Source organism: Phragmites australis, chromosome 1 (genome assembly GCF_958298935.1).
Source record: "Phragmites australis chromosome 1, lpPhrAust1.1, whole genome shotgun sequence".
Lineage (NCBI taxonomy): Eukaryota > Viridiplantae > Streptophyta > Magnoliopsida > Poales > Poaceae > Phragmites > Phragmites australis.
The window spans coordinates 6,077,057-6,136,854 of record NC_084921.1 but is presented as its reverse complement, the minus strand read 5'-3'; the positions used below and the strand labels follow the sequence as shown (position 1 = coordinate 6,136,854).

At 42.4% G+C, this 59,798-nt stretch overlaps 5 protein-coding genes, 2 non-coding genes and 2 pseudogenes across 12 annotated transcripts; 3 read left to right on the top strand and 6 right to left on the bottom strand.

The window, feature by feature from the left end:
• Window positions 1–13,609: 13,609 nt before the first annotated feature.
• Window positions 13,610–15,709, bottom strand: LOC133892915 (thylakoid lumenal 15 kDa protein 1, chloroplastic). 3 transcript variants are annotated; one of them, XM_062333994.1, is made up of 7 exons: window positions 15,408–15,689; window positions 15,210–15,305; window positions 14,960–15,032; window positions 14,783–14,844; window positions 14,323–14,404; window positions 13,960–14,020; window positions 13,610–13,881 (listed from the first exon to the last, which is right to left on the bottom strand). In XM_062333994.1, the coding sequence occupies exons 1-7, from the start codon at window positions 15,576–15,578 to the stop codon at window positions 13,830–13,832; spliced, it is 597 nt and encodes a 198-aa protein (XP_062189978.1). In that variant the 5' UTR covers window positions 15,579–15,689; the 3' UTR covers window positions 13,610–13,829. The 3 variants fall into 3 exon arrangements, with proteins under 3 accessions (XP_062189978.1, XP_062189920.1, XP_062190033.1); XM_062333936.1 differs by having other exon boundaries at window positions 15,210–15,696; XM_062334049.1 differs by lacking the exon at window positions 14,323–14,404 and having other exon boundaries at window positions 15,210–15,709.
• Window positions 15,710–24,151: 8,442 nt separating this feature from the next.
• LOC133892825 (lecithin-cholesterol acyltransferase-like 1) lies at window positions 24,152–26,268 on the bottom strand. Its single transcript, XM_062333829.1, has 2 exons — window positions 25,726–26,268; window positions 24,152–25,246 (listed from the first exon to the last, which is right to left on the bottom strand). Exons 1-2 carry the CDS (start codon window positions 26,154–26,156, stop codon window positions 24,352–24,354), a joined length of 1,326 nt encoding a protein of 441 aa, XP_062189813.1. The 5' UTR covers window positions 26,157–26,268; the 3' UTR covers window positions 24,152–24,351.
• A 7,161-nt stretch (window positions 26,269–33,429) lies between these two features.
• LOC133887259 (uncharacterized protein P8A3.13c-like) lies at window positions 33,430–38,381 on the top strand (annotated as a pseudogene).
• Window positions 38,382–38,753: 372 nt separating this feature from the next.
• Window positions 38,754–40,959, bottom strand: LOC133892688 (uncharacterized). Of its 2 annotated transcripts, none has more exons than XM_062333713.1 (4): window positions 40,575–40,959; window positions 40,057–40,338; window positions 39,243–39,866; window positions 38,754–39,152 (listed from the first exon to the last, which is right to left on the bottom strand). In XM_062333713.1, exons 1-4 carry the CDS (start codon window positions 40,639–40,641, stop codon window positions 39,073–39,075), a joined length of 1,053 nt encoding a protein of 350 aa, XP_062189697.1. In that variant the 5' UTR covers window positions 40,642–40,959; the 3' UTR covers window positions 38,754–39,072. The 2 variants fall into 2 exon arrangements, with proteins under 2 accessions (XP_062189697.1, XP_062189618.1); XM_062333634.1 differs by having other exon boundaries at window positions 40,033–40,338; window positions 40,575–40,954.
• Window positions 40,960–41,191: 232 nt separating this feature from the next.
• TRNAL-CAG (transfer RNA leucine (anticodon CAG)) lies at window positions 41,192–41,272 on the bottom strand. Its single transcript has one exon. It is a non-coding gene; the product is annotated as a tRNA-Leu (tRNA).
• An 876-nt stretch (window positions 41,273–42,148) lies between these two features.
• Window positions 42,149–48,420, bottom strand: LOC133892605 (actin-related protein 5-like). The gene is made up of 12 exons (XM_062333516.1): window positions 48,213–48,420; window positions 48,052–48,122; window positions 47,299–47,423; window positions 46,712–46,753; window positions 45,857–45,959; window positions 45,628–45,737; window positions 44,914–45,023; window positions 44,743–44,833; window positions 44,089–44,520; window positions 43,808–43,926; window positions 42,923–43,259; window positions 42,149–42,813 (listed from the first exon to the last, which is right to left on the bottom strand). The coding sequence occupies exons 1-12, from the start codon at window positions 48,311–48,313 to the stop codon at window positions 42,316–42,318; spliced, it is 2,139 nt and encodes a 712-aa protein (XP_062189500.1). The 5' UTR covers window positions 48,314–48,420; the 3' UTR covers window positions 42,149–42,315.
• A 1,884-nt stretch (window positions 48,421–50,304) lies between these two features.
• Window positions 50,305–52,789, bottom strand: LOC133930630 (uncharacterized; annotated as a pseudogene).
• A 60-nt stretch (window positions 52,790–52,849) lies between these two features.
• LOC133892428 (uncharacterized) lies at window positions 52,850–55,218 on the top strand. 3 transcript variants are annotated; one of them, XM_062333230.1, is made up of 6 exons: window positions 52,850–52,994; window positions 53,097–53,218; window positions 53,421–53,501; window positions 53,676–53,757; window positions 53,848–53,933; window positions 54,689–55,218. In XM_062333230.1, the coding sequence occupies exons 1-6, from the start codon at window positions 52,950–52,952 to the stop codon at window positions 54,939–54,941; spliced, it is 669 nt and encodes a 222-aa protein (XP_062189214.1). In that variant the 5' UTR covers window positions 52,850–52,949; the 3' UTR covers window positions 54,942–55,218. The 3 variants fall into 3 exon arrangements, with proteins under 3 accessions (XP_062189214.1, XP_062189298.1, XP_062189381.1); XM_062333314.1 differs by lacking the exon at window positions 53,421–53,501; XM_062333397.1 differs by lacking the exon at window positions 52,850–52,994 and having other exon boundaries at window positions 53,114–53,501.
• Window positions 55,219–56,763: 1,545 nt separating this feature from the next.
• LOC133891373 (small nucleolar RNA Z247) lies at window positions 56,764–56,902 on the top strand. Its single transcript, XR_009904195.1, has one exon. It is a non-coding gene; the product is annotated as a small nucleolar RNA Z247 (small nucleolar RNA).
• Window positions 56,903–59,798: the final 2,896 nt, after the last annotated feature.

Here is a 59,798-nt window from a genome sequence, read left to right as displayed (position 1 = left end):
AACCATGATCTTTCTCTCCTTGCACCATTTCTCTCTCTCTCTCTTCGGCGTCCATGAGAGAGGGGTTATGGCGGCCTTCGGTTACTGCGCCCTCCGTACGTGATGCTAGAGCTGGTGGATGAGGGCGATATGTGGATCCTTGATTGGGGCTACGATGCTCTACTGCGCGGCGTTCAGGTCGAGGTGTACAGTCTTCGGCATTGCCGATTGCTCAGATTGGTTGTGCAATTTGGGGATTGAACATTTCTGCTTGTGCATGATTTGGGGATGGCACGTTTGTTCATGTGCTTCTATGATTTGGGGATTTCTTGCTGAGATTGGTTGGAGCCTGCGGTGTCCTTCCTGTTGAAGCCTGGGCATGCCTAGGACCCCATGCATACGCATGGGTGGCGTTCGTGTTGCGAGTTCGCATGGGTGGCGGCGAAGGCTGGCACCGTGTGGTGGCTGCTCCAGAGGTCCGTGGATGACTCAGGCGTGTTCTCTCTGCGGCACATCCTGCTGGAGAGCAAACACGCCATGGAGAGTGTGATCACTGCTGGTGCTGTCTGGTAGCCGGATCTGAGCATGTGATATACACTCTTCACGCCATGGCCACTAATTTGGCATTTTGAATCTGTGGCGATGAATTTTGGTGTCATCAGCGACAGCTGCGGCTGCGTTCTCTGCATTGCCTTTCGATACCAAAGGTATGCGTGAGTGATCTCAAACCATCATTATAAACATACACCACTTTTACCATTATTGAACATCTTTGTTTATGCGTTTTGTGCCACTGTTTCTTTCACATAGACTGCATCTGTGTGTTTTGTGCGTAGGACACAAGGTTGACTAAATTACAATTAATGAAGATATGGCTCTGAATTAAATCAGTCCGTGCGCTAATGGACTGCCCCTATGTTTCAAATGGGATCTGGTGTGTGTGTGTGTGTGTGTTACAAATGTGAGGAATATATCCAAACCAAATAAATTTGGTTGTCATTTCATATGACAAGTAGAAGCATGTCATTCATGGAGGTGCATCTTTATTTGCAAAGCAGCAACTCATTAGCTCTCTACATAGTGAAATGCAATTTCTATTTTGGTATGAAAGGCACTTTTCATTTGTTGGCAGGAATTAACCTGTTTGTATAAGAAATGTGATGTTGACTATGCATGAGTTACAAGTAAAATGACTTTGGCTCCAGAAATTTTGGTATGGAAAGCATGTTTAACATATTATGCGTAGATAGGATATTTTATGGTTAATATCTCAGCAATGCCGAAAGAGTACTTTTTTCACCTTTCTACATCGTGATGCTTACTTTCTAAATATTTTTATTATATGGAATCCTTTGAGCTAATAAAAAAAATGCTCATTAATTGAGGCCTGAGCTGAACTTACATATATGCTGTCAGTCATCTTGTAGACATTGAGCCTCTATTATCTTGCTATTTACAGATATGTTGGCTGACATATATCTTTTGGAAACTATAGTGCTCCTTATGTTAATATGATTGAACAAAACATGTGACAATGCACCTGTGAGGCTTGGAATGGCTTTAATTTGGCAAGTAGAAGGTGATGCAGCATGTGATCTAATTATAGTGTTTCAGTTTTTGGCACCCATAGTTTGTTTCCTTGAACAAATGTGGACTTGTTGTGTGACATCCATTATGTACCTTGTTGGTTCCCATAGAAAATGGCTCATAAACTTCTTTTTTTTTTATAAAGGGGGCTCTATTTTATCAAAGTAATGAAAAATATCACAGTCTCTACATCTGTAGATGTACATGGCCAATACTTATTACACGGTTTAAATGAACATGCTGCTAAAGGAGGACTAACAAATGACCCAAAGTTGCAAATAAATAAATGGAGAATAACTTCAAAAACAAATTATATTGCTAATCTTCCATCCATTTTTCGTAAAGATCTTCATTGTTGTAGTCTCCAACTGGCGGCATGCAACTCGCATACTATCCCTTTTCTCCACATTTTGCAATAGAGCCCAAAAGCAAAACCAGTATGTTTCTCTGAAGATAACATATATAGTAGAGTCAATTTTTGCTTTGTTAAAAATAATGTCATTCCGACGGTATCAAACTGCCCAACATAGAGCACTAGCACTAAATCAATCCCATTCAACCATGAACAAAAAATATTGGTAACACTGTTTGGGGTCTTAAACCAAAAGTCACATGGATAGTTTTTGAAGAAAAGCTATTGAATTGTTTCCTAATGGTCACATAAACAAAATGTATCTTGATATGATTTTTTAGTTGATATGGAGAACATCTATTAGGCATAATCACCTTTTTTTACTCTTTTCGTTTGAGCTTACATGATGTATGTATATAATATTGATTGCCCGTAGCCCAAATAGACTATCACTGCACATCCTCAAGCTAAAGGTCAATTGTCCTGTGATTTTGCTCAAAAATCTAGATCCGCGAATGGGTTGTATAATGGGACAAGGTTGATAGTCCTAGCATTTCAAAGGAACACTATCGATGTAGAAATTGTGCTAGGCCAACATGTTGGGAAGAGAGTATTCCTGCCAAAGATAACATTGTGTCCATCTGATAATGAAATATTCCCCTTTAAGTCTAAGATGAACCACTTTTCTATCAGAGTGAGCTTTACAATAACCATCAATAAATCACAAGGACAAACAATCCCACATATTGGAATCTACCTTTCTTCCATTTTCAACTGTTGCCCAGTCGCGAGCAACTAAGAGCAATATAAAAATATTTACTGCACCGAGAAATGATGCTAGCATAGATTCAACCTGCATACTAACAAAGAATATTGTCTACAAAGAAGTCCTCACCTCGTAAATACATTCTGTAATAGTGTGCTACGTCATTTTATTGTTTATATTCATATCATGTTCGACACAAAACAATTAATTTGTTTGTATGCCATATGTTATCTATGAATGATATACTATTTTAGATCACATTGTTCTTCCTTTCTTGCATGTTATCGTAATAATAGAGTACATGTTTGAAATATGGATGTCGTACCAACACATGGACACCTTCCTAGTTACAATAAAAGGTGGCACCTGATTTAGCCAGGCACGCCCTGGAAAGTAGCCAATGCTCGTTCAGCAGTTGCATGCACTGTCATATTAGCATCATGCTTTACAAATATCAAATCAAACGAATTGGAATTCAAGTTGAGCTCTTGGATTTACACTATGATGGGTAACACAGATTCCCTATGCTCTCTTCTTGTTCGCCAAAGATTAACCATCACATGAGAGTCTGTCTCCATGATCACATCTAGGTTACCCCAATCACCAATTAGTCACACTCCATCTCTACATGCATAAGCTTCCGCTATGAGTGCGTTGGGGAGCAATGGACACCATCATGTCGATGTTGTCTGCAAACCTAAGACCATCCCAAACCATTTCCTTCCCTTCCTAGCCCAAAATCCCTTCCCGAAGGGATTTTCTTCCCAGATTCCTTCCCTTCAGGTTCCTGCACTCCAACAACATTCCCTTCCCCATTCTCTTCCCCAATAGGCTTCCAATATTCTATCATTTTCTCATAACTGCCATAACAGATATAATACAGCTGCAATACATGGTATGTATACAATGTACATGTATTTTTTTTACGAGTAGAACGATCGCTGCTCCTTCAACCCAAACTTTTTCCGCCAACAATCTCTCTACCACTTTGTTCTCTGTTTTGTTGTTTTCCCAAATTCGAAGAGTAGAGTTGCATGCACACTACCCATTTCATGTTGGCATCCAGTAATATGTACATGTATTTTGTACGTAAATGGTCTTATTTTTGAACCCATTTCGCTGCTAGTTTTTTGTGCAAGATTCTTCTCGTGGAAGCCAGGAACCACATGCCTGTTGGCTTCGTGGTCACGAGTCTTCCTGTGGAAGGAACTTAGCATATGCCTGGTAGCTTGCATGGGAAGCCAATGCATGTTGCTTGCTCGAGAAGACTGTCATTGCTATAAAAGAGGGCTGCTACTGAAGTATAAAGGCACAATTGCCTCTACATTTCATATTTACACAATGAGCTCGTCTACGTCTAGAGATCAGTTCATGTTCTCATCGGACTCGAGCGATGATGAGGACGAATTGATGTTGATGATCACCATCGAGGAGGAAGAGCTTGCTGCCCAAGGTCGCACTCATCATTGTGGCTCCCTACTAGGACATACGGTCATAGACCATGGGCACCAGGAAGGTGTTGCAATGCTATTCTAGGACTACTTCGTCGATAACCCAGTGTATGGTGATATATTGTTCCGTCGTAGGTAAGATCACCTTCCCTACAAACACATTTATAGGTTGTGATGCGTGTTAATGACTATTCGCCCTTTAAGGTTTCGGATGAGTCGGACATTGTTCTTGAGAATCGCCGCTGCTGTGGAGAACCACGACCCATGGTTTCGGTAGAAGAGGGATGTCACTGGGAAGATGGGCCTAAGCCCCCTCCAAAAGATGACAGCGGCCATACGACAACTGGCATACGGAGTCAGTGCAGATACAGTGGATGAGTATGTTCGGATCAGGGGTAGCACAGCGGTGCTCGCCTTGACAAAGTTTGTGCAAGCTGTTGTCTTGCTTTTCTCTGATGAGTACCTTCGTGATACCATTGCCAAGGATACTACTCGACTGTTAGCCATTAGCGAGTAGAGAGGGTTCTCAATGCTGGGGAACATCTACTGCATGCATTGGGTTTGGAAGAACTACCCGAAAGTGTTTCATGGCGCATATACTGATCATATGTGCAAACTCTCTATAGTTTCGAAGGCGGTTGTGTCGTACGATCTATGGATATGACATGTTTTCTTTGGAATGTCCGGTAGTCTAAATGACATAAATATTTTGCACCGCTCTAACATTTTCAGTAGGCTCACGGACGGGACTACTTCTCCTGTGTCATACACCATTAACGGTGACATGGGCTACTACCTAGGTGATGGAATTTACCCCGAATGGGTGACCATAGTGAAGCCAATTTCAGCACCAAGGGGGAACAAGAACGTGCATTTCTCCGCCTTGCAAGCATCAATTCGGAAAGATGTTGAGCGCGCATTTTGCGTCCTGCAGTCGACGTTCACCATAATTCGAGGTCCAGGAAGAATTTGGAAACAAAGCACACTGCACAACATTACAATCGCATATGTCATAATGCACAATATGATAACTGAGGATGAGAGGGGCGGCACCGATGTGGATGAGGTGTATGACTATATGGGCGAGAAAGCGACAGTCGAGGGTCGCGATCCAGACCAAGCCATCCTCCAATACATAGAAGCGACTGAAGCAATCAGGAATCGGGCATTGCACCACCAACTGTGTGATGATCTGGTGGAGCACATATGGAGTCATCATGGAGCACAGTAGATAGGTCATCACGTTATTTCTAGTTCATGCATTGCTGTTGGAATGTGAGTCATCATAATGTACTGTAATGTAGGTTTAAGTTATGTCAGTTGCAATGTTAGGCATCGTAATGTAACATAATGTGAGTTTGAGTTCTGTCAGTTACAATGGTAGTCATCGTTGGTGTATGAAGGATTTGTATTGTTATTGTGTACCTTCTGTGAAGAATCTCATATCTGCAATGAGCTAGGCTTTCTCTAACCTTGTTTACGTTGCAATGAACTAAGCTCATACAAACTATTGCGTCATTTGATAACTTTATATTAGGGGTCAGGTACTCAGGCAGTAGACCATGTGCTTGTTGGTGTAAGTTTGTTTTTTCATCTTACTCAGGTGATACTAAATATACTAAAGTTGGAAATTTATGTCACCGCGCGAGGTAGGGAGGAGGAGCGGGAGGGAGGGAAGATGAACTGTTGTCTCGCTCGCCTGTCTCGGAGTGGCGACTGAGCAGAGCCAGAGCAAGTGCATGAACAATTTAGGTGGCATGTTCTTTAGCATTACAAGACTGTAAAGCAATGGAATTAACAAATCAAAGCTCTAATACAAAGATGCACACCATATAGGTACTTGAAGATGCACGCCATATAGCATTCCAGTACTATAAATAATCACTCAGTTCAAAGTGACACAACATTTACAGCTAAACCAAAATCATGCAGGATATATCATAGCTTGCATTGAAGCAAGGAAATATCATAACATGTGCTAGACCATTTCCAAGGACACTAATGTGCAAGTCCATACAACAAGTAGACCTTTGCTGCAATCTAGGTGACTGGAATGGAGTTCTCGCAAATCCACACACAGGTACAAAGTCTTTGAAAATTATTACACATAAGTAGCCACTACAAAGAGTTTTCACAATTTCGGCAAAAGCACCTTGAATAGACGTAATGTATGAGCATCTACGGGTTCTGTTATGCGGCACTCCATCATGCCAGGATCTCTTTCTGCCTCTTCCTGGAGTACTCTCTGAGGGAACCACTAACACCGTCCAAGTCGACCTTCATTATACGCTTATCCTGATCATTTACTCGAACAGATGCCTGCTGACGCATGACAGAAATCTGCTCTTTCTTTAACTCCATCATAACCTTCTTTGTTTCACTGATCTCAGTAAGTTGAGTTGCATACATCCCACCTGACACGGTAGGCAAAGATGTACTCAGAGCTGATTTTCAAGCACATGCCTCTGTGAGGAACGGTGGCATCCTAAGAGAAGGGGTGAATTAGGACACTTAGAAGCCTAAAACAAATTTTCTCCAAAAACTTCACAAGAAAAATCTATCTTTATCTCTATCTAAATATACTCTAGGTTTATCTAGTGTGTCTACTCTACCGCTCAAGGGGATTACAACCTACTCTAGCAAGATAAATTGCAAGTATGTAAATGCGGAAACGTATATAGGATAGAGAGACAAACTCGGTACAAGGGATATTTATTCCTTGGTATCGATGACATGAATGCCACCTCTAATCTATGTTAGAGCTTCACAAAGGATATGCTCCCGATCGTCAAGTCTCTTCCGGTCACAGCTCTTGAGCTATCAAGTCACTAAGACAAGGTCTCAAGTACAATGAGCCGCCAAACCACCAAGGTAAGGTCTCACCACTAGCCTCTCTTCCAGTCACTTACCGTCGTGATCACTTCAGAGATTGAGCCATCAAGGCAAGGGTCTCCACTTCCCCGTACATGTATCTTGCCGCCGCTCCACACCAGGTCGAATGGTCAACAAGCTTGAGCCACTAAGATCCAAGATGCCAATGAGTGACCAAGGCTCTAAGGTACTGACGTACCACTTGGTATAAACTAGGATAACTTCTTGATTCCTTCTTCAAACTGCAGCACTTAGCTAAAACTCACTCTAGGCCTATAAGCACTAAACATTCTCTAATTTTATGCTTAATCACATTGGATGATCTTAAATACTTTGGTGGCCTGGATGTCTTCTCAAGTGTATATGAGCTTCGTTTAGACTCCAGCAGCATGCCACACCTTCAAATGACTGAGTAGAGGGGTATTTATAGCCTCAAATAAGCTAACTAGCCGTTTTCCCAATGCTCCAAAAAGTTGTTAATATTGGATGATCCATTGAGAATAGTAATCCTAACACCGGATCATCCGGTGAGTACAAACTCAGAAACTAGCCATTAAAACTCCACTCAATGCCTCTGTGAACACCTGACACTTCGGTGTGCCTTCAAATTTATCACTGGACCTTTCGGTGAGTTATCTTGAGTCAGTCAAGCCTTTGCAACCTCTCTGTGTAAAATGCTCCAATGCATTCATCCGGTGTTCATTCCATTCACACTGGATCATCCGGTGAGTTGAACATTCTCTTCTTTTCCCTAGAAATGCTCCGATGCAACTATCTCTGTGATCACCAGACTATCCGGTGAGTTGATCTTCATTCTTCAGCAATTGCAGTAGTCTCTACAAGAAATATTCCAGTGCCATACTTCGGTGTGCACAAACCAAACACTGGACCTTCTGGTAGGTTGATCTCTAGTCTTCTGCACTTGCATTCTTCTCTGCAGGAAATGCTCCAGTGTTACTCAATGCAGATCACCGGACTATCTGGTGAAGTCCTTAGCCTTCTTTCCTTTGTCAAAAATACTCTAGTGAGTTTAACACAGAGAGCACTGAACCTTCCGACGAAGTCATCAGCCTTCACTTTGCCTCTGGATACAATGCTCTGGTGAGTTTAACCCCTCTGCACCGAACCTTCCGGTGGGGCAAATCTTCTTGGAACTTTTCCAATTCAATCAAACTTTGTCCTAGATGCGGTGGCTTATTGATGTATTGCATCTATGAGACATACTAACATATATTATTAATAAACATGTTAGTCCCAATAACTATGGGGGTCATTAATCACTAAAATCACAATCATGGCTTAATAAAGCCATTTTCGCTACAGCCACTTTAGCTATCTCCCTTCCAATGGGCCTAGGAAGCTCTGTAGATGCATTCGAAGCTGCGTCGTTCAGCACTTCATTGCATGCTGTTGGGTTGGATTATGCATTGGTCCCTCTTGCATCTTTTGAGACTTTGTGGGCTCATGCACGTGCCACTTGGGGTGGTCAGCAAGATGACCCAGCAGTGCATGTAAGCAAATGACTTCCCCTCAATCCCCTTGTATGTTGTGCAAGCCCGCACCATCTACAAATCAAGCAAACCATGAGAGATCTATGTACCAAGCAGTAAATATAACTCTTGATATGCAACCTGGAAAGCCTACTCTTACTAAGAAAAAAGATATCACACAGATGCCAAAGATAGTTGTCATACAAATGGCAAAGATATGCCACTGGGAAAGCCTACTCTTCATCCAAAGACAACAATAACATGCAAAATATGCTCTCAAACAGAAAGCTAATATAGCAAGAGTAACATGCAAGATATGCTCTCAAAGAGAAATCTAATGTGACAAAATCAACACACATCATTGCAAAATAAGCAATTTCTAATCCTGCTGATACTTCCAGTCCAGCTTGGAAGGATGGTACTTCAGCTGCATATGCTCTCAAAGAAGCTTGAGATTTAAAGCACAAGGCTAAACAGATCTGTGCACCCAACATGTACAGAACAAAATTTCATTAAGAAAGCACAATTTCAATTGTAGTTGTTTATGGTACATGGAGCAGGTAAGCAACAAGTCACAATAGATCTAAGACATATGAAATGTTCCTGTATGATGAGTTGTCTTTGTGCGATGTGATGTTTGTACAAAGCAAAATAGATTATGGTGTTTTGTACAGAGCCAAATGTTTCACAAGATAAATGACTAGTGGTGAGTTGGCTAGGGATTATGGAGGACTATGGCAATGTAGCCAACAACAAGTTGAGGTTCACAGTATGCAATATAAGAGGTGCTAAATGAAAATTTAAACCGAGACAAACATTACTTTGCAAATTTAAGGCCATCTGTGATTGGTCACATGCATAATACGTGCATACCTTGTCACATGAATAATACGTGCATACCTTGTCACGCTCGTTGGTCCCACTCGGATTGAGCTGTCCACCTTCCTCACGTGCACCGCAAACTTGCTAACTGCATCCGTGATGATCTTCATGTGATCGATCAAAGCCATATCTGACCTAGGCATCATTGATGACTTCCTATACGTGTTGAAGTACTTGACGATCCTGCCCTAGTACATATCCTTTGACTGATTAGTTCCAACTATAGGATCTTGGCTCTCGTTTAACCATGTGAACACGAGCAGCTCGTCCTTCTCGTGTGCCCACTTTCTTCGGTCCGTCTTTGGCTCCACCTTCTTCTTCCTTCCCTTGTCATTGCTACCCATGCTGAACTGCCCCAGCTCCTCCTCGGGTACGGGGTGCAAGATAGGACTATCCGCAAACACGAAGTGGCCCATCTCTGTCGTAGGTGCAACAGAGGATGGTCCACCCTGCATCTATGGACTCAACCATGTCATCTGCTGCACTCCGTCCTGAAGAAAACTCTCGTAAAATAGATCCATGGAGCACCATCACAACAACAAAAAACACGAATTTCCAAAAACTGTAATATTTAGCACCTAGTTGCCTATCATTAACATAAGACATACAAGGTTCAATTCATAAATGCTCCATCAGAACCATTGGTCGACTACACAAAAGTTCAATTTCAAAATACAAACAACAAGAACGAAGTAGTCCTCCGTATGTTTCTAAATAGATAATAAACATGCAGTTTCTTCCACAAATCCACAAGAAGGCTATTTATTCCCACATCTTTACATCTTATCCACTAATGCAAGGAATCCACTAAGATAAATCAAGCCTTCAAGCACATGTCATATCCATCCTCATCACAGACAGTACAGGTGCATCATCTGCAGTACAGGTGCACATAAAACTCAAAAAAACATCAAGAGCTGAAAAAGATCGTAACAATAAGCGCATACATTCCTTCAATAACATTATGCCAAAGGTCATAACATTAATAACATAATGACATATATGTCTTAAGCAATAACAGATAGATCACGAGGGAGTACTGAAATACAAGACCATTAACTAGAGGTAAACTGTAATACTATAAGGGATCAACTACCTCGACTAGACCAATTTCGAACAACTAAAGTAACAACCACCCTTCCCGACTAAAGCCTCCACGAACGATCAGATTCAATGGACATTCAATTATCTGAATCATCACCCAGAAGCTAATCGAAGCTCCAGTCAGCGAGAAGGACATCATCATCGTCATTGCCCTTGGATCCCAATGCTTGCTCTTGCACTGGCACGCTGATATTATCGGCTAAACCAACTGGGTTCTGCATGACACTGCCGCTCAGAGCATCCTCAACTTGGAACATGAGCTACTCTAAGTCTGCCGCAATGGTCTCGACCTGCAGAAGTTCTCTGTTGAGATCCACGACAGCAGGGGTGTTGTCCGGACTCAAGTTATTATTGGCCACCTTCTTCAACGCGGTAGCCGCCTCCTGCACATGGTCCTGCATCTTTGACAAGACACAAGCAAGCGATGCGGCGCCCATCTACAAGCACGGAGCAAGCGCATCGGTGACGTCGCAATGTGCCAATGAACGTACAGGCTCAGTCAAGAACCTTACAAGTATATCAGCGAGGCTACGAGATGCTAAGATAAAATGGCTGCAACAAACATAATCAAAACATGTTCAATATGTTGACTTAGAGTGATCATTTGATCTGGATCTATTTATGCTTTTTCCCCCTCCGTGTAGGTTGCAACCTAAATGAAGGGAAATGACACCTATGTATGGATCTAACAGATGCAGATAATGATTCAAGAGATCGAAAAGCAACGCATGCAAAAAAACTCTTACATACTTAACTCTATAAGCACCCAATGCAACATTTCCAACTTACTAAAAGTATCTTTGTATACGCAAGAAGGCATGTAGAAACCTGCTAACGATATTCTCCAGGAAATTGTATCGATTGTCAATTGACTCTGAGCTATAAACTTCCTTGAGGTCTTGCGCCATATCATGGCACTAGTTGATGGTATACCAAATTTTCTGTTCATCCCTCTCTTTACTCTATAAACTTCACAAACAAAATTAATTTTTTAAACATTTTGGCTATTAAAAGGTTTCATTTCTTTCGCACTAAATGGATCTGGAAGCGGACCTTCATAGGCTTGGGCATGTGGTTGCAAAGAATGGCTGCCTGCGCAGCCAGCTGGGCTTGGGAATGTGCTCGTGCTCTAGCGCCTTCACCTCCAAACCTCCCACCGGAACCCTCCCCCCACCGGCGGAGCATCCCGCCGCCACGCCCGTACACTAGATTATCTATTGTATCGCGACATCCATAGATCCAAAATGATTGGGGGGGGGGGGGGGGGATATTTCGTACCTCCCGTCGCCGTTCCACGTCGCCGCCGCACCGCCTCCAGTGACATCACCGCTTTCCTCCACACGTGCGCTTGGTTCTAACCTCTGGGATCCTCTCGCCGTTGCCGCCAACCTTCCTCCGCCCTCGCGCGCACCGCCGTCACCGCCCCTCCCTTCCACCTCTTCTGTCCGAGGGCGCACCCACAACCGCCACCTCCTGCCCCACGGGCTTGGGAACCTCTCTCTCCTATCCCGTACGGCGTCAACATGTGAGGGGAAGCGCTTGAAGCTGACGACTTGTTCCTATCGTGGCATTTTTCTTATTGGGAAGGGCATGGGAACCGCCGTGGAAAACAGTTAGGGATGATCTAAGCTATTGGGTGCCACAAGACCAGTCAGCCCCTGTTCAACGTTTGCCCATGAAATGTTCCATCAATATTTATCTTTAAGGCTCCCAAGGTGGAGGGATCCACTTGGCTAAGTTCGGCTTCAGCTCCTTCGATACTTGAATCAAATCAAGTGCCGTGTCTCGAGCTTAGCGGCATGCCAACATTGTGTTCAGCATTGTCTCCCCATGGCGTCTCTTGTTTAGGTGTTAACGGGTGTAATTGCGGTAATTTGACGCCCGTAGTATTTCTCATCAATGAACAGAAGGATTTGACAACATGAAAGGAGGTTTCATCAGATGCCTCGCAGACGTCACAAATGCCCGTTGTCTCAATATGTTGCCTAAATAAATTAGCTCTGATTGGCATCATGTATGGAAGCAGCACAAGCCACCAAAACACAAGGACTCAGGTTTTCTAACCAGTCTCCATCCCTGCTTACCAAGCATGGCGACGTTAAATTTCTGGATATCCCGGAAACCCATTCCTCCATGGTTTTTTCGCTGAGTTACTTCTGACCACTTCCTCCAATGGATCTTATTGTTATAAACCCAAGAGCGTTGTTTCTTTTGTATACACACCTCATCGACTCTCATTCTTCTCTAGCTAGTCCACCACCTCCATGCATCTACAAGTCCTTGACCATCTGGGTCTAACTCCCTTGCCCTTTGTGGAGCCGTCGTACACACTGAGTTCTAAAAGCATCCGGGAAGCCTAGCATCCATCGCATCTCTTGCGCTTTCACAGCTTGCATTTTGGTTTCCATCAAGAAAACATCTGATGGGCGAAACAACTCCACAAAATTGTGGAGCTCTTCAACTATCTCGTGCTGTCCACAACCCCGGCAGTTCAGACACAGAAGATTCATTGTGCCTCTACCCTTACCTCCACCATGGAAAGTGAGCAAAAGGCTCCAGCAATCTCACACAAACCCAATTATTCCAAAATGCACAACTTCCAAGGGCAGGCAGGACTATAAAGATAGAAGACACGGTCACGAGAAGGATGCTCAACAACAGTCGAGGCAGGAGGTGAGAAACAAGATGTGATGCGATCAAATTGAGATTTTACACAAAACTGACTCCAAAAACTGTAGTTTCAGGCGCACCTAAAACCCTAGGAGGAAACATCTCGGTCTGAATCGGGAACTCCAACGCAGGAGGAAGTGGAAACCGAGACCGGTGCGGCTGTTGGCTGGGTGGAGTCACCGTCGTCGTAAAATCTCGTCATGGCTTCTTACCAGTCCTCATTAGTCAACGCCGTTTTTTTTCGTCAGGATAGTCGACGCTCAAGTTGACATACTTACCTGACATCACATCGATCCAAAATCTAGTTTACAAATCCGCGCCTAAAACAAACAGGCCTGACAATAAGACGATTACGGCACATCTCAATACATCCACACAATTGTGGCAGCATGGCATCAGCAACATGCGTCAATTCGTAAGACCAACCAACGAAACAGTCAAACTTGCATACATGACATGAAAGAGCAATGCGTTTCCTGTCTCGATTTATTATCTTTAATCTACATGTGATTAACAGTACTTGTCAACAGCAAAACCCATTTTCTGTTTCGTTGTTTTCGTTTACATTTTCGAGTACTTGTGTAATCCTCCCACTTCAACACACAAGGAGAAAAATGGCGGCAGTACAATTCAAGGACAAAATAAGGATCATAGGTCTAGTAGCCTACATCTCTCCATCAGCTGCAGAGCAAAGTCTCCTTCGTGGGGTTTCCAGTGGTTGAGTTCACTCTGGTCAACAAAAAGCTCATAAAATTACTGTTAAGCACATCAGTAGTACCATGAACGGGGTAATGCTCGTTTTCTTACCCATCAGCGATTTTGCAGAGGTATTCCCGTTGATCGTCTCGCAGTGGAACGTCAGTAAAATCTGCAGGGAGAAATGAGTAGGGCAAGCTAGGATGTTTGGTTATGTCAATAGAGCAGAACAAGACATGCTAGTAGCACTTTGGTTATGTCAAGATACTGCTTTGATCCTTTTAAAAACTTTTGTGCAACTTTTGCCGTTTAGATTTGGAAGGGCAAATGAAAATTTGTATTTCGGAGGGAAATCGCTAGGAAATTGTGAAAATGATATTTGATCATATGGCAATAATCCGATAATGGGTTCGGGCAGGACTGAATTGCAGCTAGAGATGACTGTCAGAAAGATACTACGCAAATAGCACTTGCCTGCCCCATTTATGTTGGTGCCTTTGAAAGAAGTGTTTCCTGTGACTAGTGCCCCTTCCAAGTTGGCATTCGTTAAATTTGCCTGCAATATTTGTTTAGATAATGCAATAGAATACAAGTGAAACCATATCACAGAATTGCTGTGAAAACTATATATCCTGTATGGTAAGCAGTTATCAGCTCTAGAAACAATGACTGAGTTTTCAATGAATGTCCATGCTGATATCTATACAAACTAGCTAGTAGTTTCAGAAAAAGAAAATGGAGTATGTGTTATCGAAGGAAAAAGGAAAAAAAAGGAGTTTGTACAGAGTGAGGCCAGAACCGAATATCTGATGTAACGATAACTATCACTCAACTAGTCAGATGAGGATGGGATACTTGTCAGGTATTTTCAGCATAATTCAGTCATACGCACAAGCCTGCTATTCTGAACCAAAAGGCTAGTCGAGCAATGTACCTTGGATAAATTCGCCAGCGAGAAGTCGGCGGCTCTAAGATCAGCATCAGAGAGATCAGCACCTGAATTCATCAGCAAACATATCGAGTAAGTCACACAACCAAAACCAAATCATAAACTTTCCAATGAGGAAGAATGACTGAAAGTATTGGTTGGGATAACAAGCAAATGCACAACTTGTGAGGTCTGCATCGAAGAAGCTCGCGCCAAGCAGGTTCGCGCCTTTGAAGTTCACCTGCCTCAGTATAGACTGCAGCAAGAGGAGGTCAAGAATCACCAACCATGCACAAGACTGACAAATTGCATGTTTTTCTGTGCATAGAAAGTTCGAAGCTTCCATGCGTTTCTTCACAAGGAAACGCATGCGATCTTATCAACGTGTGAGAAAATAACACAAGGCAAGGCCAGATTTGCAATCCTGCAGTACCGTCTTGAAGTCCTGCTTGATGAGCGTCTGGCCGCTGAAGTCCTTGCCGGTGAGGTCCTGCCCCCGCGTCACCTGCTTCCCATACGGGCCTCCTCCCTGCGGCCACACACGCGCACACGCCACGCCGTCAGCACCCCCCATGCCCAAAATCTTGCGAGAGTACGAACCAGACAGAGAGAGAGAGAGTAAACGGCGGACTATGAACGCCGGGGCCGGGTCGGCGACGAGGAGCGAGGCAGCGACGAGCGCGGCGGCGCCGGCATTGGCGAGATGGAAGTGCAGGGAGGAGCGCCCCGGTGTCGCCGGTGGCGTGGCGCCGGCGAGGGCGGGTGGAGACTGGGTGAGCCTGAGAGCGCCGAGGATGGCCATGATCGTGAGCAGGGTGAGGGGGAGTTTCTTGGCGTTTCAGAACTGCTCGTTTTCTTCTTCTTCTTCGGCTACGTTGCTGTGTGTTTATCCGTCTTATCTGTTTCGTGGTGTTGCTTGGCCAGTCAGGCAATGACGCGCGTCTTTCTCCTTCCATTTCGTTCTGTCTGTTCCACATGGGGATTGGGTTCAAAATTCCCTTTTAAATCCAAACGAATCCTAAAAATCGCTAAGCAATTCTCCATCAATTCTCCTTATCCAAACACACCTTCCTGATCTCGTTCGCTAGAATTTGTTTTTCCATCTTGTTTTGTTGGAAACAGAGGTCAACATATCGTCCTACCACAATTGTACCTCGATCTTACACGATTCTACTAACGATCCTATAGGATTTTATGACCAGGAGCACGATTCGATATGATTTAAGCCGTATTGGTGTCAGTGGGATCGTATGACCCCACGACTAAGACCGTGATTTTAACAACATTTAGAGCAATGCAAATAAAACCAATTATAACAATGTCCAATTGTTGTGTACGGAATACGGACATTGCACAATTGGTGTATGGAACATTAACAGATAAAAAATGTTTCTCATTTTTTATTTCATGCAAATATTTTTTAAGCTTGTTCTTTAGTACACTTTGTTGTTCCTAGAAAATCAAAACATGGTGAGTGAAGAAAAAATTTGCCATCACGTGTGAGCTATCAAACCCGCAGAGAATACTTTCTTAACAACAGCTTGGAAGAAAAAGAGCAAATCTATCAATTTACTGTAGAAACTATCATCGGTGCCAGTTCAGAACCCCCAATAATAGTTTGAGAGTGTCACTACCGATTATAAAACCATCAGTGATAGTCTAGTATTACTGCCGGTTTGAGCCATAAAATGATAGTGGTGTCGCTACTATCACTATCGGTTTGAGATACGAACCGGCAATTATATCTCTAGTAGTGATGTTGTGCAATACCGAATATTCAAAGAAAGGAAAAAGGAAATGTTGACCTTTTAATTTGTTGCTCAAATAAACGATCGAAGACAGTAGTCGTGTAGATCTTGTCCAGATAAACTCATTTTGTTATTAAAAAACCAATTCGGATACCTCCCGAGCTGGCCACTGCTGATCTCTCCCAATTTGCTGCCTCCCTGCCGCAGTGCGCCCCCGCTAGCTTGTTGTCGCTGCTGCCCGCCCTTGGCCACGTACGCCGTCGTACTGCACTCACCGCACTGCCGCTTCCCACCGCGCCGCCTGCAGCCGCCTACACCGCCACGCTGCGCCACGTTGCCGCCGCGCACCATCGCCCATCGCCGTCGCACTGCTCCTGCGAGCCACCTTTGCGTCGCCACCCTCCTACGCCGTCGCGTCGCATTGCGTCGCGCTCGCCATCGCTCCGCCTGCGCCGCGCGCCATCGCTCTCGGCCGCGCGGTGCCACCAACTGGTCGTCTTTGGCCTCCGTCGTCTATCGTGCGCTGCCGCCTGTCGTCGTGCTCCCTCTCTTCGCTAGCCAAGAGAAGAGCCGAGAGAGGCAAGAACCATGAAAGAAAAGAAAAGAAAAGAAAGGAAAGGAAAGAAAAGAAAACGAGAAAAAAATAGAATTTTTTTAATTTGGTTGGATACCTCGTCAATCCTTTGAAGGTGATTCCTAAGTAATTCTCAGATGTTCACGATTGAAACCGATCAATCTCCTAAGTAATTCCTAGACGTCCACGATTGAAACCCATCAATCAATTCCCATCGATCATGTGATCAGTAATCCGATTTGCTTATAATAATCATTGTTGAGGAAAAGATGTGACATTCAAATTGAAATATCCATTCCTTTTAATTAAGCAAGTTCTGATTAGTAAGAGAACCCTAATTCGACCTAGAAGTGGAGATGTCACATTTATGAGATTCTGTTCGGCATATTCTGAAATATAGAGGTATATGCGGTGTTTTCAGACGTAAGAAGAACGCTTTCATACTACATGTGTTTTGATATATTTTAGTGCTAAAAATGTACTTGTGTAGGTGGTAGTACTTCTGAGCGTATCTAAGCAAGGTTTTTTCGCCGCCTTCAATAAAAGACAAGTAACGTGGAGTAACATTCAGTGCTATGTTTATATTTATGTCTTACTTCTTTTGCAAATAAAAGTGAATTATATGGCATTTGCTAATTCATTCAAATCATGGATAATGTTGCATTTGATCAATTAAATTCATACCAATCTTATTGATTTGCATTATGTCGTTAGCGTCATGAATCAGTTGTAGTGTTATTTATTATGAGTCATCAAAAGAAAAATATAAGAAATGATGTCAATTCACATGCATACATTTGCATTTATACACTTCATATGGTGATAAAGGCCAGTCACTGCCATCGTGTGTGACTCGTACCAGTACATGAAGTTGCATGAGAGGTTGGTATCGCCTAGCACAAAACTCTCAAATAGAGTCGCATCATAGCATTCATACATTTATTATAATATTTGAAGAATACAAAATCATGAAGGGTTTAGTGCCATGATTTATAGGAGACTTTATTGGAGATTGTTGTTGTTGTTGTTCTGTTGATGAGTGAATCAAGATTGTTCTATTAAAACTCATATGTTTTGGCTTTTTATTATGAGAAAAATGGTTGTTTTCTGAAATGCTCTTTGACTAAGTGAGATATGTTTATATTCATAGCTGTTACTTGCTGAGCTTGTCACACCCCCATTAACTCTTTTTTATGTACGTTTAGGTTGTTGACGTGCATTTTGAGCATGAGACTTGATAGATACACACACTACCTTGTCACAATATTGATAATCTAAAGTTCTGTTTGAAAACTATGTTTTTGGCATTATGTCGTTCGCGCTGTAATAATTTTTGCGCCTGAAGAAATGAACTTGTATATGCTGTAGAAAGGTGTATGTTTTGATTGCATCGTGAAATATTTTATACGTCATTTATATTATATATATACCTTGTATGTGATTATTTTGTCGGTTTTACTGCACTTTTAGTGGAAGCTATGCCAAAATTTTGAATTTTTAGTTGTTTTATTTTTAGTCATAAAGTAGGGCGTTACAATTTTGTTATCAAAGCCTAGGTTTTAGGTCCTAGAGTAAGAAGTTAATAAATTGACACACTTGCACATATAGGTTGGGAAAGAGTTGCATATCTTTGCATATGTCTTGTTCCGCTATATCCCTTTAGTTCATTTGTTTGAAGTATATTTGCAAATTGGTGCATGTTTACTTATATACATCATGGTGTATGTAGCTATGCCGCCAAAGATGCGAGATCGATGCAATGGGGTAGGTTGTAGTCGTACAACTGTCCTAGGTCATGGTGATGTGCAGTCATCGGAGGCTGAGGTTGAACCCTCTTAACTAGAAAGTATAAGCCAAATGGAGTTAATGACCACTATAAGAGAGATGCAAGAAGAGTTAAGAGTATTGAGGCAGGCTGTTCCACTTATTCTTGTTGTGAGTACTGACTTGGCGCCTGCACCTGCTGCTGCTAGAGTTGTGGCATGTCAAACACATGAAGAGTATGATACTAGTGGGGTAATGCTTCATGAATGCGTTAGTATGAAATTGGACTCCTTTAATGGATTAGGGACTCCAATTCAGGCTGCAGATTGGCTTGCATATATAGAAATGCAGCTGGATGCATTTGATGTGTTGCCTCGAGACAAGATCAGATATGTGATACAGTTGATGAAGGGAGAAGCCCAGATCTGGTGGAGAGGTGACAATAAGCTAGGACTGTTTGATAATTTGATAGGAGATTTTATCCAGCTACTTTCCTAGATAAAATGCAAATTGACACAAACAACTATACACAAGGCCAAAAATTAGTGGCAGAGTATGAAGTGGGCTTTAATCAAATTGTGCACTTTGTACCTCATGTGGCCCACGATGATGCAGAGAAGGCCAGATGCTTTAGACAGGGTTTGAGGCCTTTTATCCATCATGTGTTTGGTCCTTTTGTTGTTACAGATTTTCGCACTACAATGGAACAAGCTTCTGGAGTTGAATTGTAGCAATCTTATACTGATAATATTTGCAAGATATCCGGAGTAGATCAGCATAAAGGACAAGATGAGAAGAAAGGTCATTTTGGTGGTCCTATCTATAAGAAGTACAAGGGACAACAACATCGTCAACCATACCTTGGTGGACCCTCTCAAATACGCCCTTCAGGCACCAGTACCCAATTTTGTACAGTGGTTAAACTTGGTTTTGGACTGGTGTTCTTCAAGTGTGGTGATTCACATATGTAGAATGAATGTTCTTGAAAGGGGAACTATTCAATGTGTGCTTGTCTAGGCCACAAGGACGTGGTGTGCCGCAACAACCCGAACAATCATATTAGGTGAGAACCAATATCTTCTCCCTCTGAAGTTCCTCCTTCAGCTAAAGGTTTGACACATGTATTGGCTGCCACTCCTACTCCTACAACCATTTTTGGCCCGATGGATCCACCAACACAGTACTTGCTTCCTTCTACAGTTCCCACTGGGCCTTACTGGTCACCTCAGTCTGCGATTCCTCAGGGAACTTCTACACTGACATCGCCGGTGGTTGGGGCATCTTCATCCCACACTACAGGGACCTCTTCATCTCAGACACCTTCTGCACTACAGGGACCTCTTCATCTCAGACACCTTCTGGGTTATATATTTTGCTCACCGCTCAAACTGGAGGTCGCAATGACGTGGTGACATATGTCTTACCTGTGGACTCCTTTGATGCACATGTTTTATTTGATTCCAATGCTAGGTTTTCCTCTGTCTCGATAGACTTCATTAGGCAAGTAAGGCTATCAATACAACAACTATTGTAGTCTCTGTCACATGTAATGCTCATCAGTGTATATAACATCTGTACCGGGTTCTATGCTACTTATACTTTACAACTACTATCGAAATCAAAATGAATCTAAGCAAGTCTACTAAAGTCTAAGTGTTACCACAGTGTCGGAGGGTGAACTCCTGTCGTAGGGATCCCGAGAGACCCCTTTTTAGAGATTCGGCCGAGGGATGATCCTGAATGAGTTCGTCGGAGAAATAAATGTAAGTGGAAATAAATGCAACGGCCGGTGGTGGGGGATGATCGACCTAGTGCAAAGAGAAATAAATGCACCGGAGTTTAGACAGGTTCGGGCCGCACGGGGGCGTAATACCCTACTCCTGTGTGGATGCAATATCCTTCCCTGAGGGGGATCCCTCAAGGATATGTTTGGTTACAAGGAATATATTGTCTAACTGAGAGCTTGAGGCTCCCTTGCTCTAGCTCTGCTCAAGCTTGCTTGCGGTGTTCTTCGTCTATCTTCCCACCTCTGATCTTCTCGATCTACCTTAGGATTTTTTCGGTGTGTTCGATCGTCTCCATCTACCTTGTCGATGTCTTCTTTTTGGTGTGTACGCCCATCCTTTTATGCACTCGCCGGCCACGACATACCCCAAACGGGAAAGAAGGGGCACATGTTCCAAGACGCCACGACTGAGAAATGCGTCATCATTTTCTCTGGGCGAAGTGACAGGGGCGGTGGAAAAACGCGGCGCGCGTCCGACCACCCGTCACTGTGGACGCCCTGGCGCCGGGCGCCGTTGAGAGGGCCCACCGGGCAGCCACAGAGGCACCCGACGTGCCCACCCTGTCTTGTTCCTTTGCCAGGGCAGGGTGGCAGGCGGAACGCTTTGATCCTGGCAAAGTTATCCCGAGATACACCGGATGATACGGGACGGGATCCGTGCAATTAATGGCCCCACGCCCCTCTGCCAAAGCATGGCAGGGACTGACACTGCGGCGGGAGCAGTTGGGGATGTCAGGATGTCAGGCCGCGCATGCCCATTAAATGCGGCCTTGGACCTCTGACTGGTTGACACCTCGTCGGCGGGCCCTTTTGGGTCGTCGGGGCATCGGGTGCTCTCGCGCGAACCTTCGGGGAACCGAGTGCTCAAGGGCTGCCACGTGCAGCCCCGAGCACTCTCTCCCGAGCACTTCTGTAGAACCTTCGGGGAACCGAGCGCTCAGGGGCTGCCACGTGCAGCCCCGAGCACTCTCTCCCGAGCACTTCTGTAGAACCTTCGGGGAACCGAGCGCTCGGGGGCTGCCACGTGCAGCCCCGAGCACTCTCTCCCAGTACTTAGCTCTTCTGCCCATCGGGGGACTAGGGTACTCGGGGGCGAGCGGGCACCTCCCCGAGCACTTTCTTCTCGGTACTTGGACTCTGCGGGTCATCGAGGAACTGGGGTGCTCGGGGACCAGAGGCTGTGGCCCCGAGCACCTTCTCCCGGAACTTAGATTTTCCTCATCCCGCAGGAGGGACCTCGCAGGATGGTGACACGTGGCGGACGGCTGGCCTGGCCTCGGGACTCAGGGACCCCCGATTCCTGATATACCGACACACAGGTTCTAGTAGATGTAAAATGACTTTATCAACAATACCCTGCAGTAAAACACTCACAAATAATAGGATTTAGGAAAATCCTCAAAACTACAAGAACTAGTAAAACTTGCACGAAAATTAAGGAGACAAAGGATTTATCCCAAAGTTCGGTCACCTCACTAAGAAGCGGCTAAGTCTCTGTTGAGGAGCTCACAAAGAGCTATGTTTTTTTCAACCCTATCCTCTCCTAGCGACCACAAAGATCAAGCTAGGTTTTCTTACTCAAGTCAACGAGCGATTACAAACTTCTCGTGGCACTCTATAATCCTTAGGTGCTCTACGGGTAACACCTTGCCGTCTAGGATCACGAGGCTCCAAGAGAAAAAGATCACAAGTGAACGCTTGACGACGAACTTAATGCTCAAAGATTGAATTTTTGTTCCACAACTCAAATCATACTTCCAAACCCTACATCTCAATTCTTGTAACAATCTAAGCACTAGAGAGGTTTGGAGGGGCTCTTGAATGCTTTGGGAGGCTTTGTCAAAGAGTAGCTCAGCAGCAACAGCAATCCTTTAATGCAAAGAGGTGGGGAGGTATTTATAGCTATCCGTAAAAAACTAGCCATTACTGTTCTGGTTGACCTAACCCGGAGTATCTAGTAAACACCAGAGACTCCGACCATTATTTCAAAACAGGCTCAGAACAATGTCAGAACTAGCCATTACAGTTCTGTTGAACTGACCCGGAGTATCCGGTGTACACCGGAGACTCCGGGTGGCACTTAGATGCCACACAGAAAAGACCTGGAGACTTGTTAGACTCTCCGGCCTCTCTAGATACCAGAGTATCCGGTGAACCCCGGAGACTCCGATATTTTTAAAAATAAATTTGAACCAAGACTCTCTGGCGGAGTCTCACTCGGAGACTTCGGCCGAAAACACTAACTACCGGAGTATCTGGTGAACACCGGAGACTCCGGACATTTTAAAATTAAATCGGAACCGAGACTCTCTAGCGGAGTCTCGCTAGGAGACTCTGGCCTAAAACACTAAGTACCAGAGTATCCGGTGTACACCGGAGACTCCGGACTCAGAACACCGAATACTCAAAACATTTGGTTCTAAGAGGTTACTTTAAGCACTGAGACACCATCAAAACTATCAATTGTATCCCTCTTGATAGTACGGCTTTTCTAAACTCAATTTCAAAGATAAAACCAAATTAAATCCTATTGAGTATTACAAACTGCTTCTCTTTTTTTTAGGACGCCAACGCCATATAACTTCACCAATGAAACTAAATCATATTCATAGCTTAAATAAACTCATTAGTCCCTTAATCGTTTTATCATCAATAAACCAAAACCTACTTAGAAGGCGGATGCGGGAGATATGATTCACACTGAGCTCCCGGGCCAGGAGATATGGCCCACTAACCTCATATGATTTTTTCGTTCGACGATTTGACGAAATTTAATTTTCACTCTACGGTTTGGCAACAATTAATTTTCACCAAACTGTTTGGCGAAAATTGCCTCGATGCTGCAGTCGGGCACCCCTAACTTGCCGCTGGTGCCACGTCATCTATTTTCGTCATACGGTTTGGCGAAAATAGTATTTTCGTCGTACGGTAGGGCTAAAACATGTTTTCGACAAACTGTTGGGCGAATATGTATTATTTTTGTAATTTTCTCATTTTCGGTATTATTTCCGTAATATCCATAAAAATGTAATATTAAAAAAAATTCTCCCTTTCTCTATAGCTGTACATCCCAATCTAAATCAGTGAATTAAACACCGTGTTGTCAATTAAAAACGATGTTGCCACATCGGGCCCACAGACGAGAGTGGCATCGCTACTCCAATTCCTCTGGTCGTTCTCCTCCCCTATTCCCCGTCCTATTTTTTTTTTATCTTCGCTCTCATGTCGGTCGTCTCTCTTAAATTTTATATAAATATTGGAGTTAAAGCTCTAAAAAAATCTAAATTAATGAATTAAGTATCGTGGTATCAATTAAGAACGATGTTGCCACGTAGAGCCCACAGACAAGAGCGGCATCATATCGCTATTCCTTTTCCTCGGGTCGTTCTCCTCCCTCGTGCGTTCTCGGGCCCGACGGCCGAGCAGTCGACGAGGGCCCCTCTCGCCTCCCTTCCTCCCTCTCTGTGAAGGGAGCATTGTTCGTCGGAGAGTACATACCTGTATACCGCAACTTCAATAGCATTTGGACAGTATGTCCATATTGATTTTACATATATACTTTCATACCTCAACACTCTAAACATATATATCCATTTTACATACCTCCAATGAGTACATGCAGGTCGGTGAATTATTCACCGAAATTATTCCACACAATCATTATTGAAGATAGTAGTTAAAATCGCTTGAGTCTAGCAAGAAATTAAATCTGATTGGCTTCAAGAATTTCTTGGACGACCCGCTTTAGCGCCCATTCATCTGTAACAATCGAGCCGTGCTGAGCCCCATGAAGCTTGATCGACTTGAATTGCCGTTTCTGTCCCGGCTGCTGACGCATTTCCTCGTCGAACGCCAGCATGCTGATCAAATTGATGCTGTTATCTCCATCGCCGTACACCACCTCTGGCGGCCCGTCGAAGTCACTCTCCCAGTAGACCAGCTGCTCCGCCGTTTCGCTGCCCACTCCGTTGATGCATGTCGTGGGCACCATGGGCGCCTGGAAGTAGCGCATCCTCGGGAGCTCTCGTTTCTTGAAAGGCTCCACGCCGCGGGCGAAGCCGACGGCGGCGAGGAGGTCTTCCATGTCGTGCGCCGAGTAGTTCCTTTGCTTGGTGATCACGATTGGCCTGCGCCCGAACACCGCCGGGGACGGGAAATTCGCGATGGCAGATTCAAAGCTCCTCCACATCGGCCTCATGGACAATGGGGTAGCTGTTGGGACGTAGAGCATGTCTGTCCCGGAGATGAAATATTCCACTGGCTGCACAAACCCTGCTGCGGGGATAGGTGCGACGAGGACGAGGTGTTTGATGTACTTGTCTCGCCACGCCATTGGAGTGCCTCGCACGAACTCGAGCGCGACCATCCCTCCGAAGCTGTGCCCAAAGAGGATGACCTTCTTGTTGTGCTGCCGTCGCTTCTTGCTCGCGTTCTCGACGAGCGCCATCAGCTGCCGGAAGTAGCGGGAGTAGACTTGAGATGGCTGGCCAGGCACCGGAGGAGCGTGACGAAGGTCGTAAGGGGCTCCGAACAGGGTGTCGCCGTCACGGTACCCGATTCTCTCCAGTTCATGCCTGAGGATCTCAAGGCACCAGTCTCTTTGAAGATCGAATCATTCGGGCACGCATGAGCACATGGTTAGCAATAAAATGGTGAATATATACTGATTTTTATATGTATCTATTGTTTTTGTATGTATTATTTTTTGAGATATGTATAATTTTTTATAAGTAAAGTATATATTTTTTCTGAGATGTATATACTACTTTTTAAGAGATATATATATATTTAAATACCTATTAGATTGGGAATATGTACACATGAGAGTAAAAAAAAAAGAAGCTGCTATATTTCGGTTAGCTAAAAACAAAACTTTAATAAGTCGATGCACGTGGACTGTCGGATTTCCATGGATGATCGTGGTGCTTTCTTCTTCCTCCGGATCCCGACGTCCTGCGCTTTCTCTCTCTCATGGTTAACTCAGCAACCTTAACTCGGCGATTGAGATATATATACATATCATGTTAAATTGTTTAGATCTCTAGCTAACTACGGGTTTGAGGAATACCGTACATACGTGTGAACTGGGTTCCTCTGGAATCCTGTCGTGGAGCCAAAGTTGGGCACGCGCGTCTCGACGCCGGGCAGGTTCCGGTAGTCGTTGGCGTCGGGGTCGTAGACGAGGCTCATCTGCTCCTGGAAGCACCGCACATAGTCGTGCGCGGGCAGGTCTGAGCAGTTCGCCCACAGCCCAAACCACCCCTTCCCCTTCATCGCGCCGCAGCGCGGCACCGACGGTCTGTAGGCCTCGGTGAGCCGCGCCTCCAGCTCGCTGCAGCTCACCCCAGGCACCAGAACGATCGGATGGAGGGCGGCGGCGGCGGCGGCAACATCGTCCTTTGGCCGGCGGTTGCTCGCGGCCGAGAGGTACTCCCGGACAGGAGAGGGGAGCAGGAGGAGGAGGAGCAGAGGCAGAAGTCGCACGAGTGGAGTAGGAGTACACGCCATGGGCTCTGGTCTTCTTCCTGTGGCTCGCTGTGCAGCTAGCGGCCTCACTCGGTTACCTTTCACAAGGTGTCGAAGAAACGTACGTGAAAAACGTTTCGGTTTCTTCCTTCCTTTTTCGTACCGTCCTTTCTTACCTGTCTCTTCAGCTTGTTCCTTCCTTTTCCGTCCCTCTTTTGTTGTCTTTTTCCCTTCTTTTTCTATCTCTTCCTCCAGCCACTAAAATCTACGGGTATTACGTACTTCGTTACGCACGTATGATCGTCGCTAGTGCTATGTTAGGTAAGGAAATTTTATAACATCTGATTTTTAAAAGACTCTGTTCATGACACGTGTTTTCTGCTCTTTGTTTTTACAGCGCCAACTATTAGATTAAAAGTGAAATAACATGAATCAAAATCTCGTAAAAATCTTTCGTACGAGGACTTCTTAAAATTTCCTTCCCTAATGTTAGTGTGTTTGTAGGTGACGCTGCTACCTCTAAAGTCCAAAGACTGACAGGAGGTTAGGATTCATGCTCCGGTTAGAGAAGGTTGACGAATTCATCCAAGCAGACCCATCCGTCCGTCCATTCATCCAAGAAAGCAGGAAGCAGGAGAGCTAAGTATGTAACAGACAATGTACTTGATACTAGTGAGGTGTTTATAATAACTTCATTAATCATTAAACTCTATATTTCTAGTTTTTATTAGACGTTTTATAAATGCATGGTCGTGATACAAGTATGTCTATAAACAGTAGCTGTGTTTTAGAAAAAGAAATCAGAAGGAGCAGATCCGTCAAACAACACACACGTGCAGCTTTCTAACGAGCAAAAACAATAAATAAATCAACTAGAAAACACGCACACATCGGAGAGATCGGCGCGGACCGGGGAGACAGAGGACCAGCGATAACGAGTCTCGGCGATGCCGCATGACCCTCCCTGCTGCCCGCCAGGAAGAGAGTTTTGCACGGCCGCCCTCGTCCCTTGTGCTCCTCATGCGATCGACGCTTCGCCTCGCAATCACCATTGGATCCGGCTTCGGCATGGCCGGATTCGAATGGGTGGAGGCTTATGGTGTGTTTAGTTGGTTCATTGAAGTTGAATAGGCTAAGATCATTCTAGATTATAGATAGAATGATCATAAATGGGATAGTATAAGTAGGTTATTTAGTTAAATATATGAAATGGTACGAGAATATATTTGGTTGGATATAGTGAATGATAAGATAATATTTTTAGTTGCTTAAAAACTATGTATTATATTCATATATAACATAATTATTCTATAGAGATAATAATTTTTATATTTGTTATTTTCAACACTATACTAATTAGTACTATCATTACTAACTCTAGTTAATCATAACTTAAATTATCAATAATCATCACTAAATACCTATAATAATAATTAGTTATGATTAATAATATCTAATTGTAACTAATATTTAACTAAAAATCTTTAAAAACCATCGATAGTTACTAATCATCACTAACCATATGTTATTAACGGAGTTGACAGAACCTGTACGGGATTGTTTGGTCGATTTTACCTCACGACTCAGTTCAACATCTTCTCGGTATATTCTAAGAATCTGAATCATCTCACCCTAGATGGAATAATGCGATTCAACGAACTAAACACTAGGATGTGCTGAGATCATGTACCAACTCATACATGTATCGATTCATTTAGGGTGTGTTTAATTACAAACTGTTTAATTACAAAAGAGGGGTTGCATCGTATAGCCTGCCTGAGTGGAAGTATGCTGGGGGAGCTGTATAGCTCTTGAGAAGAGTGTTTGTTTGTCAGTATGAGCAGATGCAATGACGGATGCAGTGAACTTGTGAAGGTGTTTGGCTACCTGTATAAGTGGATGTAATGATTCTATGACCTGAGACTGATGAGTGAGTCTTACTGACATTGTAACTCATGCAACCTGCATCCGCCTTGTCTAGATGCGAGTGAAGTTCGATTTAAATGTATCGTATAGCCAGGATGACTCATGCAGGTTGTATCTGCTATATAGTAACCAAATAGACTTCTATACGGAAATGCATAAACAAATATAAATTTCTCATATATACAGACTCGAATACAGCAAACCAAATAGACTCTCAATCAACCAAACACACCCTTATTAGCCGATGGGCCTTGCAATATCTCTAGGATAAGATGACAGTTGACCTCTTTTCCCAACAAAGAAAATTGAAAAAAAGGAAGGCTAGCAGTAGCAAGCAAGCCTGTTTGGCTAAGGAGAATTGCTCTGGCAATGTTTATTTATTAGTATCATGTAAGATTTTTTTATATACTAGCAAAAAATATAAGATGTTTTAGATGGTATCATGCAAGTTTTTTAATGATATTCTCTTTCTATTCATAAATACATATAGTTTTGAATAACATAGGATCTCTAATGCATAACTTTACCACTAATTTCTATTAAAATATGTATAAAACCTATTAATTTGTGATATATATATATATATTCTATATGATTTTAAGGTTTTAATAATTAAAGTTTAAAAGGTTTGATCAAACCTATTATAAAACGATGTATTTACTCACACATGTGTAATTTGAAAAAAAAAGGTTGATGAGGACATTTTTGGCGATTGTCCCCATAACAAAACAACAGTGTCCCCATCCTCCGAACAAACGAGGCAGCAAACCACAACTGTTACTATTCTCGAACAAGAGGCACACTCTTCCTCGTTGCCGGCAACCTCACCCGTTGCCGCTACCGAGGATGCCGGTGAGGGTGGTCGACACCGCCACCCTTTCCTCCCAGCCTTCATCAGGTTCCCTTCCCTCCTCTCCAATATCTATGCTCTTCGGGCATGTTAGGCTTGTCCGGTTCACCCAGGTTTAGATCCCATGCTTGATCTCTCGATTGTGTTGGCTTGATCACGCGATGCGACTCCTTTGGAGTCTAATCGAGGATTTATTTTTCATAATCGAGATTGGTCTAAGTTAGCTATAGTTTGAACAACTGTAGTTTGGTGCTGATTTGGGCGGTTTTGATCCTTTCAACTGTGTAAATTACTGCTTCGGAGAATTTAGATGGTGCTGCAACTGTAGTGGGTTGATGGTTTTTATCCATCGAAATGTTTTCGAGGTGCCAAGTGTTTTAGGAAGCCTCCCTAGATATTCAAGCGTTGTTAGTTTGCCTGGTTTTGATCATTCATGGTCATGCTGAGTTAGGTGCCCTGAGATCACAGTTCATATGAGATTCCGGGTTTAGAAAACGTCATTTCAGATTTTCTGTTACTGATTGATGGTTGTCAGAAAACCAATTCATGTTGTGTTTCTCGAAGAGCCAGTTAACCTAAAAAATACAATCAAATTATGATTTTCTTTGCATCTGAAACCTTGATAGCCTTATTGTGATTTTATTAATCTTGATAAGTCAACATGCCATACTGATTAAAATACCGTTTTCAGGTCAAGATGTAAATGTTGGACAACCATCTCCTCCTAGCTGTTCACTCTTAAGTGTTGGAAGAGTAAGTGTTTTTATTTCGCTGTTTGAATTTCAAATTTTGGCTCAGAATGTGATCCTTCAAGTCTGAGTTACTTTTTCTTGAAAAGCTCATGGTCTAATACAGCAAACCAAATAGACTCTCAATCAACCAAACACACCCTTATTAGCCGATGGGCCTTGCAATATCTCTAGGATAAGATGACAGTTGACCTCTTTTCCCAACAAAGAAAATTGAAAAAAAGGAAGGCTAGCAGTAGCAAGCAAGCCTGTTTGGCTAAGGAGAATTGCTCTGGCAATGTTTATTTATTAGTATCATGTAAGATTTTTTTATATACTAGCAAAAAATATAAGATGTTTTAGATGGTATCATGCAAGTTTTTTAATGATATTCTCTTTCTATTCATAAATACATATAGTTTTGAATAACATAGGATCTCTAATGCATAACTTTACCACTAATTTCTATTAAAATATATGTATAAAACCTATTAATTTGTGATATATATATATATATATTCTATATGATTTTAAGGTTTTAATAATTAAAGTTTAAAAGGTTTGATCAAACCTATTATAAAACGATGTATTTACTCACACATGTGTAATTTGAAAAAAAAAGGTTGATGAGGACATTTTTGGCGATTGTCCCCATAACAAAACAACAGTGTCCCCATCCTCCGAACAAACGAGGCAGCAAACCACAACTGTTACTATTCTCAAACAAGAGGCACACTCTTCCTCGTTGCCGGCAACCTCACCCGTTGCCGCTACCGAGGATGCCGGTGAGGGTGGTCGACACCGCCACCCTTTCCTCCCAGCCTTCATCAGGTTCCCTTCCCTCCTCTCCAATATCTATGCTCTTCGGGCATGTTAGGCTTGTCCGGTTCACCCAAGTTTAGATCCCATGCTTGATCTCTCGATTGTGTTGGCTTGATCACGCGATGCGACTCCTTTGGAGTCTAATCGAGGATTTATTTTTCATAATCGAGATTGGTCTAAGTTAGCTATAGTTTGAACAACTGTAGTTTGGTGCTGATTTGGGCGGTTTTGATCCTTTCAACTGTGTAAATTACTGCTTCGGAGAATTTAGATGGTGCTGCAACTGTAGTGGGTTGATGGTTTTTATCCATCGAAATGTTTTCGAGGTGCCAAGTGTTTTAGGAAGCCTCCCTAGATATTCAAGCGTTGTTAGTTTGCCTGGTTTTGATCATTCATGGTCATGCTGAGTTAGGTGCCCTGAGATCACAGTTCATATGAGATTCCGGGTTTAGAAAACGTCATTTCAGATTTTCTGTTACTGATTGATGGTTGTCAGAAAACCAATTCATGTTGTGTTTCTCGAAGAGCCAGTTAACCTAAAAAATACAATCAAATTATGATTTTCTTTGCATCTGAAACCTTGATAGCCTTATTGTGATTTTATTAATCTTGATAAGTCAACATGCCATACTGATTAAAATACCGTTTTCAGGTCAAGATGTAAATGTTGGACAACCATCTCCTCCTAGCTGTTCACTCTTAAGTGTTGGAAGAGTAAGTGTTTTTATTTCGCTGTTTGAATTTCAAATTTTGGCTCAGAATGTGATCCTTCAAGTCTGAGTTACTTTTTCTTGAAAAGCCCATGGTCGAATACAGCAAACCAAATAGACTCTCAATCAACCAAACACACCCTTATTAGCCGATGGGCCTTGCAATATCTCTAGGATAAGATGACAGTTGACCTCTTTTCCCAACAAAGAAAATTGAAAAAAAGGAAGGCTAGCAGTAGCAAGCAAGCCTGTTTGGCTAAGGAGAATTGCTCTGGCAATGTTTATTTATTAGTATCATGTAAGATTTTTTTATATACTAGCAAAAAATATAAGATGTTTTAGATGGTATCATGCAAGTTTTTTAATGATATTCTCTTTCTATTCATAAATACATATAGTTTTGAATAACATAGGATCTCTAATGCATAACTTTACCACTAATTTCTATTAAAATATATGTATAAAACCTATTAATTTGTGATATATATATATATATATATATTCTATATGATTTTAAGGTTTTAATAATTAAAGTTTAAAAGGTTTGATCAAACCTATTATAAAACGATGTATTTACTCACACATGTGTAATTTGAAAAAAAAAGGTTGATGAGGACATTTTTGGCGATTGTCCCCATAACAAAACAACAGTGTCCCCATCCTCCGAACAAACGAGGCAGCAAACCACAACTGTTACTATTCTCAAACAAGAGGCACACTCTTCCTCGTTGCCGGCAACCTCACCCGTTGCCGCTACCGAGGATGCCGGTGAGGGTGGTCGACACCGCCACCCTTTCCTCCCAGCCTTCATCAGGTTCCCTTCCCTCCTCTCCAATATCTATGCTCTTCGGGCATGTTAGGCTTGTCCGGTTCACCCAGGTTTAGATCCCATGCTTGATCTCTCGATTGTGTTGGCTTGATCACGCGATGCGACTCCTTTGGAGTCTAATCGAGGATTTATTTTTCATAATCGAGATTGGTCTAAGTTAGCTATAGTTTGAACAACTGTAGTTTGGTGCTGATTTGGGCGGTTTTGATCCTTTCAACTGTGTAAATTACTGCTTCGGAGAATTTAGATGGTGCTGCAACTGTAGTGGGTTGATGGTTTTTATCCATCGAAATGTTTTCGAGGTGCCAAGTGTTTTAGGAAGCCTCCCTAGATATTCAAGCGTTGTTAGTTTGCCTGGTTTTGATCATTCATGGTCATGCTGAGTTAGGTGCCCTGAGATCACAGTTCATATGAGATTCCGGGTTTAGAAAACGTCATTTCAGATTTTCTGTTACTGATTGATGGTTGTCAGAAAACCAATTCATGTTGTGTTTCTCGAAGAGCCAGTTAACCTAAAAAATACAATCAAATTATGATTTTCTTTGCATCTGAAACCTTGATAGCCTTATTGTGATTTTATTAATCTTGATAAGTCAACATGCCATACTGATTAAAATACCGTTTTCAGGTCAAGATGTAAATGTTGGACAACCATCTCCTCCTAGCTGTTCACTCTTAAGTGTTGGAAGAGTAAGTGTTTTTATTTCGCTGTTTGAATTTCAAATTTTGGCTCAGAATGTGATCCTTCAAGTCTGAGTTACTTTTTCTTGAAAAGCCCATGGTCGAATACAGCAAACCAAATAGACTCTCAATCAACCAAACACACCCTTATTAGCCGATGGGCCTTGCAATATCTCTAGGATAAGATGACAGTTGACCTCTTTTCCCAACAAAGAAAATTGAAAAAAAGGAAGGCTAGCAGTAGCAAGCAAGCCTGTTTGGCTAAGGAGAATTGCTCTGGCAATGTTTATTTATTAGTATCATGTAAGATTTTTTTATATACTAGCAAAAAATATAAGATGTTTTAGATGGTATCATGCAAGTTTTTTAATGATATTCTCTTTCTATTCATAAATACATATAGTTTTGAATAACATAGGATCTCTAATGCATAACTTTACCACTAATTTCTATTAAAATATATGTATAAAACCTATTAATTTGTGATATATATATATATATATATATATTCTATATGATTTTAAGGTTTTAATAATTAAAGTTTAAAAGGTTTGATCAAACCTATTATAAAACGATGTATTTACTCACACATGTGTAATTTGAAAAAAAAAGGTTGATGAGGACATTTTTGGCGATTGTCCCCATAACAAAACAACAGTGTCCCCATCCTCCAAACAAACGAGGCAGCAAACCACAACTGTTACTATTCTCAAACAAGAGGCACACTCTTCCTCGTTGCCGGCAACCTCACCCGTTGCCGCTACCGAGGATGCCGGTGAGGGTGGTCGACACCGCCACCCTTTCCTCCCAGCCTTCATCAGGTTCCCTTCCCTCCTCTCCAATATCTATGCTCTTCGGGCATGTTAGGCTTGTCCGGTTCACCCAGGTTTAGATCCCATGCTTGATCTCTCAATTGTGTTGGCTTGATCACGCGATGCGACTCCTTTGGAGTCTAATCGAGGATTTATTTTTCATAATCGAGATTGGTCTAAGTTAGCTATAGTTTGAACAACTGTAGTTTGGTGCTGATTTGGGCGGTTTTGATCCTTTCAACTGTGTAAATTACTGCTTCGGAGAATTTAGATGGTGCTGCAACTGTAGTGGGTTGATGGTTTTTATCCATCGAAATGTTTTCGAGGTGCCAAGTGTTTTAGGAAGCCTCCCTAGATATTCAAGCGTTGTTAGTTTGCCTGGTTTTGATCATTCATGGTCATGCTGAGTTAGGTGCCCTGAGATCACAGTTCATATGAGATTCCGGGTTTAGAAAACGTCATTTCAGATTTTCTGTTACTGATTGATGGTTGTCAGAAAACCAATTCATGTTGTGTTTCTCGAAGAGCCAGTTAACCTAAAAAATACAATCAAATTATGATTTTCTTTGCATCTGAAACCTTGATAGCCTTATTGTGATTTTATTAATCTTGATAAGTCAACATGCCATACTGATTAAAATACCGTTTTCAGGTCAAGATGTAAATGTTGGACAACCATCTCCTCCTAGCTGTTCACTCTTAAGTGTTGGAAGAGTAAGTGTTTTTATTTCGCTGTTTGAATTTCAAATTTTGGCTCAGAATGTGATCCTTCAAGTCTGAGTTACTTTTTCTTGAAAAGCCCATGGCCGAAATGAGCTACTATATGCAAGTTCACCGAGAGTTACTTCTATGGTATCAATTGTGTCCTTCCATCATGTCCTCTCATAAAGCAAATGTGAAGTCTCTTTGGTGTTTAGGAACATAGGTTGTGGATTCGTGTTAGCTTGGAATGTGCAAACTGAATTTGTATACTTACCCATTCCTCAAGTTCATGGTTGTGACATTGCGTGGGCTTCTTGAAGCCTTAAGAGATGACATTGACCAAATCAACTTGTATCTTTCTTTCAGTGTTTTGCTGAAACTCAAAACGTTTCAAGTATACCGAAGGATGAAGCATGGAAAGTAATGTGCGCATCCATGGTTGTGATCTTGAATAGGGTAATTTATGTGAGACAATTTAAGCACTTAATGTTCCATTAGCAAAGACCTGTGAACAACTCGTTTGTTCATTCACTTTGACTCTGAACTTTATATGCTAAACCTTTTCCTTAAGAAAGCATTTATATACATCTGCAAACCAACTTGTTTAATAAAATTACAAAATCAGCTATTTTGTTTTCTTATTGTGGCACACTGTCTGATTGTGACACTGTGCATTGCAAACAATATTTATCAGATTTTCTAGATGAATAGTTGTGTGCCGTAGATCTTTTACAGATGAACTAGAGAATAATTGTCTCGCCAGAGTGTGAGACTGGATTTTTGGAAACGCTGTACAAATTTGTGCTGTTGTTTACAGTTACTACAAGAAATTGCTAGGTTTATATAGCTGATACATTCTATTCATGAACTTAACTTCGCTTATTGGCTCTCTATTACTAGGTAGTGACATTTTGGGAGGGGGAGACTGTAGATGCTAAAAATTACACATTTTTCACTGGCAAGTGGGAGGCATCGTGAGTATTGATGTTTATGTTAATACCATAATTTATATCTCCTGATGCTGGGTTGCATTCCCATCTTACTTGCAAACACATCTTTCTTCTTTCTATTTTGCAGACCATAGGATGATATAAGGCACTGATCCAAGTTCTTATCATTTACTCATGTTCTGGTAATTGGTTACCTAACTTAGTGTTGTCAATCATCATGAATCTTTTGAGGGTATGTTCTCATTGCACTCTTCCTGCAGAGTCAGATCGAGACAGGTGGTGGTAAGTCTTTGGACATTAGCAATTATCCTCATATATTTATGATATTGCACTACCCAACCTGTTCATTTGTTCATGTATAGATATTATTAATTACCATTTCTCTAATGGTACATGCAGAGATGGAAAGAGTTGTACTTTGTCAATGTTGGAGTTGACTGTGGGTTAATTAAAGTGCATCTAGTCCTTATATGTGATTTTGGTAATTAATGACAATACCTATAAACTAACAATGGGTTGAGTTGTTAGTAGATTGTTCCATAGGCAATGCATTGAGATATATACATGAGATCTAGGTGAATTGGGAGATTGAAAATGCATCAAGATGAATGAGCTCTAGGTGATGCTCGCGTAAGTGATGACAATACCTATGGACTAACAATTGTATTAAGAATTGCTATTAGGTTATTCCATATGACATGCATAAGTGATGAATCATGGATTTCCTGAGAAATACCATGAAAACAAAAGAAATATATCGTTGTCATTGAGCTCTTAGTGATGCTCATAAGGAGAATGAAAAGCTCAATAAGATTGGTAATAAACTTGGGCTAAGTTACCTGTGGAGATCAAGTAACTAAAGATATAACATTATCAATAGAGTTTTATGGACTAACCCGTATGCTATATGCTTAAGAATAAGTAGGGTTAGGTTCTATATGAAGATTGACAATATGCATGAAGGCTAATAAGTTACGTGTGGAGATCAAGTAACTTAAGGTACAAAAGTTATCAATTATATTTTATGGACTAACCCATGTGTTTTATGTTTGAGAGTGAGTTGGGGTTATGATCTATAAGAAGGCATGAGTTGAATTGAAATCATATATGCCAAGAGTAAAGAACAAGAGTGGACTCCATATTTGATAAAGTAAATTTCTTAAATATGTCAAATATAAAGTGGTTTTCTATGGCAATACGGTGAAGGGCAAACAAGACTCGGGTGCGATGGACTATCCGTGGTGAAGGACAAGCAAATGCCTTGACGTCGAAGGACCAAGGCAGTGGTGAAAAGCGGATGAAGGCTTTACGCCAATGGACCGTGTGAGGCCATGGAAAGCTATGAATGATTCGCTTCAATCATATGAAGAATCAAGAAGAGATAGAGTGAAGATTATATGGAAGTTAGCAACCCTCAATGTTTGAATGAAAGAAGCGGTACTTGAAAGTAGTCAAATGCTCAAATTGCTCCAAACGAGTTTTACATTTAAATTTGAGTATAGGTATGCCGTACTATTAAGAGGGATACAATGTAGAGTAATTGTTATATCTTAGTGCTCAAGAGTTTCTAATCAAACCCAAGTGAGAGTTCTTTTTATAAATCCCGGTGTAGAAAGTGTAAAAGTATCTGAATTGAGTTTCAGAGTGTTTCTAATTTGATCCAATGTGTTTGAGGTCATAAATTCAGTTGATATATGTAGCCCTCTGAATAAGCTTTCCATAGAATCCAAAATCGTCGAAATCAAACTTCGGATCAAAAGTTATCGCCGTTTTTAGAGGGTCAGCTGTGCTGAACCGGGATACTCCGGGTTATCCAGAGTCTCCAGGTGAGGTTCCGAGGGGAGGTCTCGGTTTGGGGCTGTTTAGTTCACCCGGAGTCTCCGGGTGGACCTGGATACTCTGGGTTTCGGAGTCTGGGTTGAGTTCCGATCAGGGGTTCTCGGTTAAACTTTCCTATGCCAACCCAGAGTCTCCGGGTCAGTAAAAAAGTGTTGTAACGGCTAGTTTTGGGGGGTTGAATATTTATACCCCCTCACCCCATCTTTTGGGGCAGTTGCAAGGGCACAAAAGAAAAACCTTTTAGAGCCAAAAGAACTACTTCCCACTCCATTTTAGTAAGAGATTTGAGAAGAAAAGTGAGTTGTGTTGAGAGATTGGAAGATCGGATGCAAGTGAGCTAAAATCCAATCTTGAGCACTTGAGTTCATCGGCAAGAAGTTCGTGAAGCATTTGTTACTCTTGGAGGCGAAGCCTCCTAGCCGGCTAGGTGTTGCCCGGCGAGCTCCCGTGCGTGTGGTGAGCCGCGGGAAAGTTTTTGAAGGTCGATCTCGTCTCCGCAAGGAAAGAGATAAAGCTAGTGGATCGAGGAAAGCAGTTGAAAGAGACTCGGCTCATTGGAGCTTCCTCAATAGAGATGTAGGATTCATAGTGGTGAATCCGAACTTCGGGAAATAAATCTTTGTGTCTCCACTTCGGTTTGTTTACATTTGAGTTCTTACTCAATATTTATGCATATTGCTCGATCTACTCATTTGTGTGTTTTTGATTGTAGATTCTCCATGGATCTACTTGGAATCATAAATTGGAACACACGACTTTATTTGGTTTGAACTAGAACTCTTTAGGCGTTGTTTAATTTCAGTTTCGAGCTAGTTTTTATACAGACCCCGGAGATTCCGGAATTACCCGGAGGTTCCAGAACTGTACAACCCGGATACTCTGGTGAACAGTATTTTTAGCTTTTTTCAATTAATGTTTTCTTGTATATCTTTTGCTAGAATTGAATAATTTTTGTCACCTTAGGATTGTAACTTTCACACTTATTTAGGGTGACTGTGCACTAGTTGAGCCTAGCATGTTTAGGTTTTTTTCACTTGTGAAAATCCGTTAGTTTTTATTCTGCTGCAAGTTTAGGCCAACGGTAAAAGAGGACGAATTTTGAAAAAAAACACCTATTCACCCCCTCTATACGACATCATTGTCCTTTCAGTTAACCATCACTGGTTTCTACTATGTCTGCTTTTCTTGTAGTGATGGCTCTATTAGCGGTTTTTCTTTACGATCCAAATAGCATGTAATAAATATTTTTTCAACCATTTGTTTCTTGCATTACAATAGGATGTGATTCATTAATGTAGAAGTTGGGCTGGTGTAAACATTTTGTTCTCTTTTTTTGCGGTCCATTTCAGAAGCTTGAACTGAAGTGTACCAATGAGAAACATTCTGGATTCACATTTTCTTCATATGAGCTACAGTGACAGGCACAATGCGTTCTATGCTCGAACTTTCTGCATGTCCAATATTAACATAAACATTGTGTGTACTGAACTCTTAGTTCATAATGTTGTCCCATTAAAAGAGACAAGATGGCATGTTATGTAACATTGTTTTCCAGTACGACTAAGTAGTTATGCAATTTGCCCCTTTGTAATCTGAAAAGATGCATATGGATTTTATTTTTTTTATTCTATTTGTGTTGAAAATCTCCTTGAGATACATTGACTAGTGAAGATGGTTGTCACTTAGCCAATCAGGATTCAATTCTCACCTTCTACGTATCAATGTGACGTGGATGTGTTGATCATGATATGTTGTGCCCAAATTCAATGTGACATGATGTGACGAATAAATGTCGATTCAAAGAAATGTTTATACCTCTTATAAATGTCGCTCTGCAGTTCAGGTTTTCTATTTCTATGCTATATACATTGTGGTCCTAATTACATACACGGCAAAAACAATTTCTGATACAATCATGATGTTGAGATGTATCTGAAGAGAAACTTAATCAAGATTGATGATTGTATTCTTCTGCAGAAACTTCCTTTTGGTTTCACTTGCAACGATTGTAGGATGTTTTCACTGTGATGTAATTCTATGAACAAAGTAAACTTGGGGCACGCTCTGTCTCTGCCTTCAGCATCCAGACATTGTCAGGTAAACAACTCTCTACTGACGTTGTTTCATAATGTCTTGATCCCATGCTTCAAGATGTAGTTCATTCTCTAAGGAATAAAATTCTTCTGCATCTGCATTGCATTAAATTTCGATCATTGCTAATCCAATAATAATGTTTTACTGATAGGAAGGATTACTCTTGCACACTCGGTTAGTCTTACCTTCATACACACAAGGATGTGTAGACAGTGGAACAGGAGGTGTTTCTTCTCTTCCTTCATGCAGGAACCAAGAAGAGATTTCCTTTGCTCTTTGTACCAAAGGCCTCTCAACACTCTCACTCCATGTGTCGAACAGATTGAGGACAGCCTCAGTCATGACTTCTGAGAGTATCTTATCATCTTGTCCAGGTTCCAGATTCAACAGCAGGTATCTATTGACTGATATTACCTTCTCTAGCATGTGCCTTCTATCGATATTATATGCAACAATTATTTCTTGGATTTTAGAGATCATCTTGAGGGCTGCCTGATAGACTGTAGCGTATGCATTTCGGAATACCTCGGTTGCTGTTACAGATAGTTCCCTGCTGCTCCAGCCATTCTTTTCATTCCCTAGCTCGCGTTCTAAGGTTGGCGCGAATGTTACAGTCTTTGGCTTGGTTGTGTTGATACGGAGCTGCTTTGATTCCCTCAGCATGTCATTGGCTTCCTTCATTTCTGACTCAAACCTGCTGCTGACCTTGAAGTATGATTGTTCCTTGTGCGCAGTGGGGCTCGGGACTGGTGAATTCTGTCTTGGTGATGCTTCCATGAACACCTCAGGTGTCCTCTCCAAATCATCCGCTGCAATGCACATTGCAAAACATTTATCATGCAACCTCCATCATAGCGAAGCCATGCTATAATTGACGTCTCCACTGAATTCAACTAGAGATATGCAGGTGATATTTCATTTCAACCAACAACTGATTTGGTGCCATATGATATCCTGAGTTTATGACTGACATACAGGAAGGTGGATGTCGAGCTTTACTGGGGGTCCCATGGTGCTCAGCATTTTGCTGTTCCTCCCTGCCCTTGATGTCCTCTGCAGTTGGCCCAGCCTTGGGCGTCCACATCATCTCCTCTTGCGCGGGCTTCTTCTTGTGATGCAGCAGGTGCATCCATTTCTTAGCTTTGCTCTTCACCTTGCCCAGCACCGCCTTCTTCTGGCTCCCACCTGGGGTCCGCGGAGATTCTGTCGGGCTCACCGGTGGCGCCCGCGGGGAAGGCCAATAACGTTGTTGCTCCTCCCATTCATCAGATGGACGTTGGCCTGCAAATGAGGTCACCTCGATCAAGCTACCAGAGATGCAGAGGAGAACGATTCCACATCCGATCAGTCTCCACTTCTCAGAAGGTGAGCACCAAAACATCTTGCTCCGCAAAAGATCGAAAAGACATCGACCAAGCAAAAATGTTCTCGATGTAAAATATGTCATGAGAACATGCGAGGAGTAGTATGAATTGAAACCGGGGTCGAAAAGAATTGCAGGAGACAAAATCTTTTACCGTTTTGGACGAGGTGGTCGCCCCGTTTGGTGCTGATCCCGCGCTTTAGTTTTCTGATTTCACTCATGTTTGTGCAGGAGCTACACCGGATCCTAATCTAAATCCAAAAACTTGGGAGGAGCTACGCGGAGCTGTGCCGGTAAGGCCAAAAGCTTGAGGGAAACGTCGTGTGTTATAGCTGTGGTACGGGTAAATTCTGGGGGAGTGGATACGTTCTGCCTCGCTATTCTTGGGGGCTGTCTGGTGGTCGGAGGGAGACGAGGCTTTTGTGCCGCATCCTTGGAGCCCTCCAATGTAGGGACGAGATCAAAACGAGATTCATATCTTTGCCAAGATAGATACTCCATGCCTTTTGCGTTTCTTGCTTTCGATACCAGAGTTAGAATCCTACAGCATGCAGTAGGCATCTATGTATTCATCTCCGTTAGCCGACAAGCCGTGCCCAAAATATTTACAGAACTGTTACAAACAATGTCATCACCATCAATTTGCCCCTAAAAATATTCATGGCCAATTTTGGGCCTTCTTGAATTAAACGACAGAGTTGTGTTCAATAAAACAAAAATAGCCTTACTTCGTACCCCAAAAAAAAGTTATGAGACGGGAAAAAAAAGTTTTGTCAAGAATGGGATTCGAACCCATGCCCTTTCGGACCAGTACCTGAAACTGGCGCCTTAGACCAACTCGGCCATCTTGACGACTGATCTTATTATTATTAATATTGTATTGACTTGAAAAAACGAAAAGTGTGTGTTTCGCCACAAGTTTACACATCATCACTCTTAAAGCTTGAACCCAATATATAAGAGGCCAGTCGATGAGTGAACCAACACCTTGAAGTGCTCTTACCACAATCAGCGCTCAAGCGTGAAGGCATGGCTACCACCAGGCTAGGCTGCACATAACCTGCGTTCTCCTCCTAATTGGTAAGAGCTCCTGATCTTAACGTCTTCCTATGATATTATCTTAAACTCCAAGGAATAGATTAGATCACAGGTTCTACTCCAGCAAACCATATATGTTTCTATATGACAACTATTACATGATTAGGAGGAAAAATCGAGTGCCGGTACTAGACACCCTATTTTTTGTGCATAAATGTACTGTGGTTGATGCCTGCGGTGTTTGCAACTGTGGACGAAGGTGCTGTGCTGCTGGGGCAGGGCCAAGAGAGCATGGAGGCCGCGCACCCTTGCCCCCAGTACTGCCTGCAAGTCGACTACGTGACCTGCCCGTCGTCCGGCTCCGAGGAGCTCCCGGCGAGGTGCAACTGCTTCATCTCTCGTATGGCACTCAGCTAACCTGCTCTTAACCAAGCGCACAAGGGCGTGACTGCACGGGCCTCAGCTTGATCATGTGTAGGAATGCAAGTTTTGTATTTTTTTTTTTAGTTATTGGATCAATCCAAAACTCAAAAAATAAACTAAAGATTTCCTCCCACCTAATTATGTTAAGAAATAAATAAACTAAGTAGTGGCCATCGCACATTCTAAGTTTCTGACATTCCCTCACCATGTCAAAAACCACCACATTTGCTATATACTAGAATCATCAAAGAACATTACCTAACTGCATAGGTGTGAAAAATTGCAGCTACATCATTTGCTATTGGTTGTCAATAAATAGCCTGACTGAGGTTGGGTGCTCGCTAATGATATTACTGTGAGTAAACAATAAATAGCCTGACTGAGTTTTGTTATTTGCTATTTGCTACATCATTTGCTATTCGCTGTAAGAGACGTTACAGTGAGTAAACAATGTTGTACCGATGAAACAGGTTCTCTCCATGCTCTCTGTAATCTGCTAAGCTGAAAGTTTGTTTCCCAAACTTACTGGAAGCCGCAAAGGCAGCTGCGCCCCTCCACGCATCTAGAATGGGGTCAGCCGCTCTGACAAGCTTCAGGGGTGCAAGGTAGGGTCGGAACTGCCGGATCCCGGATTCCAGCCGAGGGACCAAGCCTGGGAGCAGGGAACTCCCGCCGGTGACGAGAATGGACTGACAGAGGCGCTCCTTGACAGATTCGTCCTCCATTAGTCTCCTGAGCGAGATGCTGACCATCTCATCGATGCCAGCCTGGTCGATTCCTATCATACCAGGCTGGAACAGCACTTCAGGGCAGCGGAACCGCTCAATCCCTATGGCAATTCTGTAATCCTCTGCAGTAAGAGGCCGGACTTTGGGAGGCTCCGGAGCCAGTTGAACAGCTTCAGATTTGGAGACAAATGTAGGGTCAATCTCCTGCACATGGAGGCATAAAATGATTTCTGATTATAATAGAAATTGTTGGTTTTTCAAATCAAACTAAGATAGGATAAAATTGTCAGCACTAGTGAAATTGGGATGTTACCTGGAGCTTTGATGCTATTTGAACAAGTTCCGATTCATCGTCGTCGTTCTCATCATCGTCATTGCCTTTGCTCATCTTATTGTACACTAACCAATCTTCATCTCTCATGCCAAAAGTGTCCTCACCTTTTCCCCGATCAAATGCCGCAGAAGTAAGCAGCCGCATCCTTTCTTTCTGAGCTGCATTTAACCGTTCACCACGGCCTACGCTACCAGATGAACTATAGTTCCCATTTGTCTGGCTGCCATTAACTTTTTGTCGCTTCCTCTGCTCCAATTTCTCAGAAAGTTCTGAATATCGGGCATGAAGCTCTTCAAGGTATAACTCTGGGTTCTCCCTGTATAGTTGAGTGAAACAGATTACAAGAACAGCATAGAACGTCTGGCAAATATTTATAACAGATTTGAGATAATTTGTCCATAAGAACCAGGATGTGGATCCAATCATGTACTCTATATATCTGAGACAGGATGTAGACAATTCATACTGAATTGTAGTTGTAGATGCGCAATCTTTAATATGACAATAATAATAAAATGGTAATAAAACATAGTGCATAGCCACACTTTATTTTCCTGTTCAATGTAGCAGCAGGGTTTGGCCCTTTGTTCTCATAAAACATTGAAAACAATGCTGTTTCTAAAGGGTAATCACTATTCAGTATTGCAAAATGCAGGATGTAGTTCTCCTATATTTGGACGTTGATGAGCGAGGGATAATATCGGAAGAATAAAGAAATTGTTAAAAGTAGCTTTAAAATAACTATGTTGAAAATAAACAAGATGGCACCATGAAATTTCATATAGGAGGATCTTATCGTTGGATGCAAGAAAGTACGAGGATCATATGGGAAATAAATTTCAGACTGGAGATATCACAACTTACGCACGCCTCTGTTCTTCTTGCTTCTCCTTCAATGCCTCCTCTTCAGCACGTTTCTGCTTGGCACGCATTTTGCCCTCTGTTGTGGTTTTAAGCAATATCTGTTTCTTCTTTTCTTTTAACTGGTAAAATATACAAAAGTGGAATGCACCAATGGTCAGTTGTTGGGGGTCTCTAAACTTGGGAGAATATGTATATGCAGTGTACACACAACATGCACATGCCAGATGCCCCCAAAAGCACATGAACAAAATCCCGTGGATAATAACTGAACAAATGCACACCTGTTCTGGTGTCAACATTTCATCAGGGACAGACACAAGCGGATATTTATCAGCCCCTGAGGCATCTGCTTTCTCCTCGTTACCATTGGACTCCCCCTTTGCTTTCCTTAGGGACTGGGTTGCTTTCAAAATAGCAGATTTGATTTCCTGCTGAGAAAGATATCCAGATCTACCTAGAATAGCTGTTGCTTCTGGTTCTTCAGCTCCATCAAGTTGCTCCATTAGTTCCTCCAAATGAGAAAGTTGTTTTTCCAGTTCCACTATCTTCTGAGACCTCTTTGCAGCAGCCATTTCTCGCAAACGTTGACCAGCTTTTTCCTTTAAAGCTGCTTTCCTTGCAAGTTCTTCCTCGGATGGTGGTTCTTCCTTTGGTGGGGGAACCCATGGTAGCTGCCAATACCTTGTTTTCTCTTCGGCTTCTTCCTTCTTGTTCTGCAAAGCAAAGTGATCAACCCATGGTGTTACAAGAGTGTTCAAATAACTAGAACACATATTATAAATATACTTCCGGACAAAAAAAAATCAAGGTCATGAATTAGAATTGCAAGAATCCTATAGAAAAGCCCTATGAAGTCTACACAAATGCATTTGAAACCAGAATTCGATAATTCTAAACTTTATATGAGAACAGAACAATATATACAAATATCTTACCTTAAATATCTGCAACTCTGACATATAATCAAGAGCTATATAACAATGCTCCTTCTTCAGCTCTTCAGCCTTTTCCCATGTAATACTTGCCCTATTCAATGTAAAATGGTATTGTTACATGGTTGGAAAAATAAATATCATGAAGTACAGAAATATACTGCTGTCACCTACGTGTGATAGGGATATTTAAGAGAGAGAAGCTGCCTCAGAAAATCAGTAATGTGAAGTCCACCAACATTGGTTCTGCAGCATGCCCCAAGCACAGGTTGCCCTTTTAAAAACTGAAAAACAAATCCAGCAAAGCTTTTAGTTCACAAACAATTCAATTTGAAATATATAGGTGCACAAATGCAATTTTTAGAAGAACTTATTTCAAAAAAACACATTACACCCAAGGAAAAAATATTGTTTACTTCAGGGACGATGGTCAAGGAAAAATTTCTGCATTGTGATTAATACATTACACCCAAGGATGGTCTAACCTGCACAATTTGGTAAGCAGAACATCAGCAGAGTACTGAAATGTTTTTCTGCCTAAAGCTTCTCGCAATCACCCACTAGATTAAGGCAAACTTTTGACTGATGTTGTAGGGCTGGGAGCGTGACTCAACAAGTTTCCCGAAAAGAGTAAGAAATTTTACAAAGTACGTTTGGATATCAACAAGAATGCATCCTGACTCTGTAGCCCCATGAGCAAAGTCTTAGTAGTGGCAGTTTCTCTCTTTTTGACAACCCACTTAGCAAATGATATAGTCTTAACAGTTAAATGTATCCATCCAGAGTTACAAAAATTTAAAATGCATTCAATGATATTTCCACACATGCAAAAAGGATTTATATATTGCGAAAGTTGGAGAAAGGCATATCTTGGGGACAAAAACTTACTGGAACAACATGGCAAGTTCCATGTTCACAGGAAACAGCTAACCCATCTTCTCCACAGTTTCCAAGTTTCTGGTTGTACTTATAACTAAACGAATTGTCGATGCCAAATGCTACAGCTCAGATAGGAAGAAACAGCATTAGCATTTCCATCCTTATGCCAAGTTCATTAATACCATAAAACCAAATGTAGTTCATAAAAATGGCACATCAAGATCCTAAGAATTATTACCAATGGATGGCACACTATATGTCTCGAAGAGTAGTTCTGCCATTCGGGCTCGAGAAAAGGATGGATTGCATTCACATTCTGTCATAAGAATTGGATGGCCCACCTGTCCAGAATCATTGTTAGCTTTCAACAGCACTCAACCAGATAGTAGTTTGTGTGAAAAGGCACAATTTCTGAAGTTCAAAGGATACACAGATAGATAATACAGGTTAGGAGCTGTAAGTATTTTAACTGTTCAAACCTAATATGTGTGTGCATGTCAGACAATGACTAACATAACTGAAAAGATGTGCAGGGGTTCCACTATGAGAACATGAAAATGCTGGTTCAGGAGCACCGACTCTTCCGGGGTTACCGCTATCATGTACTGGAAGGAGGACAAGACTTATTAACTGAGACTTCACTTAATGGCCCGTGTTCATGTTATATCTAAAATGGAGTTGCTTAATACAACTCACTTCTTGTCATTTGCCTCATCTGTTATGAGAGACTGAGACTTGGGTTCCTCTTGAAAACCTTAATACACTATACTTCACGTGAAAATGCCTACTGATTAACTACGTTTCAACTGCCATATAAGAATCTTCCATGCTAAAATCTGCATCTAATGCAAAGCCCCCTATCATTAAATTCATTACACACACTGTGCTGGTAACTAATTCCATCGTATATAAACAATCCATAGTTCCCTCATTTGTGATTCGACGGGACCAGCTGAAATTGACAGCTTTGCTATGTTTCAAATGCAAAGTAAAGCAACTTACCAAATAAAAGAGAACAGAATAATAAGTCAATAGCAACACCAAAAAAATAGAAAACGTTTTGGAGAGAAGCCATAACATAATGACAGGTCACCTCTGAAGTGGCACCTAATCGATCAAAGCCATAGTCAAGAATCTGCAATACAAAAATAATACCATGTCTGAAAAGATTAAAAGCAATAATAAGCCGTTCATTTTACAAAATTATTACAGCCTAGAGTGTAAAACATCATGATCCTGAAAATTAAGCAGTCACATGCTGTTCTCTATATCTTGGAGCCCTAAAAATTGCAATTGGCATATAGTGCCATAGGGACCATATGAGTTACAAGAGAGATGCTCATTTGGCTACACAATGCAGCCAATACTCAATACCAGAAAGTTTAAAGGGGGTATTTAGCTTTGACAATGTTTTGTTTATCATCAACTTCCAAACACAGGTTATGCACATCGAATATATCATTTAGCACCTAATTTATATTACTTTGATGTTTTCACCCTGATGAACTTTTCTAACATAATTTATAAAGAATGTGATTGTTTTAATGTATTCTAGAGAAGGATGGCATACAGATTTATCACTGTTTAATCTATTTCAAGACTAAACATGAATAAAAAGAAACATTAATAGATCTATCTTAGAACTAAAAAATGGTGGATGATGTCATAGAAATAACGAACATATTCCATGTACTCGAACTGATAGACAACATCATCATCAAATGGTGACCGAACTGTGGATCTTGTACAATCAAAAAACTTCGTTAGACCTGGATCAGTGTCCCCAACAATTGAGACAGTTTCACCTGTACCATGGAAAACAAATTGTAGTGAGTTGAATTATAAAGCTTCCGTGAGTCCTCTAACAAGTCTATCAATTGATACAGGCATGAGAGCTTCAGATAAGTAAATTTGTGTTCCTTTCACGTATTCATTCAAAACGACGTGAAACTTATAAAGGAATTGACAACAATGAGCATAGAAAGTAACATCAGATCGTCATAAACAATATTATGAGTCTTTGAGATCAAATGAATTTAATCGTTGAGTCAATTTCGTGGGCCGAAACAAAATTAGCTCTTGCAAAAAAAAAAGGGGGGGGGGGGGGGGGCTAATAGTACCTAAGCAGCATGCTAATTGAAATCAGCTTGCGTAGCACCAGAATCGAACTCTCCAACCCACCCAATCGGTCCAACGATCAAACCAAGTCACACAAACAAACAAAAGTGCAACCACTCTTGAATTTCCACAGCAATTACAACTTTTGGCCACAATTCAAATACCAGCAAAAAAAAATACGGCATACTAAAGTTCTAAAAAAAACACAGTAAGGAGCAACTAAGCAAGCACAAAAACAAAAATTCTATACTTTTCACTTCAGTCGACCACCGAACCAAAACAGATTAACGTCTTCAAAGAAAAAATGTGGCGTACCCGAGCCGCGGTTGCGCGGCCTCTGCACGACGTTGCGGAATGAGACGCGCGGCTCCGCCTCGCCCGCCCACCTGCACGGAGCAACCATCGCGTTACAAAGATCCTCGGAGGCTTGCTAGGGTTAGGGTTTGGGGAGATCCGGCGCGGCAGGCCCCTCCTACCCGATGCGGAAGGTGGAGGCGCCGTTGTCGATGACGATAGGGGTGGACGACGAGAAGCGGGCGAAGTCGGTCTCCCGCGGCGGGCGGGTCACCGACGACATCTCGCCGGCGGCGGCGAGAGGGCTCGCCGGAGGCGGAGGAGATGGGTTCGGGGCTTATGGTAGCTTTTGACCTTTTGATGTGTCGTCGTCCTCTTCGCGACTCGAGTTACTTGGCAATTGACACTGTGGGGAATATTAACGCAAAAGCCCCTGGATTTCTCACGTAATTTGTGTGCAGGACATCAAGGGATGTACATACGTGAATACGTGCTGGTTAATACCGTATTTCCTTTCCGATACGGTATTCAGGAAATATTCATGTGACTGTTATTTTCTTTACATATACATATGACCTGTATTACATATATTTGTATCCAGATAATTTCATAAGATGTATGAAAAATAAACATATGCTTCATATTCCTTTTTAATGCGACTCACAAGCTCGAGTTACTTCGCAATTGACATTTTAGGGAGATTATCTAAACGATCCCTGTATTTTTCACGTGGTTAGTGTGTAGCTCATCAGGTAATGTACAGACGTGAATACACATTAATTATACCACTTTTGCTTTTCTACATGCCGTATTTAGAAAAATATCATTTACACTGTAGTTTTCTCTACATCTGACGTGCAATCCCCGTATTACATATACTCCAAATAATTGTGTATTTGTATCCAAAGAATTTCACATGATGCGGAAACATTACATTTTTCTTCCATATTCATCTTATAACGGCACATGAAGTAGTATGATACAATTATATCTATGTTACATAGCATGATAAATAGTTATCTACTTCTTTTGTTAGAGAAATTACTCGTTTTTTTTCCATCTACCCATGCACTTTTAATCAGTTTGTTCGTTTGATTTGTATTTGTCCTATGTTCGTATCATGAACAATCTGCTTTTGTATTTGAATCCATGTGAAAGTAGAGGTTAGGATGACACCAATATCTGAGTATATCTGACCGTTTTCAACCTTACAATTGGTGTCTTTATCATTTATTTCTTCCATTCAATTCCTTTTTGCTTAAGGATTTTGTCGAAACATTGTTTCCCGTGTGGTGGATGTATCTAAAACCTCGCTTGCACAAAAATTGCATGCAATAGTTGGTAGGCAAAGAATTTACGCATAGTGTGTGCATCTACTTGCAGAGTTGCAGTTATAACTATTCAAATTTCCCGGTCATAATTGTATACGACTTTACTTTGCAGTGTGAAAAGGCTTGTAGAGAAATTACAACTTGAAGATATCATTTTTTTTACATGAAAATTTCCATTGCCCACAGACTAGGAGCAAGCAAAACCTCGCAATTCCCAATCGATTGTTAGATCTCGAGGTTATACAAGATAAGAGAAAAGTACAATTTCGTTATAAGATGCACTTGCACTTGTCCATTTCTCTCAAATTTACACAAGCGAATTTAAAATTCCTCAAGAAATTCCCTCAAATCCACTCCTTTGCTCAAAATGAAAGAGTAAGGAATTGATATGAGATGTATTGCTTGAGCATCCATAACGAATTATATAGAATTATTAGACCGGGCTCCTAGAGATAAGATTATCTAAACGATCCTTGTATTTTTCACGTGGTTAGTGTGTAGCTCATCAGGTAACGTACAGACGTGAATACACATTAATTATACCACATTTGCTTTTCTACATGCCGTAATTAGAAAAATATCATTTACACTGTTGTTTTCTCTACATCTGACGTGCAATCCCCGTATTGCGTATACTCCAAAGACTTGTGTATTTGTATCCAAAGAATTTCACATGATGTGGAAACATTACATTTTAGCGTGATAAATAGTTATCTACTTCTTTTGTTAGAGATTTTTTTTCATCTACCCATGCACTTTTAATCAGTTTGTTCGTTTGATTTGTATTTGTCCTATGTTCGTATCATGAACAATCTGCTTTTGTATTCGAATCCATGGGAAAATAGAAGGTTAGGATGACACCAATATCTGACTATATCTGACCGTTTTCAACCTTACAATTGGTGCCTTTATCATTTATTTCTTCCATTCCATTCCTTTTTGCTTAAGGATTGTGTCGAAACATTGTTTCCCGTGTGGTGGATGTATCTAAAACCTCGCCTGCATAAAAATTGCATGCAATAGTTGGTAGGCAAAGAATGTACACATACTGCCGCTGGAGATGACTGTGGTTGCTCCACCGGCTTGCCGTCCATCCGCACCGCAATGCCGGTGAACCGGACCGGCTGCTGCACCTCGTCACCACACCTTGGCCGACGGGCTCCGGCGCGGGCGGCTGCTCCTTATTATGGTCGAGCGGCGGCGCGAAGTCCACCTCGCAGTCCGTGTCGGTGGCGCAGACCGCGTTGGCCGGCCGCGCCTCCACCACGTCCAGTAGTACGTCCGCTCGCCCTCCATCACCGTGATCGTCTCGTCGGCGGTCACGCACGGGTACTTGCGGAAGTTGTACTCCAACCTGCGACGTGTTCCGGGACCAAAAGTTAGCAGAATCACACTTCACTCGCAATGCCTAAAAGTAAAAGAGAATCAAAATCTTTTTTTTTCCCATCATCAGAGACGACTTCACTCACAGGTCCCTCGGGTGGGAGACTTTGAGGAAGAAGTCCGCCGTGTGCGGCTGCAGCTTGACGAAGGTGGCCTTGGGCAGCGGCGTGCTCCTCACCAGCACGAGGTCGTTCTCCACGAGGCCCAGGTGCGCCATCAACTGAACCACAAGAAAAGAGAAAATTTGCAGAGATGCAAGCAATGTCAGTTTCGTTTCATGTCGACTGAATTACGGGCAAGAGATTATTTTCTCGAGGACGTTCATTACCCCGCTCTGGACGTGGATGAAGCCTTCGTCGGCGACGAACTCAGAGCACGCCGCAGTGCGAGCCCGCTCCGTGCTGGGGTTCTGGATATGGAACAGCATCGGATACTCGATGTCATGGGTGAAGCTTATCTGTTACATCCGATTTTAAAAAATAAATTAGATGTATTTCAAATGTACGTTAGAATCAAGTTTTCATACATACAATAATATTATCAGTGATAACATAACTGTGTTATTAAATAACGATAATATCCATTATAAAAGAGGGCGTGCGCCGATGAATTCGGGCGAGCGGCATGGCGGACACGGATGCGGGCGCGAGGACGAAGCTGACAAGCAGGGCCCGACTGTCCGCGAGAGAGGGGGAAGATGGGCTGGGCTTTTATGATGAAATGGACTGGGCCGAAAGCTGAGCTGTGGGCTGAAGAACTATGTGGGCCGCGATAAAAAAAATAACAGTCGTCACACTATCCAGGGCAGATTGTGGCATGATAACTGCACAAAAAGATGCAACAGAGCGTTAGAACAAACACATCTTGACATCCTGCAGGAAAGAAATCGGTAGCAAAAAAAAGAAGAAAACAATCAGTAGTCAGAGAGAAAGAAGCAGCTTACCCCTGTTTCCGTCCTCGTCGACGTTCTCCTTGTTCAGGCACGATATCGGCAGGCAGAGGTAGTACTGCACTAATGTTTCCTTCTGCAAACCGAGATAGTCCTCGAAATCCTGCACGCGTAGATCAAGGTTAATCACGCCATCAGATAACTTTCTAATCTATCGAGGTATCTCTTGTAAAGGCGAGTTTTGCATGCAACAAATTATTTGTTTGCTTTTGATCTAGACAGATTCGTGTGTCTTTTGTCAAGGCAAGTTCTTGTTTCCTCAATTGACAAACAAATATACAAACAGCAACTTCATCTTTCAGAATCCTGCGGTGAAGACTAACGCCTTGTCGAAACACGCGAAGAACTAAGCAGCTATGAACACACCAGGGATTGAAATTGGAAGAGGATGAACTGGAACAAAAAGAGAAGAGAGAGAGAGGAGTTCGGAAAGCAACCATACCATCGTGAACTCGACGATCTGCCGAACGGAAACCCTGTGAAAAGCAGAGCAAAATCAAATCGGATCACAAGCCTAAGTGAAAGCTCTCATATATATAGCAGTATTACCTTAGACACTCGTGTCTAATTTATTTTCCGAATCAGACACTTGAAATATAATCAGATTCCGAGTTGTATTTTATATTTGTAAATTTTGTTTACTGAATTAAACATCTGAATCCAAATCTGATCCTAATAACAATATTGTATTCGTCTCCAGTAATACTAATTCACAGGAGTGTCCTAGATCCTAAGATCATCCTCAAGGGAGCCCCTTCGCGGATAAGAATCTCTTCACGAAAGTATTTTCGTTTCTTTCACGGTTCTGTTATGAAAGGATTTTTAAGGATATTTTTTTTACGACGGGATTATCTGTTCTTTTACTGTACGAATAGAAATATTATTAGAGATAATAAAAGAAACGAGAACAGAGAGAAAAATTATGAAGAAAATGAAATGTACGAAATATGATTGAGGATGGTGTAATGCAGAGCAGATTAGAATCGGTGGCGGATACGCTGCCAACTCGTACACGGCTTGGAGCAGCAATCCGGACCCACGTGTCGGTGGGCCACACGGAGAAGTTGGGCCCCTGGCCTGTGGGCCCACTCGGCATGCTCAGGGGTGGAGATAACGGGTTCGGCGCCCCTCTTTTGCTGTTCTTCGCGTTCTCCTCCTCACCGGCAGCTCCTGCTACGGCGCGAGTCCCCTAGATCTGAACCCTAAATTAGGGGTGATGAGAGGGGGCATCGAACCAGCTAATTGCGGCGGCGGCGATGGCGGCAAAGCGGGAGCTCTCGAGCACCCTCAGGAGCCTAAAGGTGAGGACCCCTCCCCCCCCCCCTTGCCCCCTCTCTAGGTTCTTCTGTCGCCATGGTTTGGCATCTCACTGGGTTGTTTGTGTTTGTGTGGCGTCGTTGCAGTTTATGCAGCGCGGCGCGGCTGCGCGGGAGGTCGAGGAGAAGGCAAAGGTGGAGGTGAAGGAGGAGGTGGTGATGGCGGCGGGTGCAAGTGTTGGCTCGTCGGCTCAAATCGCTAGGAAGTGGTATGGAGATTAGAAGTTTCGTTTTTTTCTTCTGTTCCTGCTCTCGTAGTCATATGTTGAAATGACGTGTTTTCGAGAGATTTGGGATTCAACGAATTGGTAGGGGAAGTTGACTTCAGTGTAGCATGAAATTTTTGTATACTATAACAAGGTGAATATGTGCAACATTAGTTTTAAGCATGATTTTGAATTTTGATCCAAGCAAATGGAATCACACACGGGGAAGTGGAATCACACAATTTGGGATACGGATGGTGTTGGCCAAGTTTTACATGCTAGTGCAGTTACGTGTCCATCTTTCAACTTTCATTATTTTATTCTCCAGCATTATCGTACATTGAAAAGATAGGTGCACATATAATCAGTTACAACTAATTATGTAGAAAAATTCTGATGAAAAGGAACAACCCTTTTTATCTGTCTGTGCAGACTAAACCAGTACCATTTCTTTTTGCAGCATAGTTATTATGGAGGGTAATCCACATCCAGGAGCTGTAAAGGGTCGAATGTCATTCCAAAATTTCAATCCATCTATCGATGTGAGTCTGGAAGTTCGCTTTTGTTACATGTCATTCTGTCAATTATGTCCATGTAGATGTGTGTCCCCTTACAAAAGCCTAGATATGTAGAAATTAAATGGAGAGGCAAGAGGTGACTGCCAAACAGAATCAGCTTCACCTAGTAATTATCATCAAGACAGTGCAAACTCTAGCAGGTTAGTTATTTCTCTGTTAAGTTACCTTGGCCATTTCATCTGCCACAAAATATATTTAGCTTTAAAACGAGCATTGGTCTACTGTGTGTGTGTTGAACAACTTATTTAGTTTCGATCGCTGAATTGTCTAAAGCAGAAAGAGCCGGAAGCTCTTAAACTAGTCACTAAGAATCAGGTAGGTCAGGGTCACGGTGTGCCACACAAATTTGTATCAGTTTGTTAGAGCGTATGGGTTACTGGGATTTTCACAATGAACACCAATGTGGGGATCAGTATGTTCAGGAAACCTGTGAAAATCATTTGTTGAGCTGCACATGTCATTTGGACTACCCAGATACGAGCTTTGTATCTTTCAAGGAACAGGGTATATACTTACGTTGTCATGTTTCACTGAATGAGGATGATGGAAATTGCAAGAGTAATTCAGTTTGAGAAAGTTTTGCATATATGCTATGAAAGCTTCAGGACTTGCATACATACTTACAGAAGTTCATTCTTTACCGTAGTAAAGATGTCTGGTCAAAATCAAATTCAATGTTATCACTAAATAACCCACCTGTACGTCATACGAAGGGCTATGGGCACAATATTCACCATAAAAACACTTGCATCTATAGTTCTATACTTCACATCAAATTGCTTCTGTTAGCTGCTCAATATCATTGAAATGTTATCATATGGATGGGTGCATCATTTTTGTTTGGCATATGGGCGAAATGAATTTGTATGTGATATCTTTTGCGATGAAAATGTAGAGGGGATGAAGTACTAGCATCAAGATTTAGAGACTCCAACATTGACAGTTCAGAAAGCATATCCCTGAATGAACTAAAGAGGAAACAGCCTGAACTTGAGATGGAAACACCACCATCTCATAAGCTGCCAAAGGCCACAGGTCGAAATGTTGATGGTGGGTCATCTTCACAAAGCAACGGTCATGGATCTCGCAATTCGAACAAGCGTGAGAAGTTTGACTTTAATCTTCTGAGACCAAAGAAATCAAAATGAGGTTCAAGGTGCCATAACCATGACTAGCTCTTGTACTACGTTTGTAGTTGTACCCGATTGGTCATTTGCCCTGTTTTGTGGATTATAACTAGACAGCTGGTAACCCTGCGGTGGCATTTCTGTTCTTAACTTAGTGAGATAATGAGATGTCTATCATTATCTTTCTCCTGATGTGTTGTTTACTCCATTACTCTGCTGTAAGATGTGACGTTCTGCAGCAGTAGCAGCAAAGAATACAATTTTGTTTTCTATGTTTTGTCTCGTACATTATTGGTAAGGTGATGATGTTCAAAGTTGCATTGCAGCATGATTATTTGATTTTACTCTTCGCTGCATTCACATATATTGGAAGTGAATGGACACCGTGCCTGGTGCTTTTCACCCTGCGCTTCATCTCTCTTGTGCTGTTCCTGTGGGATGGAAAAAAAAATTGCTTTCCTATTGGACACCATTGCCTTGTCTTCAATGTTTGTATCGGTCCCAATTTGAATGGTTGTTGCGTGAAGAATATTTCATGCGAGTGTTTTGGAATTTTACAGGAATTTCGTAGGAAGTAGATCTTATATGATTGCCTTGGAAATCTTCAGTTACAAACAAGCATGTGAAATTTTTGTCATTCTGCTTTGGCGAGAAGGCATGAATTACAATAACAAAGATGAATAAATTGCCTTTCCAAAATGTTGGGAGGAAACTTTTAACTAATTCTATCATGTTGGACCCACCTGTCAGTGACACGATATCGTCCGGATGTCTACTTGCTTTCTTTCTTCGCTTTCAAGTTTCAGTCTTGCAGTATAAATCTCGGCGCATCGGCGTTTCGCCGCTCAAAGCTAAACCCAAGCTCCAACCTCGACTAGCCGGCGACGGCAGGAGAAGCCAGCATCCCGGGAGATGCCGGCAGTGGCAGCGGCTTCGTCGGCCGTGGAGAGGCTGCAGGCGGCGGCACAGGACGCGGCCAACTCCTCATCGCGCTCGGCCGCCGCCTTCTCCTAGCAGGCGCAGCAGGTCCTCGTGCCCAGGGCCGCCGGGTAAGCCGTCTCCACCGACACGCACCTCCACCTCCTCTGATTCGCTGCTTCCTCGTGTTAAGATATGTGGTTTATTCTTGTAACAAATATAGATAAAGATAAGCTTAACCTGGCTATAGATAGATTCTGTTAGGAAGGCCGGTGTTTTGCAATCTTATCTATATATATACATTGTATTCCTTCTGCCGAATCATCGGTTAACATCAACACGCAACCACCGCACCGTCGGTGTTCATCTATGCTTCCGAACCTCTGATTTTCTTCATGGTATCAGGGCTCCTTTAGTTCTAGATCGGTTTTTCACCATGGCCAGTTCTTCCGCCACCACCTCGAATCCATTGTTCGGTTTCCGGGTTTCTGAGAAACTGAGCAAACAGAATCATGCGCTATGGAGTGCGCAAGTTCTTGCCGCTATACGCGGTGCGAGACTGGATGGCTACATCGACGGCACTGCCGCAGCTCCTTCGGCGCAGATCGAGAGGAAGGAAGGTGAAAAAGGCGACAAGGTGACAATGATCTCCAATCCGGCGTATCAAGAGTGGATTGCTGCGGACCAACAAGTCCTTGGCTTTCTCTTTTCGTCGGTGTCGCGGGATGTTCTCATGCAAATCGCAACATCCAAGACCGCGCGCGAAGCCTGGCGCGCCATCGCGAGTATGTTCACGTCACAGACGCGAGCACGCTCCCTCAACATCAAGCTCTCCCTGGTAACAATGCAGAAAGGTAATCTGTCCATCTTTGAGTACTTTGGAAAGATGAAGGCTCTTGGAGATGAAGTCGCTGCATCCGGTAAACCATTAGATGAAGAAGATCTAGTAGCTTATATTCTAAATGGTTTAGATGAGGACTATGAACCTGCTATTTCCGGTTTGATGACAAGGGTAGAACCTGTCACTTTGGGAGAATTATATTCTGTGCTGCTAAACTTTGAGAACAGGCAAGCTCTTCGCAATAGCACGTCCTCAGCAAATGCTGCAAATCGAGGGCGCGGTGTACCACCAAATCGGGGTGGTGCTGGTCGCGGGCGCGGTTCGCCATCACCTCGCGGACGTGGCAATGGCGGGCGTGGCAAATATGGCAACAACAAGCAGCGGGTTGACAACCGACCCATCTGCCAAGTCTGCTATAAGAGAGGTCATGCTGCTCCTGAGTGTTGGCATCGTTTTGACGAGACCTACACGCCTGATGAGAGACATGTCGCTGCTGCAACACACGCCGCCTATGGAGTAGATACCAACTGGTATCTTGATACAGGCGCTACGGACCACATCACCGGTGAACTAGACAAGCTATCTGTCCGGGAGAGATACAAAGGCAATGATCAGATTCACGCAGCAAATGGCGCAGGTATGGAGATTAAGTATATTGGTAATTCTGTTATTTCTACCCCTAGCCGTAATCTCCATCTAAACAATATCCTCCATGTGCCACAAGCTAAGAAAAATCTAGTTTCTGCTCATCGCCTTGTTGAAGATAACTTTGTTTTTCTTGAAGTTCACTCTAAATATTTCTTGGTTAAGGATCGAGCCACGAAGAACACAATCCTTAAAGGGAGGCGTCAACACGGGCTCTACCTTCTTCCGTCTCCATCTTCACCGATGAAGGAGGCCCTGTCAGTCACGCCTTCTTTTTCACGATGGCACAGTCGCCTGGGTCATCCCTCTATCCCAGTTGTTACAAGAGTCCTTAGCTCAAATAAATTACCTTGTCTCTCTGAGTCAAATAAAGAATCAGTTTGTGATGCATGTCAAAAGGCTAAAAGCCATCAGCTACCCTATCCCAAGTCGTCAAGTGTGTCCCATTACCCTTTGGAACTTATTTTTTCCGATGTTTGGGGCAATGCCCCCAGTTCTGTTAGTGGGAAGAAATATTATGTCAGTTTTATTGATGACTACAGTAAATTTGTTTGGATTTATCTTCTTAAAAATAAGTCAGAAGTCTTTGATAAGTTCCTTGAATTTCAAAAGCTGGTTGAGAGACTCTTTGATCGAAAAATCATAGCTGTTCAAACTGACTGGGGAGGTGAGTATCAAAAACTCAATTCCTTCTTTGATAAAATTGGCATCTCTCACCATGTTTCATGCCCTTATGCCCACCAACAGAATGGGTCTGCAGAGCGAAAGCATCGGCATATAGTTGAGGTTGGCCTAGCCTTGCTTGCTCATGCTTCCATGCCATTAAAATTTTGGGACGAAGCTTTCCTTGCTGCCACATATCTCATAAATCGCATTCCCAGCAAAGTCATCAACTTTGACACACCGTTAGAACGTTTGTTTAAACAACATCCTAACTACACTTCTCTTCGTGTCTTTGGATGTGCTTGTTGGCCAAATCTTCGTCCCTATAATACTCACAAACTCCAGTTTCGATCCAAACAATGTGTCTTCCTTGGCTATAGCACCATACACAAAGGATTCAAGTGTCTTGACCCATCTACTGGTCGTGTCTATATTTCCCGTGATGTTACATTTGATGAAAATGTTTTTCCTTTTGCTCAAATGCATCCAAATGCCGGCGCTCGTCTCCGCTCTGAAATCGCTCTCCTACCCGGCTATGATCAAGGGGGAGAAGTACAGAATTATCATATGCCTAATACTCCTAATACCGCTTGTGAAGAAGTTGCAGGAGAAAGTATTTCAGGTGTGCACTTCCGGGTGGATGAAGCAGACGAACAGAGTCCTGCGCAGGAGGAACTTCGGGATCAACATCAACAGACTGCAGCCGAACAGAGTTCTGCGCAGGAGGAACTTCGGGATCAACACCAACAGACTGCAGCGCAGTCTGTGACCGGCGACGGTGACACATCTCCGTCCAGCTACTCTCCCGCTGACACGCATGCACGGCGTGGGCCGTTTTCCGCTCAAATAGGCGGTCAGAGCCAACCAACGGGCGTCATTCTCTGCGGGAGTGATGGTGTTGACGCGACAGCGCAAAGTAATGCAGATATCTCTGCGGGCTCCCTTGGCACTGAATCAGGGGGAGACACATATACTCTGGAGACTGTTCCTACAGGATTGTCTGCACCAACTCGGCCTCATACACGGCTAAGAAGTGGAATACGAAAAGAAAAGGTATATACTGATGGTACAATTAAATATACTTGTTTTACTTCAACTGGTGAACCTCAGAGTGCAGATGAAGCCTTAGGTGACAAAAACTGGAAAGAAGCAATGGATGTAGAATACTTGGCCTTGATGAAAAACAAAACGTGGCACCTGGTTCCACCCCAGAAAGGAAGAAATGTAATTGACTGCAAGTGGGTTTATAAGATCAAAAGAAAGGCAAATGGAACTCTGGACAGGTATAAGGCCAGACTGGTGGCAAAGGGCTTCAAGCAAAGGTATGGCATAGATTATGAGGATACTTTTAGTCCTGTTGTCAAAGCTGTCACTATTAGGATAGTATTGTCTATTGCTGTTTCTAGAGGATGGAGTTTGCGCCAGCTTGATGTCAAGAATGCCTTTCTTCATGGAGTTCTAGAAGAAGAGGTATATATGAGACAACCCCCAGGGTATGAAGAATCCTCTTCTCTAAATTATGTTTGTAAGTTAGACAAGGCTTTGTATGGATTAAAACAGGCTCCTAGAGCATGGTACTCGAGGCTAAGTACTAAATTGCAGGAGTTAGGCTTTAAAGCTTCAAAGGCAGATACATCACTGTTCTTTTATAGTAAGGGAGATGTCACAATGTTCTTGTTAATCTATGTTGATGACATTATTGTTGCAAGTTCTGTGCCTAGTGCAACCCCAGCTTTGTTACAGGATCTTGGAAAAGAGTTTGCCTTAAAGGATCTGGGTGATCTTCACTACTTCCTTGGTATTGAGGTAAA

What these genes read in the sequence shown, in the direction of transcription:
- LOC133892605 (XM_062333516.1), bottom strand. Translation starts at nt 48,313, where the DNA reads ATGTCGTCGGTGACCCGCCCGCCGCGGGAGACCGACTTCGCCCGCTTC. An exon ending in GAACTTGCCATGTTGTTCCA is followed by an intron (nt 45,024 to 45,627) that starts GTAAGTTTTTGT and finishes TTTGTTTTTCAG; the next exon opens with TTTTTAAAAGGGCAACCTGT. An exon ending in AAATAGCATCAAAGCTCCAG is followed by an intron (nt 42,814 to 42,922) that starts GTAACATCCCAA and finishes CTCCATGTGCAG; the next exon opens with GAGATTGACCCTACATTTGT.
- LOC133892915 (XM_062333936.1), bottom strand. Translation starts at nt 15,578, where the DNA reads ATGGCCATCCTCGGCGCTCTCAGGCTCACCCAGTCTCCACCCGCCCTC. An exon ending in CACCAACATAAATGGGGCAG is followed by an intron (nt 14,021 to 14,322) that starts GCAAGTGCTATT and finishes TTCTCCCTGCAG; the next exon opens with ATTTTACTGACGTTCCACTG. An exon ending in CTCTGCAAAATCGCTGATGG is followed by an intron (nt 13,882 to 13,959) that starts GTAAGAAAACGA and finishes TTTGTTGACCAG; the next exon opens with AGTGAACTCAACCACTGGAA.
- LOC133892825 (XM_062333829.1), bottom strand. Translation starts at nt 26,156, where the DNA reads ATGGCGTGTACTCCTACTCCACTCGTGCGACTTCTGCCTCTGCTCCTC. An exon ending in CAGAGGAACCCAGTTCACAC is followed by an intron (nt 25,247 to 25,725) that starts GTATGTACGGTA and finishes CGATCTTCAAAG; the next exon opens with AGACTGGTGCCTTGAGATCC.
- LOC133892688 (XM_062333634.1), bottom strand. Translation starts at nt 40,641, where the DNA reads ATGAGTGAAATCAGAAAACTAAAGCGCGGGATCAGCACCAAACGGGGC. An exon ending in CGACCACCTCGTCCAAAACG is followed by an intron (nt 40,339 to 40,574) that starts GTAAAAGATTTT and finishes CCTCATTTGCAG; the next exon opens with GCCAACGTCCATCTGATGAA. An exon ending in AGCTCGACATCCACCTTCCT is followed by an intron (nt 39,867 to 40,032) that starts GTATGTCAGTCA and finishes TGTGCATTGCAG; the next exon opens with CGGATGATTTGGAGAGGACA.
- LOC133892428 (XM_062333230.1), top strand. Translation starts at nt 52,950, where the DNA reads ATGGCGGCAAAGCGGGAGCTCTCGAGCACCCTCAGGAGCCTAAAG. An exon ending in AAGTTTTACATGCTAGTGCA is followed by an intron (nt 53,502 to 53,675) that starts GTTACGTGTCCA and finishes TTCTTTTTGCAG; the next exon opens with CATAGTTATTATGGAGGGTA. An exon ending in ATTTCAATCCATCTATCGAT is followed by an intron (nt 53,758 to 53,847) that starts GTGAGTCTGGAA and finishes CTAGATATGTAG; the next exon opens with AAATTAAATGGAGAGGCAAG.